The sequence below is a fragment of the Arachis ipaensis genome, chromosome B6, assembly GCF_059453495.1.
Source record: "Arachis ipaensis isolate K30076 ecotype BB chromosome B6, ASM5945349v1, whole genome shotgun sequence".
Taxonomy (NCBI): Eukaryota; Viridiplantae; Streptophyta; class Magnoliopsida; order Fabales; family Fabaceae; genus Arachis; species Arachis ipaensis.
Window position 1 is genome coordinate 122,040,933 of NC_142441.1, and position 71,197 is coordinate 122,112,129.

Below are 71,197 nucleotides of genomic sequence, written 5' to 3' on the forward strand. Positions count from 1 at the left end.
TGGACGCCAGACTGCAACATGGAACTGGTGTTGAACGCCAGTTTACGTCATCTATCCTTGAGCAAAGTATGGACTATTATATATTGCTGAAAAGCCCTGGATGTCTACGTTCCAACGCAATTGAAAGCCGATCAATTGAACTCTCGTAGCTCCAGAAATTCCATTCCGAGTACAGAGAGGTCAGGATCCAACAGCATCAGCAGTCCTTTTTTCAGCCTGAGTCAGATTTTTGCTCAGCTCCCTCAATTTCAGCCAGAAAATACCTGAAATTACAGAAAAATACATAAACTCATAGTAAAGTCCATAAATATGAATTTTGCCTAGAAACTAATGAAAATAAACTAAAAACTAACTAGAACATACTAAAAACTATATGAAATTAACCCCAAAAAGCGTATAAAATATCCGCTCATCACAACACCAAACTTAAACTGTTGCTTGTCCCCAAGCAACTAGACAAATAAAATAGAATACAAATAAGTCAAGAAACAATAATATCTCAGAGTTTTTGAGTGAAGCTCAGATTCTAATTAGATGAGCGGGACTAGTAGCTTTTTGCTTCCGAACAGTTTTGGCACCTCACTTTATCCATTGAAGCTCAGAGTGATTGGCATCTATAGGAACTTAGAATTCAGATAGTGTTATTGATTTTCCTATTTTAGTATGATGATTCTTGAACACAGCTACTTTATGAGTCTTGGCCGTGGCCCTAAGCACTTTGTTTTCCAGTATTACCACCGGATACATAAATGCCACAGACACATAATTGGATGAACTTTTTCAGATTGTGACTCAGCTTTGCTAAAGTCCCCAATTAGAGGTGTCCAGGGTTCTTAAGCACACTCTTCTTTTTGCTTTGGACCTTGACTTTAACCGCTCAGTCTCAAGTTTTCACTTGACACCTTCACGCCACAAGCACATGGTTAGGGACAGCTTGGTTTAGCCGCTTAGACCAGAATTTGGTTTCCTCAGGCCCTCCTATCCACTGATGCTCAAAGCCTTGGATCCTTTTTATTACTCTTGCCTTTTGGTTTTAAGGGTTATTGGCTTTTTGCTCTTGCCTTTTGGTTTTAAGAGCTTTGGCTTTTTCTGCTTGCTTTTTTTTTCTTTCTCTATATTTTTTTTTCTGCAAGCTTTTGTATTCACTGCTTTTTCTTGCTTCAAGAATCATTTTTATGATTTTTCAGATTATCAATAACATGTCTCATGTTCATCATTCTTTCAAGAGCCAACATATTTAACAGTCTTAAAAATCAAATTCAAAAGACATATGCACTGTTCAAGCATTCATTCAGAAGACAAAAAGTATTGCCACCATATATAAATAATTAGAATTTTTCTTATTAAAAACTCGAAAATTATTGACTCCTTATTCTAAAGAAAACCTTCTATTTTATTCATGTTTAATGATGATGAGAAAAATAAATTATAGCTTAATTGGAGATAAAATAAAAAAATATAGATACTAATTATTACTATATGACTCCTTAGGTAAAACTCAAATAAAAAAATGTTATCACAGGGTTAAGGTTAAGATCAGAACTCAACAACCTTGACTTTGGGAAGCGGATGCCTCTTTAGTCTGTGGAGTGCTTGGCCCTTCAAGAGATAGTTTCTGACGCTTTAGTTCTCTTAATTCACGCCCTTGCACTTCTTGTTCTCTGAGCAATTTGCAAAGCATGCTGTTTTGATTTTGCTGTTCTTCCTTCATTTGGTCCATGGTTTCTTGCAACTTAGTAACAGATGCTTCAAGATGCTCCCAGTATTCAAATTGAGGGAGTTCTGGTAGGAATTCTTGCGCCCTCCTCTTGATGGTGTCATCCTGCACTTGTTGTTTTTTCATTGTGATTTTAGTGATTGGCTGCTCCACTGAGATATACTCTGTTATTCCCATCTTTACTCCAGCATCTTTGCAGAGCATAGAGATTAGGCTTGGATAAGCCAACCTGGCATCCTTAGAGTTCTTGTTTGCAAGTATGTAGAATTCGGATGGGATCAGTTGATGAATTTCTACTTCTTTTCCCAACATAATGCAATGGATCATCACTGCTCTTCTAACATTGACTTCAGAACGGTTGCTGGTGGGCAATATAGAACGCCCAATGAAGTCCAGCCATCCTTTGGCAACTGGTTTGAGATCTTCTCTCTTGAGTTGATTTGGGACACCCTTCGTGCTGGTAGTCCACCTGGCTCCTGGGATGCATATATCCTCTAGAATCTTATCCAGGCCCTTGTTTGTTCTCATCATTCTCCTATTGAAGGAGTCTGAGTCATCTTTCAGCTGAGGTAGCTTAAAGATCTCTCTGATTTTGTCAGGGTGGATGTGAACAATCTTTCCTCTGACCACAGTCCTATAGTCATAGAGGGCAGTTCCAGATATTCTCTGCCTATCTGTTTGCCACAGATTAGCATAGAATTCCTGAACCATATTCCTTCCCACTTTCGTTTCAGGATTAGCTAGGACTTCCCAGTTCCTGTTTCGAATCTGCTCTTGGATCTCCGGATATTCATCTTCTTTCAGATCGAACTTGACTTCCGGGATCACTGATCTTAGACCCATTATTTTGTAGTAATGGTCTGAATGTTCTTTGGTTAAGAACCTTCCTTGATTCCAAAGTGGTTTTGGAACACTCTCTTTCTTGCCTCTTAGAGTGGGTTGTTTTCCTTTAGGAGCCATGATCTTAGTGGGTATGGTTTAGTGATCACGGATAAACACACCAAACTTAGAGGTTTGCTTGTCCTCAAGCAAAAGAAAAGAAAGGAGAGCGATAGAAGGAGAGCTAGCGTTGAATGGTGGATGAGAGGAGGGAGGCCGAATGTGTTTTTAAAAGGGAGGGGGTGGGTTTTCGAAAATAGGGAGAAAGATAAGATAGAAGATATGATTTAAAAAGAAATAAGTATGATAAGAAAAGATAAATTGAAGAGATATGAAAGATATTTGAAAAAGATAAACTTGGATTTTTTGAAAAAGATAATATGGAGATTTAAAAAAAAATATTAATTAGTTGAAAAGATTTTAGAATGAAAAGAGATAGATTTGTTTTGAAAATTTGAAAAAGAGTTAAATTGGCTTGAAAGAAAAAAGGATTTGTGCTTATGGATTAAGATACATTTGATATTTTTAAAGTAGGGTTTTTAGAAATTAGGGATTTTAGAAATCAAGGTTTGTAACATGTTTATGCAAGAAATCATGAATTGAAACATGAAAATTAAAATTAAAATGAAAAATATGAAGTAAAAATGAAATTACCTCCTTCCCACCATCCTGGCGTTTGAACGCCCAAACGCTGCATGTTTTGGGCGTTCAACGCCCAACTGCTGCTTCTCCTGGGCGTTCAACGCCCAGCTGTTGCTTCTTTCTGGCGTTGAATGCCAGGAACTCCTTTGTCACTGGGCATTTTTCTGAACGTCTAGGACGCTGTAAATCTGGCGTTTAACGCCCAGATGGCTATCCTTACTGGCGTTCAACGCCCAGTGGATGCTTCTTTTGGACGTTGAATGCCCAAAATAGACTTTTACTGGCATTTTCTTGCCAGTGAGCTCTTTTTTCTCTGTTTTGTGTGCAGAATCCTTTTGTAACCCTGTAAACTTACACAGTTGACTCTTTACCTTAGTATCAATGAACTTTATATAAACAAATAAAATCAAGAATAGGGTGAAATGCTTAGAAGAAGTGATGCCCCGTGGCTGGGTTGCCTCCCAGTAAGCGCTTCTTTATTGTCTTTAGCTGAACCTTGCTGAGTTTTTAATCTAGCCTCAGCCTTGAGCACTCTTGCTCAACATTGCCTTCAAGATAGTGCTTGATTCTCTGTCCATTAACAATGAACTTCTTATCAGAATCAATATCTTGAAGCTCCACATAACCATATGGTGATACGCTTGTAATCACATATGGTCCTCTCCACCGGGACTTCAGTTTCCCGGGAAATAGCCTGAGCCTAGAGTTAAACAGCAGAACCTTTTGTCCTGGTTCAAAGATTCTAGATGACAGCTTTCTGTCATGCCACCTTTTTTATTTCTCTTTGTAAAGCTTGGCATTTTCGAAAGCAGTGAATCTGAATTCCTCTAGCTCATTCAGCTCGAGCAATCTTTTCTCTCCAGCTAATTTGGCATCAAAGTTTTGAAATCTGGTTGCCCAGTAGGCTTTATGTTCCAGTTCCACGGGCAGGTGACAAGCCTTACCATACACAAGTTGGTAAGGAGAGGTCCCTATGGGAGTCTTGAGTGCTGTTCTGTAAGCCAACAAAGCATCATCCAAGCTTCGTGCCCATTCCTTTCTACGGGTACTTACAGTCCATTCCAGGATTCTTTTTAGTTCTCTGTTAGAAACTTCAGCTTGCCCATTTGTCTGTGGATGATATGGAGTCGCCACCTTATGGCGAATTCCATACCGGACCATGGCAGAGTAAAGCTGTTTGTTGCAGAAGTGAGTGCCCCCATCACTGATTAGTACCCTAGGGACACCAAACCTGCTGAATATATGTTTCTAGAGGAACTTCAGTACTGTTTTAGTATCATTGGTGGGTGTGGCAATGGCCTCTACCCACTTTGATACATAGTCAACCGCCACCAGAATATAAGTGTTTAAGTATGATGGTGGGAAAGGCCCCATGAAATCAATTCCCCATACGTCAAACAACTCAATCTCCAAGATTTCTTGTTGAGGCATGGCGTAACTGAGAGGTAAATTACCAGCTCTCTGGCAACTGTCACAGTTACGTACAAACTCTCGGGAATCTCTGTAAAGTGTAGGCCAGTAGAAACCACATTGGAGGACCTTGGTGGCTGTTCGCTCACCTCCGAAATGACCTCCATATTGTGACCCATGGCAATGCCATAAGATCCTTTGTGCTTCTTCCTTAGGCACACACCTACGGATTATGCCGTCTGCACATCTCTTAAAGAGATAGGGTTCATCCCACAAGTAGTACTTTGCATCAGTAATTAATTTTTTCTTTTGTTGCCTGCTGTACTCCTTAGGAATGAACCTTGCAGCTTTGTAGTTTGTAATGTCTGCAAACCATGGCAATTCCTAAATGGCGAACAAATGCTCATCCGGAAAGCTTTCAGAGATCTCAATGGAGGGGGAGGACGCCCCTTCCACTGGTTCTATCCGGGACAGATGGTCGGCCACTTGGTTCTCTGTCCCTTTTCTGTCTCTTATTTCTATATCAAACTCTTGTAGAAGCAACACCCATCTTATGAGTCTGGGTTTTGAATCCTGCTTTGTGAGTAGATATTTAAGAGCAGCATGATCTGTGTACACAATCACCTTTGATCCTACTAAGTAAGATCTAAACTTGTCAATGGCATAAACCACTGCAAGTAATTCTTTTTCTGTGGTTGTGTAATTTTTCTGGGCATCATTCAAAACACGGCTAGCATAATAAATGACATGCAGAAGCTTGTCATGCCTCTGCCCTAGTACTGCACCAATGGCGTGATCACTGGCATCACACCTTAATTCGAATGGTAATGTCCAGTCTGGTGCAGAGATAACTGGTGTTGTGACCAGTTTAACTTTCAGAGTTTCAAACGCCTGCAGGCACTCTGTGTCAAACACAAATGGCGTGTCAGCAGCTAGCAGGTTGCTTAGAGGTTTTGCAATTTTTGAAAAATCCTTTATAAACCTCCTATAGAATCCTGCATGCCCCAGAAAGCTTCTGATTGCCTTAACATTGGCAGGTGGTGGTAATTTTTCAATTACCTCTATTTTAGCTTGATCCACCTCTATTCCTTTGTTTGAAATTTTATGCCCAAGGACAATCCCTTCAGTCACCATAAAGTGACATTTTTCCCAGTTTAAAACCAGGTTGGTCTCTTGGCATCTTTTCAAAACCAGTGTCAGGTGATCAAGACAGGAGCTGAATGAGTCTCCATATACTGAAAAGTCATCCATGAAGACTTCCAGAAATTTTTCCACCATATCAGAGAAAATAGAGAGCATGCATCTCTGAAAGGTTGCAGGCGCATTACACAGCCCAAAAGGCATCCTTCTGTAAGCAAATACTCCAGATGGACATGTGAATGTTGTTTTCTCTTGATCCTGGGGATCTACTGCAATTTGGTTATAGCTTGAATAGCCATCCAAAAAGCAGTAATAATTATGACCTGCTAGTCTCTCTAGCATCTGGTCTATGAATGGTAAAGGAAAGTGATCCTTTCTGGTGGCTGTATTGAGCCTTCTGTAATCAATACACATGCGCCACCCTGTAACTGTTCTTGTAGGAACCAGTTCATTTTTTTCATTATGAATCACTGTCATGCCTCCCTTTTTAGGGACAACTTGAACAGGACTCACCCAGGGGCTATCAGAAATAGGATAAATAATCCCAGCCTCCAATAATTTAGTGACCTCTTTCTGCACCACTTCCTTCATGGCTGGATTTAGTTGCCTCTGTGGTTGAACCACTGGCTTAGCATCATCCTCTAATAGGATTTTGTGCATGCATCTAGCTGGGCTTATGCCCCTAAGGTCACTTATGGACCACCCAAGAGCTGCCTCGTGTGTCCTTAGCACTTGGATTAGTGCTTCCTCTTCCTGTGGATTTAAAGCAGAGCTTATGATCACTGGAAGAGTATCACCTTCTCCCAGAAATGCATATTTCAGGGATGATGGTAATGGTTTGAGCTCGGGTTTAGGAGGTTTTTCCTCTCCCTGAGGAAATTTCAGAGGTTCTTTCAATTCCTCTGAATCCTCTAGATCAGGCGGAACATCTTTAAAGATTTCTTCCAGCTCTGATTCGAGACTATCAGCCATGTTGATCTCCTCCACCAGAGAGTCAATAAGATCAACTTTCATGTAGTCTTTTGGTGTGTCTGGATGCTGCATGGCATTGACAGCATTCAACTTAAACTCATCCTCATTGACTCTCAGGGTGACTTCCCCCTTTTGGACATCAATGAGAGTTCGTCCAGTTGCTAGGAAAGGTCTTCCTAGAATGAGAGTAGCACTCTTGTGCTCCTCCATTTCCAGCACAACAAAGTCAGTAGGAAAGGCGAATGGCCCAACCCTGACAATCATGTCCTCAATCACGCCTGATGGGTATTTAATGGAGCCATCAACAAGTTGGAGACATATCCAGGTTGGTTTAACTTCTTTAGTTAAACCAAGCGTTCTGATGGTGGATGCAGGTATTAGGTTGATGCTTGCCCCAAGATCGCATAAAGCTGTCCTGGTGCAATTTCCCTCTAATGTGCATGGTATCAGAAAGCTTCCGGGATCTTTAAGCTTTTCAGGAAAGCTTTTTAGAATGACTGCACTGCATTCTTCAGTGAGGAGAACTCTTTCAGTTTCTCTCCAATCCTTCTTATGACTCAAGATCTCTTTCATGAACTTGGCGTAAGAAGGTATTTGCTCAAGTACTTCTGCAAACGGAATCTTTATTTCAAGAGTCCTGAGATAATCTGCAAAGCGAACAAATTGCTTATCCTGCTCCTCTTGGCGGAGTTTTTGAGGATAAGGTATCTTGGCTTTATATTCCTCAACCTTGGTTGCTGTAGGTTTATTTCCTACAGAAATAGTTGAAGAAGCCTTTTTAGAAGTGTTGTCATCAGCACTTGTGTGTGTCTGATCCCTCTCTGGCATTTGAGTGCCAGAGTTAGAAGCTGGAGTGACGTTAGATGCCAATTCCACATCAGTTCCTGGTGTCTGAACGCCAGAACTGTGCTTCTTTTGGGCATTCAACGCCAGTTCCTTGCTTGTTTCTGGCGTTGAACGCCAGTCCTGAGCATGGTCTGGGCATTCAGCGCTAGCCTTCCACCCAATTTCTGGCGTTTAACGCCAGAATTATTTTTTCCTGGGCTCTTACTGTCCTCAGATGGATTTTGGGTGGTTTGCTCATTTCTTGGCTTCCTGCTGCCTTGAGGTGGGGTATTTAATGTTTTCCCACTTCTTAATTGAACTGCTTGGTATTCTTCTGTTATTTGTTTTGACAGCTGCTGTTTTGTTTGCTTCAATTGTTCTTCCATACTTATATTAGCCATCCTTGTCTCTTCTAGTCTATCTTTGAATTCGGCTAACTGCTGTGTTAGAAAGTCCAATTGCTGATTGAATTCAGCAGCTTGTTCTACAGGACTGAGTTCAACAGTTACTATTTTAGCCTTTTCTTTCATGGAAGGGTCACTGCTTAAGTACAGATGCTGATTTCTGGCAACTGTATCAATGAGCTCTTGAGCTTCTTCAATTGTCTTTCTCATGTGGATAGATTCACCAGCTGAGTAGTCTAGAGACATCTGAGCTCTTTCTGCAAGCCCATAATAGAAGATGTCTAACTGAACCCACTCTGAAAACATTTCAGAGGGGCATTTTCTTAGCATCTCTCTGTATCTCTCCCAGGCATCATAAAGAGATTCATTATCTCCTTATTTAAAGCCTTGGATGTCCAGCCTTAGCTGTGTCATCCGTTTTGGAGGAAAGTATTGATTCAGGAATTTCTCTGTCAACTGTTTCCATGTCTTTATGCTAGCCTTAGGTTGGTTATTTAACCACCTCTTGGCTTGGTCTTTTACAGCAAATGGAAACAGTAATAATCTGTAGACATCTTGATCTACTTCCTTATCATGTACTGTGTCAGCAATTTGTAAAAACTGTGTCAGAAACTCTGTAGGTTCTTCCTGTGGAAGACCGGAATACTGGCAGCTTTGCTGCACCATGATAATGAGCTGAGGATTCAACTCAAAGCTACTGACTCCAATGGAGGGTATGCAGATACTACTCCCATATGAAGTAGTAGAGGTGTTAGCATATGACCCCAGAGTCCTTCTGGACTGTTCATTTTCACTTAGATCCATGATGGAGAAAAGGAGATGATGTAAAATAAAAAAAAATTATTTTTATTTATTTATTTATTTATTTATTTATTTCGAAAATAAAATAAATTAAAATAAAATAAATTAAAATAGGTGAAGATTTTCGAAAAAATGAGGAGAGAGAAAGTGGTTAGGAAGTTTTGAAAAGGATATGATGATTTTTGAAAAAGGTTTTAAATTTTGAAATAAAAATCTGAATTTTAAAGGTAAATTTCGAAAATTTGCTTTAAAATAGAGAGAAAAGATATTTTTGAATTTAAAAAGGAGAGAGAAAAACAATAAGATAGCACAAGATTTAAAATTTTTAGATCTAATGCTCCTTGTTTTCGAAAATTTTGGAGGGAAAACACCAAGGAACACCAAACTTAAAAATTTTAAGATCAAGACAAAAGAAAAACTTAAGAACACTTTGAAGATTCACAAGAACACAAGAACATGAAGAAAGAACACCAAACTTAAAATTTTTAGAAAACCAAAATAAGATTTTCGAAAACCAAAGAAAAATCAACAAGAAAACACCAAACTTAAAGTTTGGCACAAGATTTAATGTAAAAATTATTTTTGAAAAAGAATTTTAAAAAGAAGGTACCCAATTATCAAGAACACAGACCAACGCTCTAGCCAAATGGGCAGTAAATGTAACACTTGTTTTGAAAAAGTATTTTTAATAACAAAGAAAAAAAATATTATTATTTTTTTTTTTTGAAAAAAATATAAAAGACTCTGACCCAAAAGACAAAATTTTCCTAATCTAAGCAACATGATTCACCGTCAGTTGTTCAAACTCAAACAATCCCCGGCAACGGCGCCAAAAACTTGGTGCACGAAATTGGAAATCACAATTCTTCACAAATTCGCACAACTAACCAGCAAGTGCGCTAGGTCGTCCAAGTAATACCTTACGTGAGTAAGGGTCGATCCCACAGAGATTGTTGGCTTGAAGCAATCTATAGTTACCTTGTAACTCTTAGTCAGGAAAACAATAAAACAATTCACTTATCAAATTTGATTGCAAGGAATAAAAGGGCATGAAATAAATACTTATTATGTTGTAATGGAGAATATGTTGGAGTTTTAGAGATGCTTTGTCTTCTGCAATTCTGCTTTCCTCTGTCTTCTTGTTCACGCACGCACGTCCTCCTATGGCAAGCTGTGTGGTGGATCACCGCTGTCAATGGCTACCATCCATCCTTCTAGTGAAAAGGGTCCAGGTGCGCTATCACCGCACGGCTAATCATCTGCAGGTTCTCAATCGTACCGGAATAGGATTTACTATCCTTTTGCGTCTGTCACTACGCCCAGCACTCACGAGTTTGAAGCTCGTCATAGTCATTCAATCCCTGAATCCTACTCGGAATACCACAGACAAGGTTTAGACCTTCCGGATTCTCTTGAATGCTGCCATCAATCTAGCTTATACCACGAAGATTCTGATTAAGAGATCCAAGAGATATTCATTCATTCTACGGTGAACGGAAGTGGTTGCCAGGCACGCGTTCGTGGGGGAATGATGATGATTGTCACGTTCATCACATTCATGTTGAAGTGCAAATGGATATCTTAGATAGGAACACGCATGTTTGAATAGAAAATAGAAATACTTGCATTAATTCATCAGGACACAGCAGAGCTCCTCACCCCCAACAATGGGGTTTAGAGACTCATGCCGTCAAAGAGTACAAAATTCAGATCTAAAAATGTCATGAGATACAAAATAAATCTCTAAAAGTTGTTTAAATACTAAACTAGTAACCTAGGTTTACAGAAAATGAGTAAACTATGATAGATAGTGCAGAAATCCACTTATGGGGCCCACTTGGTGTGTGCTGGGGCTGAGACTAAAGCTTCTCACGTGCCTGGGCAGTTTTGGGTGTTCAACGCGAGGCTGTAACCTGTTTCTGGCGTTGAACTCTAACTTGTAACATGTTTCTGGCGCTGGACGCCAGACTGCAACATGGAACTGGCGTTGAACGCCAGTTTACGTCATCTATCCTTGAGCAAAGTATGGACTATTATATATTTCTGGAAAGACCTGGATGTCTACTTTCCAACGCAATTAGAAGCGCGTCAATTGGACTTCTGTAGCTCCAGAAATTCCATTCCGAGTGCAGAGAGGTCAGGATCCAACAGCATCAGCAGTCCTTTTTTCAGCCTGAATCAGATTTTTGCTCAGCTCCCTCAATTTCAGCCAGAAAATACCTAAAATTACAGAAAAATACACAAACTCATAGTAAAGTCCAGAAATATGAATTTTGCCTAGAAACTAATGAAAATAAACTAAAAACTAACTAGAACATACTAAAAATTATATGAAATTAACCCCAAAAAGCGTATAAAATATCCGCTCATCAGCTCCCTAACCCAATGAAAGGGGTTTAGTTGTTCATAGCTCTGGAAAATGAAAACAAAGATGGAGAATACATGATGAAACTAGAAGTGCAGAGAAAGTAAAAATACAGAGAGTAGTTCTATGCTAAGAGGCTCCCTATAATTTCCAACTCCCTATCTAATTCAAAGCTACTCCTATATATACTACTCTTCTGTTCTTCTAGTTGGCTCTTCAAGTTTTGGGTATGGGCCTTTGGATCTTGAGATTTGAAGCAGTTCTCTTCTTCATTGGGCTTAGCTTTGCTTGCAGAGAGAAAGTGTGAAGTGGGTAGAGACTTTAGCTCAGGACGTTAGTGGTGTTAACGTTTAAGTGGAAATGTGGGTTCGAGAACGTTAGTGACAATCACCTTTTTCACTAACGTTCCTCACCAAAGTAAGAGCCACGTTAACTTCAACGTTAGTGGCACAAACGTTGCCACTAACGTTGCCTCTATGCCCTTCGCACACGTTATTGGGACTTACCTTTCCCAGTAACGTTGAGAAGTCTCCCCCTTCCCTACGTTAGAGTCCACGTTAACTTAGTTAACGTGGCTCTTTTAACGTAGGCTTGCCAACCTTCGAGAACATTAGTGATACTTACCTTTGTCACTAACGTTCCAATGTGCCCCTATTTCTCACGTTAGAGTCCACGTTAACTAGGTTAACGTGGCTTCTACGTGGCCATGCTAGCCATCTCCAACGTTAGTGACAAAGTTGAGTGTCACTAACGTTGGCTCATCATTCCCTTATCCATATTAGCTTCCACATTAACTAAGTTAACGTGGGAGTTAACGTGGCTCATTGTGGCTTGTGTGGGCTCCTTCCAACGTTAGTGACAATGTTAGGTGTCACTAACGTTGGCGATCACCTTCCTTCTTCACGTTAGCTTCCACATTAACTAGGTTAACGTGGGAGTTAACGTGGCTTATTGGGGCTTGTGTGGGTTAATCCCAACGTTAGTGACAATGTTTGGTGTCACTAACATTGTCGATCACCTACTTTCTTCACGTTAGCTTCCACGTTAACTAGGTTAACGTGGGAGTTAACGTAGCTTATTGTGACTTGGCCAACGTTAGTGACAAAGTTGAATGTCACTAACGTTGACTTCCCCTTTACTTCTTAACGTTAGAGCCCACGTTAACTAAGTTAACGTGGCTCTTAACGTGGCCACTTATGAGCTTGGTCCAACGTTAGTGACAAAGGTAAGTGTCACTAACATTGGCTCCATTTCCTTTCTTCCACGTTAGAGTTCACGTTAACTTAGTTAACGTGACTCTTAACGTGGGCTATGATGACTTCGAGGGCATTATTGGCGATTACTTTTCTCATTAACTTTGCAAGTTACTCCCATTCCACGTTAGTGTAACTAACGTAGCCACTAATGTGGTTCTTCTTTGCTTCCTTTGTCCTGGAATCAAGCAATAAAGTGCATCAAAGTTCTAATCCAAGTCATGGGAAATGCAACATCCAATTTGTCATTAAATTCATGCAAAAATCCTCATGAAATCATGTAAAGTGCACAATGTATGCTTGAATCAAGATGTAAGTGAATATTTACCCAAAACTAGCTTATTTTCTAAGGAAATGCATGAAACTACCCTAAAAACAGTAAAGAAAAGGTCAGTGAAACTGGCCAAAATGCCCTGGCATCAGAGGAGACTTCTTTATGTCGTCCTTTTCCAAGTTATTTTTGTAATCCTCTTTTTTGGACCTTTGGCAGGTCTCTTTCAGGGATTACTTTTATAACTTGTTTGTAGGGGACCGACTTCGTTAGGTCGATCTCTTCTAAGTTATTTTTGTAATCCTCTTTCTTGGACCTTTGTTAGGTCTCTTTCAGGGATTACTTTTATAACTTGTTTGTAGGAGACCGACTTCGTTAGGTTGATCTCTTCTAAGTTATTTTTGTAATCCTCTTTCTTGGACCTTTGTCAGGTCTCTTTCAGGGATTACTTTTATAACTTGTTTGTAGGAGAACGACTTCGTTAGGTTGATCTCTTCAAAGTTATTTTTGTAATCCTCTTTCTTGGACCTTTGTCAGGTCTCTTTCAGGGATTACTTTTATAACTTGTTTGTAGGAGACCGACTTCGTTAGGTTGATCTCTTCTAAGTTATTTTTGTAATCCTCTTTCTTGGACCTTTGTCAAGTCTCTTTCAGGGATTACTTTTATAACTTGTTTATAGGAGACCGACTTCGTTAGGTCGATCTCTTCTAAGTTATAGCAATTCCTCTTTTATAGGGTTGGCCAGACCTCTTTCCAGGGATTTGCTGATAACTTGGGTTGACTTGGTCCGACTTCTTAACGTCGGCCAGTCTTTAAGTTATTATTTAGCAATCCATAAGACCTCGTCAGGTTCTTTTTCGGATCACTTTCGATAACTTCTTACATTATTCTGTGTTCATCTTTGCCGATTTGCAGAAGGTGGTTTCTGTCTTTGTTTGGTCGACCTTTAGATGAATCGCATTTTCATCTTTATTGGTCTTCCATCGCGATCGTGCAGTGAATCTATTTTTCACTTTCTGCCGATCTGTTGCTTTATAATCGGGCGATGAATGCTTCAGATTAATGCGTCTTGAGAATGTGTAGAATATCTAAAATATATTTTATTCAAAAGGAAATGTAAATATATACATGCGGGAGTTTTTCATCCCTTTCAGTCGGATAATTTCTGGATCTCAACTTGGTGCCTCATTAAAAAACCTTTTCAGGAAAAAGAGTGCACCCTATGATGAGATCTTCTAGCTATAGTACCTTATTAGGTTGCATGCGTGCCATGATCTGGGAAGCTCTCGTCCTTCGAGTTCGGACAGTCTGTAGTAGCTATTTCCAAGTACTTCTGTAACTCGGTAGGGTCTTTTCCAGTTTGCTGCCAGCTTTCGTTCTCCAGGTCGAGTTGTTCCAATATCATTTTGGATTAGGATGAGATCATTCTCAGCAAAACTTCCTGGCACTACCCTTTGATTATATCTTGAAGCCATTCGGTGTTTTAGCGCTTCTTCCCTGATTCGAGCTCTTTCTTAAACTTCTGGAAGTAAGTCGAGCTCTTCTCTTTGAAGTTGAGAGTTGGCTTGTTCATTGTAGTGGACCACTCTAGGGGACCCTTCCTCGACTTCTACTGGGATCATTGCCTCCACTCCGTACGCTAATCGAAATGGTGATTCGTTTGTGGTAGAATATGGTGTTGTTCGATATGCCCATAGGACTTGTGGGAGTTCTTCAGCCCAAGCTCCCTTTGCTTCTTGCAGTCTCCGCTTCAGTCCAGCCAATATAACTTTATTGGCAGCTTCGGCCTGTCCATTGGCTTGAGGATGCTCGACGGAGGTGAACTGGTGTTTTATGTTCAAGTCGGTAGCTAGTTTTCTGAAACCTGCATCTATGAATTGAGTGCCATTGTCTGTGGTGATGGAGCGCGGGACTCCGAACCTTGTGACAATATTTCTATATAAGAATTTCCGGCTTCTTTGGGCAGTGGCGTTGGCTAGGGGCTCTGCTTCGATCCACTTTGTAAAATAGTCTATCCCAACTATGAGGAATTTGACTTGTCCCGATCCCTGAGGAAAGGGTCCGAGAAGGTCGAGTCCCCATTTTGCGAATGGTCAAGGTGAAGTTACGCTGATGAGTTCTTCTGGCGGGGCAATGTGGAAGTTGGCATGTTTCTGGCATGGGGGACATGTCTTTACAAACTCTGTAGCTTCTTTTTGTAGAGTTGGTCAGTAAAATTCCACCCGGAGTACCTTTTTGGTGAGAGCTTGTGCTCCGAGATGATTACCACAAATGCTGTTGTGTACTTCCTCTAAAACTTCCCTTGTGTTAGAGGTCGGCACACATTTTAACAACGGTATTGAGATCCCTCTCTTGTATAGGGTGTTGTTTATGATAGTGTAGTACTGAGCCTCCCGTTTTAACCTCTTTGCCTCCTCTTCATCTGTGGGGAGTGTTTCTGCTTTGAGGTAGTTAATTATGGGGTCATCCATCCTTGATCCTGGCTTGTTATGGCTAGGACTTTTTCCTCTTTCGAGATTGACGGGTTCCGTAGCATTTCCTGGATGAGGCTTCTATTGTTGCCCCTTAGTTTGGTGCTGGCTAGTTTCGAGAGTGCATCAGCTCGGGCATTTTGTTCGCGGGGTATGTGTAAGATTTTATATTCCCCGAGTTGTCCGAGCTGTTCCTTGGTTTTATCCAAATACTTTTTCATGGTGGGATCTTTGGCTTGGTATCTCCCTGTTATTTGCGAGGTGATTACTTGTGAATCGCCGAAGATGTTGAGTTTTTGAGCTCCAACCTCCTTAGCCAGCTTTAAACCAGCTAGTAACGCTTCATATTCCGCCTGGTTGTTCGAGGCGAGGAACCCAAATTTGAAGGAAAGCTCAACTTGGGTTCCTTGGTTGCTTTCTATTATCACACCTGCGCTGCTTCCCATCTTATTTGAGGAACCGTCCATGTAGAGATTCCATTCTGTGGGGGTTTCCAGGGTATCTGTGAATTTTGTAATGAAGTCGGCTAAGTACTGTGATTTGATGGCTATCCGAACTTCATATTGGAGGTCGAACTCGGATAATTCGACTGCCCATTGTAAAATTCTGCCTGCTAGATCTATTTTCTGCAATATCCCTTTTATGGGCTGGTCGGTTCGAACCTTAATGGTGTGAGCCTGGAAGTACGGGCGAAGTCGTCGAGACGTCAGTATGAGAGTATAGGCAAACTTTTCTATTTTTTGGTAGTTTAGCTCGGATCCCTGCAGCACTTTACTAATGAAGTATACGGGTTGTTGCCCTTTGTCGTCTTCCCGAACCAGTACTGAGGCTACTGCCCGACTTCCTACCGTAAGGTACAATGTGAGTGGTTCTTCCTTTCGTGGTCGAGTTAGAATAGGTGGTTGTCCTAGGAAGTTTTTGAAATCCTGGAAGGCTTGCTCACATTCCTTTGTCCATTCAAAACTTTTTTCTTTCCTTAACGTGGCGTAGAAGGGGAGAGATCTTATCGCTGATCCCGCTAAGAATCTGGATAAGGCTGCGAATCTCCCGTTGAGTTGTTGTACCTCTCTAACACAAGTTGGGCTCTTCATGTTGAGTATGGCCTGGTATTTGTTTGGATTCGCTTCAATTCCTCTTTGTGTGAGCTTGAAACCTAAGAATTTGCCCGCTTCTACTGTAAAGGTGCATTTTGCGGGATTGAGTCGCATGTCGTGCTTCCTTATAGTGTCGAACACTTGAGCCAGGTCGGACAATAATGTCTCTTCGCTTTGTGTCTTTATCAACATGTCGTCCACATAGACTTCCATGATTTTTTCGATGTGATCTGAGAAGACTTTATTCATTAGCCTTTGATAAGTAGCTCCCGCATTCTTGAGACCGAAAGGCATCACAATGTAGCAGTAATTTGCTTTTGGCGTCAAAAACGAGGTCTTTTCTTGATCTGGTGGATACATGGGGATTTGGTTGTATCCAGAATATGTATCCATAAACGAGAGGTATCTATATCAGGAGGAAGCATCTACCAGAGCGTCGATACTTGAGAGTGGGTAAAGATCTTTTGGGCAGGCTTTATTGAGGTCGGTGTAGTCGGTGCACATTCACCACTTCCCATTTGATTTTTTCACCAAGACAACGTTAGCTAGCCATAGTGGGTACTTGACTTCTCTTATGAAACCTACCTCCAGTAGTGCTTGTACCTGTTCTTCCACCGCTTGGGATCGCTCTGGCCCAAGCTTTCTTCGTCGCTGCTGTACCGGCCAAGATCCTGGATAGACCGCCAACTTGTGACACATTAGCTTGGGGTCTATGCCTGGCATGTCTGCAGCTTTCCATGCAAAGAGATTGACATTATCTCGCAAGAACTGTACTAGTAATTCCTTTGCATCTCCTTTCAGGATCGTGCCAATATTAGTCTTTTTGTCCGAGGTGTCTCCGATCTGAACTTTCTCTATTTCACTTTCGGGCTGTGGACGGAGTTCTTCTCATCTCTGGACTCCACCAAGCTCAATTGTATGGAACTCTTCTTCTCTGCCTCTGAGGTTTAGACTTTTGTTATAACAGCGGCGTGCCATCTTTTGATCTGCTTTTATTGTGGCTATCCCCTCCGTAGTTGGGAATTTCATGCATAGATGTGGAGTCGAGACTATTGCGCCGAGTTGATTTAGTGTTGTCCGACCTATTAGGGCATTGTAGGCTGAACTCACGTCGATAACAATGTAGTCTATCTTGAGTGTTCTGGATTGGTTTCCTTTTCTGAAGGTTGTATGTAGTGACACGTATCCCAGTGGTTGTACTAGGGTATCTCCCAGTCCGAACAGGCTATTCAGGTATGCTCTAAGCTCCTTTTCTTCTAAGCCGAGTTTGTCGAAGGCTGTTTTGAATAAGATGTCGGCAGAGCTTCCTTGGTCTATTAATGTGTGGTGGAGATTGGCGTTTGCTAGTATGATGGTGATGACCATGGGATCGTCGTGTCCTGAGATGATACCGGATGCGTCTTCTTTGGTGAACGTGATCGCAGGGATGTCGGGTGCTTCCTCCTTTCCTTCGACATGATATACTTCTTTGAGGTATCTTTTGCGTGATGATTTGGAGATTCTACCTCCTGCGAATCCTCCATGTATCATATGGACATGTCTTTCTGGCGTACGAGGTGATCGCTCAGCTCGTCTGACATCTTCATCTCTTCGTCTTTTTCTTTGCTCATCATCTCGGGTGGCCAGATATCGATTTAGTTTTCCTTCTCTTACTAATTTTTCTATAATGTTTTTTAAGTCGAAGCATTCGTTGGTGGAATGCCCTCGGACCCGATGATATTCATAGTATTCGTTCCGATTTCCTCCTCCTCTTTTGCCTTTGAGTGGTCGAGCTGGGGGTATCTTTTCTGTGTTACAGACTTCTTTGTAAATATCCACAAGGGACATCCGAAGAGGGGTGTAATTATGATACTTTTTGATTTTTTTTCCCGTTCGATCTTCTTTCTTCTTGGATTCTTTATCTCGGTAGGTGAAACCGGATTTTGAGGCTTTTCCAAGTCGGTAATTTTCTTCCATGTTAATGTACTTCTCTGCCCGCTCTTGCACCTCGTCTAGAGATGTGGGATATTTCTTTGATATAGATTGGCTGAAAGGTCCCTCTCGTAGGCCGTTGATGAGGCCCATGACGGCAGCCTCTGTTGGCAAGCTTTGTATGTCTAGGCATATTTTATTGAATCTTTTCAAGTAGTTGCGAAGACTTTCCCGATCTCCTTGCTTGATACCCAGTAGACTGGGAGCGTGCTTAGCCTTGTCTTTTTGGATGGAGAATCTGGCCAGAAATTTTTTGCCCAGGTCGTCGAAGTTTGAGACGGACTTCGAAGGTAGGTTGTCGAACCACCTAATTGCTGTCTTTGTGAGAGTTGTTGGAAAAGCTTTGCAGCGAACGACATCTGAAGCGTCGGTAAGGTACATTCTGCTTCTGAAGTTGCTGAGATGATGGTTGGGATCTGTGGTGCCATCATACAAAGTCATCTCTAGAAGTTTCAAGTCTTTAGGGATTTTAGTCTTTATGATTTCCCTAGTGAATGGATCTTGATCATTGCGAGAGTTGTCCTCAGGGGTGGTCCGGGTAGCTTTTGCTTTGAGATCAGCTTCAAGTTGTAGGAGTTTATCTTCCAATTCTCGACATCGCCTTATCTCCCTTTGTAGATCCTTGCCAACTTCTTGCTGGTACTGACTTTCTTTTTCAAGTTGCTTTAGGCGATCTTGAAGTGCTTCTATTACTCTCGGATGTGATGAGTTTTTGTCTCCATTAGATTATGGAGTATCCTTTGGTATGGCATCCGTATTTTTGTGCGGCGTTCTGTCCTCTAGATCTGAGTTATGGTCGTTGTCATGGTCGTCTACCATGGTAATAGGATGACTTCCAGGTTCCCCGGCAACGGCGCCAATGTTTCGAGGGTTACCTAAAACTGTAGGCTGATCTCGGATGAGATCTTCTGTGCTGCTCAGAGATGATGTGTCCGGCTGGCTAGTGGCGGCTGGAGCTGTTGTGTCCGACTTGTTGGGTTGGCTTCACTTCTGATCCTTGGTCACCGGAGGGTGGGGGTACCTGCAAGAGACTCTGATGCTTAAGTTAGCACGGGTATTAAACAGATTTTATTGTAGAATCAGAGTATGAGTTATACTTGGGTGCTCTAGTGTATTTATAATGGTGTGGAGTGACCTTTTAGATAAGATAAGTTAGTTATCTTGTCTTATCTTACCTTATCTTTGGGTGAGGTCAGCTTATCTTTAAGGGAACCGTCCTTATCTCTGTAGGCTCGGACTGCCTGTGGATTTGGGTCGTGTTCCTCTATTTGGGCCCTTTATTGGGCTTTCCTGTCGATTGGCCGAGCTGTTTAGAAGAAGAGGTCGGATAGTCTGACCTGAAGAGGTCGGTTGCTTTGTCGCCAATCATCCTGGGTCGGATAGCTCGACCAAGGATATGAACAGAGTCTCTGTCTCTCTCTCATGTTTCCTTTAGTAATAAAAGTTATCTTATGTTTGGTATAGTAGGATAAAAATCCACTTATGTTGATCTATTTTGAGGAGGTTGGTAAAGTGATCAAGTAAGACTTTAATCACCCTTGAAATAAGATAGTAGGGTCACAAATAATAAAACTTACAAATTCAAAGGTGATTAGAAATTTACTTTTTCAGTTTTCCAAACCTCCACATTTTAGATGATCTTTTTCCCCTTTCATGACCAGAACTGTTTTACTTTTTTTCCTGAACAGTTTCAGTTATAAATTCTAATTTAGGATACAAAAAAATTGGAGCAACTTTACTCTGACCCATTCCTGGGGTTAGTTTAAGATTGCATTGTTATGGATGCTGAAATTGGTATTGGCTGTCGTTTCTGATATTAAAGGAAGCATTGCTATTTTATGTTCAGATAATTTTGAAAGTTAGCCTTCTTTTAGACCAGCTTCTCCTTAATGATTTTCTATCACATGCTTTGATGGAGTTTGTTTCTTTTAATTCCTAATTTCTATACCATTATTATAACTATATATTTTCTTTAGAATAAATTATAATTTTACTTCTCATAAGATTCAATTTATATATAAAATTATTTTTGGAAAAATAGATATTTTAAGTTTTCAAATGTCATCTTAATTTGATAGAATTTTTAAATTTCATTTTGTACTTGAAGATAATTGATATATTTAATATTTAATTTTCTTCTTCTTTTTTCTTGGTTTGTGGGTTAATTAGAAACTTTATTCTACAATATATATAAACAATTAATATCTACACAAAGTTTACTTTTTTTATGTTATAAAAGTTATTGATTCGGTCGATATAAGAAAAAAGGAAAGATTAGTTTAAAAAATTGTTAGGAAGATTTTATTACTAAAAAAAATTTTACTGATAAAATTATTAACAATAATTAACTTTTCTTTTAACAAGTTTCATATTTAAGAGGAAGAACCATATTTTTTTATAAAAAAATAAATACATTCTTACTTATTTTTTTACTTATATTTGTTAATTTGTATGTTAATCTGTTTTATATTGCGTACAATTTTCGTTAAGTAATTATTTCTTTCATCTTTTTTCCTGTGATTTTCTATCATTTTTTCTCTAATTATCAATAGAAAATAAAAATAGAAAAATTGTGAAAATTAGTTAAACTTTGGGACACATAAAATTTATTGATATCAAAAATTCTGAAATGAATAGAAAAAATTATATTACAATATATTTTTCTCAATATTTAGTTATTTTTAGCTATCATAAATATTAAAAAATCTTCTGATTAATAATTGTGAAATTAATTGTATTGTCTAATGATTCATTTCTCATAACCGTTCTTTTAGTATCATTTATTTTTAATGAATTATCTACATTATTTTAATTATAATCTTATATCTTCTATTAGTATTTTTAGTTCTTTAACATTACCAAGGAAAGATTAAAAGACCAAAGGTGTCTCTCTCTTCTCCCACCCCCTCCCTACCCCCACACACACGCAATAAAAAAACAAAGTTCATAAACAAGACACACACACGCGATAAAAAAAAAAGGAGGTCAGAAAGAAGACCTAACGCCGTCACCGTCCATCCTCTCCCTCTGGGGTCTCAGCTCATTCAACCCAGAAACACAGCGCCCTATTTTTTGCAGTGTTAAACCTCAAATAATCCTACAAGATACAAACTTGTCGTCATCTCCAGTGGTCCCGGCGTCTCCATTTCTTTGAACAGGTAAATTTTCTGACAATCAAATAACAAGTTAAGGTTTTGCCCTAACTGTTGCAGTCCCAACATAATCTTCTCTTCACTTTTTTTTTCTTTTGCTTTTCTTTTCATTTTTCGTATCTTTCCTTTCGGTGATTTCATCAACTAAAGTTTTGTCTTCTGAAAATATCCAGTTAATACCTTTATGTGAATAGCCTCAGTTCAAGTATCCTTTCTGATTATTTTTTTGACTGATACTCAAATTTTTGTTGCTCTCACATCTTGCTGAGTCTTAATTTGAACCAATATAAGAGATTGTCATATATTTTGGCATGCATGTATCATTCAAGGAGACGTTCTTCCCGATTTAAAAAGAAAGAAAGAAATTTTTTATTTCCAAAACAACGGATCTCTGATACTTGGATATGTCCAACATCTGATTCTTATTAAGTTCTTTTTTTTATACTTTTTGTTAGCAGGTTGTCACACGTGGGTAGCTGCTCCTTTTGTTAATCATCTTGATTAGGAAGCTACATTTAAGGTAACATAGTATAATGTAAGTTTTTAACATAAGATAAGTTCAAAGGATAATAACAGGAAGCTATTTTTTTTGTTAATTTCTTTTTAGCAAGTTAATTAATTCAGTTTCAATGAGGTTGTATTGGCCATGTGAAATTTGGTAATTTTGGTATTATTATATTGTATCCAATAAGAAAACATATTAAGCAGATAATTTAAAACATTTTTAAGAGTAAAAAAAAGAAAATCGTATTTATAATTTTTGAATATTGATTATGGTGTTTTATATTTTAATATTGATCTAATTTTTGTATATTTTCTTTTTTTCATATCGTTTGTAATGCATATTCTAATTAACAAATTCATAATTCATGATTGTTTCATTAAATTATTATTAGTAGTAGTGGTTAGCTTTCTGAAACTTCTCAACATTATAATTAGCATTCGTAGAAATTTAATTTACTAGAATAAATAACAATATTTTTGTTCATCTATTTCTTCTTTTGTTTATGAATGGTTGCTATTCCTTCTTTATGTTTGTTTTTTATGTTTCTGGATTCAATTTTATCACCTGTTTTTCTTGAACTTGTTGAAATCTCCTATTAGGGTTTACTTTATTATAATGCTCTCTTTTGCAGTAAGAAACAAGATCTTTTCTTTCTTCTTGAATCTTTATACCAAGTCTCTCTATTTGATAAGGCTGAATGGCCATGGATGCCAATAGAGAAGATTCAAACAGGTATGGTGCTGAGTATTAGAGAAGATGTTTTCTTTGCTGCATTTTCAATTCGATTGAAGTCTCCTTTACTTTTTCATTCAATATATTTCAGATTAACTTTTGAAAATTTTAATGTCAATTAAATATCGATGTTATGCCATCTATAATTTTTTTTAAATCCTTTCTCAGATATTTTTCACATTGTAATTAAATTTTATTGGCTTCTCATTTATATGTAGGCCAGATTTCAGAAGTTGTTGTAATCTGTAAAATATGTTGTGTAGTAGTTTTGCAACGTAGTTTCTTGGGTATTTTTCATTAATGTGCATTTAATTTGTTAGTTAACTTTTTTTTGTATACTTAGTTAGTTGGTTTCTTGGTTAAAAGTCCCAGTCTTATATTCTAATCGTACCATTATGTGCTAATAGGAGATTTTTAGCAACCCAGCAATATTGGCCCAACAAAAAAGAACTGATTTTTAGATTTCGCCTTTTCAGTAAGCAGGTAACGAAATATATTATGGAATATTATATCATGCATGTTAACCGATTAAAGAGGTGGGTTAAATCTTTGACTTCGAATGGTTTGTTTTTAATTTATATTCAGTTAGTGGTCTTTTCTACTTTCCTCCTCTTGATAGTTTTTTTTCCATGTTAGATGAGTTTGATTAGCTAATTCTGAGTTCCTGATCTTTCTAATCTCAAATGGGTGTAGACTACAACAACTCTAAAAAGATTAGTTTTCCTAAATTATCAATGTCCATTCAAAGTAAATAATATAATCTTTACTAATCATACATATATTGAATCTGACTTTAAAAATTCAACATTTATTAATACCTGAAAAGATGATTCGAAGTTCATGTACATGATTTAGTTTCAGAATCCATCAAGATAACAAAAATTTCTTTTTCATTGTTAAAATCTCTCAGTTTTCTCTTTGATTCTTAATAAGCTTGATGGCCAATGTGCAGTTTTGGCCAGTAGTATCAATCTCAATTAATTAAATTCCTGATTTGACTTTATGTTCTTTAATTTGTTATTTTCTACTATTTTCTGCATGTCTAAGTGTGATTGCTTTGCCCCTTTGTCCCTTTTCTATGGATATTTTGTTTAAATTCATTGAGCTGTTTACTGAACTAGAATCTTCTCAATTATTTATGCTAAAGCTTTCTTCTCATTATAATTTTAGTTCATTTACGTGATTATTATTCTCTTATGTTGTTCAGTTGGTAATAATGGTAGATTTAAAATACCTCTCTTTGCTAAATAATTAGGTAAAATTATGTGAAGCATTTTTAGCATTTTTAGCATGTTTTGTTACACATGAATTAACTTTGGGAAGAAATTTGAATATAGAGTGACAAAGCTCTTCTCCCAACTTTTGTTTCAACTTATGGGGAACGATTAGGGCTAATGTTCTATGTCATTGACGAGCTAGATAATTGTTTAGTGCTGGAGGTGATAAGAAAGAATGATCAGTTGCTCATAACTGACTCCTCATTTGAACAGATTAGAACTTTCTATCTTATCGATAGAGGGGCATCTGTTCAATTTAGGTATGTCAATTTTGGAATTTTTTTTATTTCATTGTGAAATAAGGACAACCAACCCATCCAAATTCACCTTGATCCTGAATGCTATGTTCCTGAGCTAATGGACCCAGAGACACTTGATAATGTATCAAGAGTGTTTCACATAAAGTATACCAAGATGGATGAGGACTCATCAGCTGATGTGATTGTTCTATCTGGGTCTGAACCGTCGGATGATCAGTTTTCATCAGATGGTGATGAAAACAATGATCAAGATGGGGTACTGGTAGGGGATAATCCACATAATCCGATAGATTTGTCTAGTGGAAGCAGTTTATCATTGGAGGTCAATAAAGAAAGTAACACGACAAATGAATTGGCTGATCCTAGGTAATGCTAGATGTAACTTTTTTCCTTGTGTTTTGGATTTTAATATCATGGGATAGCTTGCTATTTTTTAGTGTGGTGACTAACATATTCATATTATCCTGAATTAGATACGCTCTTGAGGTTTCTTATGAAAAGATCATCACAGCTTTGGATCTCGGACAATCTAGATTGGTAACTTGATCTCAAAAGAGTGTTTTCTTTTATTTTTTTTCTTGCAAGCTTATTGGATGCTCTTCCTAAATCTGTTATTCATTGTGTATGAAAATATTATATTTATGGTAACTATGAATTATTCGTTACAGTATTTGGCTTCGAAATTTTTTGCGTATCTTAAACCATCTGGAGATGGTTCGATTTGGACAATCACCGGTCCAGATTCCAATGTAGAGAAGAATGTGTTCTTTTTCCACTTACTGAAAAGTGGAGGAAGATGTGGAGAATGGAAGTTTGGGGTCGAGTGGAATGAATACTGTAGAGTATACAATTTAAAGGAGGGGGACATCATTACCTTGAAACTCGGCTCGATAGCTAACCGCCAGATAGAGTTGTCGATTCAGCGACATTAGGCCTCCTATGTATAACTCTATTTAATAGATATTTTGAATTATATGTTAAGTTTTCTTGGACATATTTTATTTTTTGTTTAATGAACAAATTTATATATGTTGTATATATTTTGTTTTGCTATCAGTAGGTATCTTGACGTTATGTGTTTTTAAGATAATACATAATAGTAAACTACATCTCTGTTGGACTTCTTTTTTCTGTTTTTTTAGTGTCTAACAATTGTTTGAATATTTTATTATCTTTTATTATCTTAGAAAAAATGTTATACCATTTATTGACATATTGAATAATTGTTGTATTCTATTTTTTTATTTTAGTGTAGTGATAATTTTGTAATTATCCAAAATTAATACAACATATATATTTTTATAGAATACATTTTAATTATATTCTTAGTATTTTTCTTTTAAAAAGGTTTAAATTTCGTGAATCCCGTGCATTGCACGGGTTATCACGCTAGTAACAATGGTATAGAGGAGGAATCATATCCGAAGTGGCATTTTGTGGCTTTTTAGAGTTTTCTTTTAGTTCAAAAAATGTCTTTTCAAGGGTCCTGCACATAACTCAGCTTCTTACTCTTCTCTTTCTTCGTCAGCTTCCTTCTCTTTTCTTTCTTTCTTTATGGTGTCCCTTCCTTCTCTTCTTTCTCTCTCTCCCTTTGAAACCCTATTCATCTCCTTGAGCTTCACCAAATTGAGCTTCTTCCTCCCTTCTTTCCCTTCCTTCAGATAACTCTTGCCACCTTTGCCATCGTTTGCCTGCTCTCTTTCTTGTTCTTTTTCCTTCGTTCTTGCCCTATTCCCTTCTCTCTCTTTCTTTTGCAAATCCTCATTCTGATTCCACTTCTTTTTACTTCTCTGGAATTTTAACGCATCTCCTATAGTGTGAATCATGAAACGGTCTCTGAGGATTAGGATGGAAATCTGTGGAGTTTCAGAGAGGTGCTGAGGAGGAACGATCGATTGTTATGATGAGATCCAGAAATAGATCTCATCAAAAGAACCTTTTTCATTTTCTATTCCATCAGCTCCGATTTCCTTGTGTCTGCGAAATGGAGCTGTACGGGCGATCTAGTGAGGGTTCCCGATCTGATCAATGGCTGAAGTGGATCAGAATTTGACTCAAAGGTATGGTATTATGTTAGATTTGATATAATGCCCCAACCGCTCTGTTTTTTTCATTTTTTGTTCATAAAATAAAATATGAAAATTATTTCCCGTTTTTTCCTAATGTTTGTGGTTTTTTGCGATTGTGATTTGTCTTATAGGAGAATGTGGGGTATTGTGAAGTGTGTGTGATCCTGATTTTGAAAAATACAGAGGCTGTGTGGCAAATAAGATTGGGTGCTACAGAGGAATTTTATCCCCAAAGACCTGGTGAGGCTGATTGTATCTACTATTTGAGGACTAGATTCTGTGGCTATGGTTCCCACTGCCGTTTCAACCATCTCCGTGACCGGGTCGAGGTAAAATTTATAGTTCATTTGATTTTTAAGTTTGTGGAGGGTTTCTTGTTGTGTTATTTTTGTGCTTGATGTGGTCATCAATTTTTCTTAGTGTAGAAAATGAAGAACCTTTTCATTTGCTATTCCATCAGATCCGGTTTCATTGTGTCCGCCCAATGGATCGGTACAGCCGATTGAGCGAGGGTTCCCAGTCTGATCCAGCAAGTGTTGTGGTTATTGAATCAAATGTCTTTTGGTTTGATGGGGTTTCCCTTGAATCACTATTCTTTTTAATCAATTGAAATATGAGGTTCATATATTTGCAGTAGTCTAATGATTCCGTGATATATGAATGTTTCAGGCTGTTGGTGCTGTTGCTAGGGCTGGAGGATGGGAGTACCTGGAGCCAATTGGCCAGCCTTTGTGCTAGGTGCTAAATATGGTTCTGGTTATACTTTTGATATGTGTTGATATTCCCTTTGACAATTGATTCATGTGATTCCTTGTTTTTTATATGAAAGGATGTATTCTGTAGTAATCTATAATTCTATTGTATGTGTGTAGTTTGGAATAATCTTGAATTTTTATTTTGACTCATATTTGTAGTTTGAGATCCTTTTTGTGTGTTGATTACTAGGTTTACTTGATCCAGATTCCTAAATAGGTAGAGTATATCGATTCCATTTGTTCCTTTAAAATGATGTGGTTATCACTTACACTTCTAACCTGGTTGACAAATTCTGGCTCGGGATCTCAACCGGTGTCTCCCTGATGTACGGATTTTCTCTATCCCTGCTTCTGAATTTTTTATCTTTTTTATTTGGGATTTTCAGTTGCATTTTTTTGCCCAGGGTTTGAGCTGTTTTATTTTATAAAAGTTAAATTATATTAAGACTAATAATTGTCAGTTGCATCCTGATTCCATTGAATGGGTTTTGTTTCTAATGGTGGTTGCTAATTCATTTAGTTCTATTTTATGCTTGAATTCTGTATGTTGTCAATTTTCTATTTCTCTAATAAGTTGATGTTGTTCTTTATAAACTGATAAAGTGATAGAATCATAAATTCTCTTTGCAAAACTCATTAAATTTTCTATGGAAGGTTTTTCGTTCAACACAAAGCTGTTGAGTGATGTTTGTTGTTTTATAATGCTTTAGGTGTTTTTGTCTCTTTCATTTGATGAAGATCTTGGGATGTCTGAGAAGAAAGACGAAAGAGAAGTACACATGAATTGATCGCTAAAACAAAAGAGAAGGTAATTTTTATGTATAAATCACTTATTATATAATATGTTTGTGTATTTGTATTATAGGAAGTCACCATTGATTCTTGGATTGATATGGTGTGACAAATTTTTTTTTAATTATTTTTTTAAATGGGAAAAAAACCTATTTTTCTTGAAATACTATTAGTTATTAAAAAATTTCAATTTTGAGACACTTAGATGTGTTTGAGGACTGCAATATAAGAAAGAGAACAGAGATTATTCAGAGACACCTAGAAACTCTACTGTTTATTGGATAAAATGCTTATCTATTGCTTTACTTGAACTTTCCGATGTGTCCTTTGCACCTGTGCTGAGGAGTACCTTATGCCCTTGCCAGCAGTCGGGCTATTGTAGAGGCTGCAAATCCCATTGAACTTCACTGTGAGCCTTTGAGGTCTCTCTATTCTATTGGAAGGTGAATTTAACTTCAGAATCCCTCTATCAGTTTCTTTGTTTTTGAACTTTTTATCTTTTTTATTTGGGATTTTAAGTTGTGTTTCCTTTGCCGAGGATTTGAGTTGTTTTGCATGTTTGTTTTTAATCAAGGTAAAGGATCTTCTAGACTGGCTTCACCTTCTAGTGAGCGTGATCATCAGGTGTGTGGAGTTGTGGTGGCCTGTATCCATTGCAAAGCAAAAGAATATTTTTGGCGGTTGCGTTTTGGACAATGTCGGCTTTGATTTGCTTAATGCTATATCACTACAATGTGTTTACACGACAGCAGAATTTGTTGGCTACTGCTCTAGGTAATGAGAATGATTTACAATCGTTCTTAATTTTTAATTTATATATTGGGTTGCTTATATTAATAAATTGTGATTTTTCAATCTTTTCTTCGTTTTCAGTTTTTTCTTGCATTTTGAATTTTGTGTGTGTATCTTTTTAATTTATTTTGCTTTTGTCATTTTCTGCATTTTTTAGTAATTTTTTTTGCTTTTTTTGTCAACAATAGTTTTTAAAATTTCTATCATACTTTGTTCTATTGAATTAGATAAAACTGGGATTTTTTCTGTGTTCAAGTCAATTTAAAATTTGTTTGTTATATCTCTACTTTGATTTAAATGTAAGCTTGTGGTGATCCCAATCAAGAGGCTTTTCCTTAAGGGAATGTATATATGATTATATATGTCCATTTTATTTTTCCATTTTTGATGTGAAGAAAACAAAAAAAAATTATTGAACGAGAAAAATGGTAGGCTTATAGTAAGAATTGTTGGATATTAAGTTTGTTTTCCATTTGAATTCATGAATTAGTTTTAATCCTTCGTTATCTTATAATTTCAGGTAATCAGGCCAACAGGCTATGACTGCAAGCAATGAAGTACAACTAAAGAATAACTAAAGAGGCTTATTAGTGGAGTGAGGTAAAAAGTTGCTGTTCTGTTTTTCTTTTTTTTTTTTTCCATTTGTTTCCTACTGGAACTCCAACTCTTGTTTTTCTAACCCTTATTATTTTTTAAATTGTGATATGTTAGTGTATAGTGTTTGCTTATATTAGTCTAACTATTTATTTTCTTTTAATTAATAATTAGCTATAGTTTTTTTTTTTACTTGAGATTCAGAAATTAAAATCATGTTTTATGTTTAGGACCATTATTATGGTGATATTGAAGCTAAGATTGTGTCTGTTAACATAACAAATATCATTTAAGTTGTTAATGTTTTCTTTAACTTTTTATTTCTCAAAGTCTCTATTTTTGCTGTTTGTCTGTTGTTGCATCCAGTAAACTTATATCTACTTTTAATTTATTTTTTTAAGAACATTTACAAGGGAGAGAAGGAAGAACTAAGTTTTCCATGCATTATATGAAAGGTGCTGCCGTTTCCTCCAATGATGATGAGTTGATATTGAGTTAGTTGTTTAAATGATTAGGTTTATGCTATAAATGGGTATTTCCGTACATTATATGAGGTCAATCTTTACCTTTTCTTTTCTATGGAAAATCCTTTCTTTTTGGCATTTGTTTTCAAAATAATATTGATTGATTGATTGATGCAACGACGACTTAATTACCTTTAATTTCATTGCACTGTTGATCCAAATGAATAAACTGTAGGATTTATGCGTGTTAAAATCAGTTTAAAAAAAGATTTAGTTACTTGAATTGTATGAAAGATGTTTATGTGATTTTGCTTTAATTGATTTGTATGCACTTTCTGAATGCCAAAAAGTGTAGGATTTGTTTGTTTTAAAATCAGTTTAAAAAAATATTTAGTCGCTTGAATTAGTTACTTGATTTGGTGAATACTTAATCAGTTTAAAAAGGATTTAGCCACTTGAATTAGTTACTTGAATTGGATAATACTTTTTTTATTGAAATGACAAGTTTTCTAATTGGGCAATTTGTTAGGAAAGAAAATGTTATATTTAATGGATGTAAATTATATTTTAATGTCTCAAATTTTTCAATTTTATATTTTCTTATCTAAAGGTGTCAAATTCATTTTTGGTAACTGATTTAAAGCCCTCAAATTTCTTTTTGTTATTTGTCCTCAGCTTTCATGTATTATTTGAAGCTAGAGACATGTGATCATTTATCCGGTTGAGAGACGAAGCTCTCAGAGGAAGTTAAGGTAAGTCATTTTCGATTTTGCTTATTGTTGTATAAATTATGTGTAATTTGTTCTCTTTTGTGTGGCTTTATAATGTTTCATATTGTTCTCTATTAAAGATTTAATGGGGAAAAGTTTTTATATGTTTACTTACAATTCTTTCTTTTGTTTTTTCTCTATTTTTTTGGTTTTTATTTTCCTGAATATCTATTTTGTAAAGACATATCTTTTCTTTTTTATGAAATTTCCAATGTAATTGGGTTTGGAGATTTCTAACAATTGGATGTATTTGAAACTGCATTAAAAATCTGTTGGGGAATGGAGGATGTGGTGCATGCTGATGCGCCTTTAGATCATGCTTCAATCCGGATTTTCTTCAACCAAAATAGGTTAGTATTAGAATAATAATGTGATGAAGGGTATTGCTTATTTGCTTTAATTTTTCATATTGTTAGTATTAAAATAGTAATAATAATAATATTACAGTAAAAAATAATAATTATAGTATTAAAATGCTAGAAACATTAAATTATTATTGATATAGTTTCTTTATGACAAAGTATAAAATTAGTGTTTTCATGAACAATTTTAAATTCAGTTTCAAATAATGTAATATATCGTCATCTAATCTAAAAATAAAGTATATCCTATTTAATATGGATAATATGTGACGTTGTTATTATTGTGATATTTATTGTTATTAATTTCGCATTCATGACATAAAGAAAATGGTGATATCTATAATTAATATTCAATATAGGATAAAAAGGAGAATTTTTTTTAGTTATTATTATTATTATTATTTGAAAAAGGTTTAAACTTTTAATAGCTGACAATTAATTTTAGTATGCCTCTTCAGATACTTAATAGATTTTAGTGTATACAGTTTTATATTTATTATTTAAAAATAACTTATTTTCTTTCTCTTATAATTTTTAATATATACACTTCTCTTGATGATATATGTATTTTTGTATAATAAAAAGCTAAATATACATCATGATAATTATCTGCAAACATTTAAATTGTAACTTAGAGAATTTGATGGGTCAAGTTCAAGCCAAAATCCAAAAGTCACCATTAAATAATTTCTATTCCTTATATTAGACTCGATTCTCTCCCTTAAGAATCACTCCGACTTAGTGTTTCTCGATTCCAATCTGTAGCTTGTGATCTCCAACGTTTCGCAATTTGTGCCATCCTCCTAAGTTTTCATTTTTCACAATTCTAGTGATTCTGTTGTATTTTTCCTTTGGATCTTCTAGGCTGGCTTGACCTTCCGGTGAGCGTGATGATCAGGTGTGTGGAGTTGTGGTAGCCCATAGCCATTGCAAAGCAAAGGAATATTTTCGGTGGTTGCGTTTTGGACTATGTCGGCTTTGATTTGCTTAATGCTATATCACTACAATGTATTTACACGACACTAGAATTTGTTGGCTATTGCTCTAGGTAATGAGAATGATTTACAATCGTTCTTAATTTTTAATTTATATATTGGGTTTCTTATATTAATAAGTTGTGATTTTTCAATCTTTTCTTCGTTTTCAGTTTTTTCTTACATTTTGAAATTTTTGTGTGTATCTTTTTAATTTATTTTACTTTTGTCACTTTTTGCATTTTTGTATTTTTTAGTAATTCTTTTTGCTTTTTTTTGTCAATAATAGTTTTTTAAATTTCTATCATACTTTGGTGTATTGAATTAGAACTAGGATTATTTCTGTGTTAAAGTATATTTAAAATTTGTTTGTTATATCTCTACTTTGATTTAAATGTAAACTTATGGTGATCCCAATAAAGAGGCTTTTCCTTAAGGGAATCTATAGATGATTATGTATGTCCATTTTATTTTTCCATTCTTGATGTGAAGAAAACAAAAAAAGTTTATTGAATGAGAAAAATAGTAGGCTTAGAGTAAGAATTGTTGGATATTAAGTTTGTTTTCCATTTGAATTTATGAATTAGTTTTAATCCTTCGTTATCTTATAATTTCAGGTAATCAGGCCAACAGGCTATGACTGCAAGCAATGAAGTACAACTAAAGAACAACTAAAGAGGCTTATCAGTGGAGTGAGGTAAAAGGTTGCTGTTCTGCTTTTTTTTTTTTTCCATTTGTTTCCTACTGGAACTCCAACTCTTGTTTTTCTAACCCTTATTATTTTTTAAATTGTGATATGTTAGTGTATAGTGTTTGTTTTTGTTAGTCTAACTATTTATTTTCTTTTAATTAATAATTAGCTATAGGTTTTTTTACTTGAGATTCAGAAATTAAAATCATGTTTTATGTTTAGGACATTATTATGGTGAAATTGAAGTTAAGATTGTGTCTATTAACATACCAAACATCATTTGAGTTGTTAATATTTTCTTTAACTTCTTATTTCTCAAAATCTCTATTTTTGCTGTTTGTCTGTTGTTGCATCCAATAAACTTATATCTACTTTCAATTTATTTTTTTAGGAACATTTAGAAGGGGGAGAAGGAAGAACTAAGTTTTTCATGCATTATATGCAAGGTGCTACCGTTTCCTCTAATGATGATGAGTTGATATCGAGTTAGTTGTTTAAATGATTAAGTTTATGCTATGAATGGGTATTTTCGTACATTATATGAGGTCAATCTTTACCTTTTCTTTTCTGTGGCAAATCCTTTCTTTTTGGCATTTGTTTTCAAAATAATATTGATTGATTGATTGATGCAACGACGACTTAATTACCTTTCATCTCATTACACTGTTGATCCAAATGCACAAACTGTAGGATTTATGTGTGTTAAAATCAATTTTAAAAAGGATTTAGTTACTTGAATTGTATAAAAGATGTTTTTGTGATTTTTCTTTAATTGATTTGTGTGCACTTTCTGAATGCAAAAAAGTATAGGATTTGTTTGTGTTAAAATCAGTTTAAAAAAATATTTAGTCGCTTGAATTAGTTACTTGATTTGGTGAATACCTAATCAGTTTAAAAAGGATTTAGCCACTTGAATTGGATAATACTTTTTTATTAAAATGACAAGTTTTCTAATTAGGCAATTTGTTAGGAAAGAAAATGTTATATTTAATGGATGTAAATTATATTTAAATGTCTCAAATTTCTCAATTTTATATTTTCTCATCTAAAGGTGTCAAATTCGTTTTTGGTAACTAATTTAAAGCCCTCAAATTTGAGTTGTTTTATAAGGGATAATATTTGTTAATTTTTATTGATCTCTCATCTTAGTTATCATTATTGATGTGATTCAGAGAGATACTTGATATTCCCAATAAGATTTTACTTTTTATATGTCTCCTAACTCCTATATATGTAAAATTAAATTTTTGATAATTATAGAATCTATTTTCTAGGCTCAGTTTAGTGTAATGTTTATGATGCAATGATATGAGGTACTTATGTTGATTGATGTACTTTTGTTATATGAATTTGGTAGAAGTATAGTATATGGGTTAGAAGTCTATGATGAGGTGGTAGGGTTCAGTTTGGTGTGAATGGATTGTAGGATAATTTATGACTCTATAATAGCATTAGATTTGTTGAATCATGTCTTTTCCTATTGAATTAGTAGTCTATGATAGATTGTTATCTTTTCTGTGTTTTTCCCTTTTTATTTCAAATGAATATGAATTTAATTTAATTTTTATATTCCTTTTTATTTATGTTAGATATGGTCTTTTACTTTTTTTTTCTTTGCATGTTGATTTTTTGTTGTATTTTTTTTTTTTGAGTTAATACTCAAATTCATCCCTGAAAGATACCTCGATCTCCATATTAGTCCCCGAAAGATAAAGTTAATCAAAAGAGTCCTTGTAAGATACACGACTGAATCAGGTTCGTCCTTCCGTCAATTCGTTTGATGACTTGGCTAACGTCTGCTGATGTGTGACGTTAACTGCCACGCTGGCCGAGAAGGAAAACGACGCCGTTTTGAGTGGATGCCCAGATAGTCATGATTCGGCGTCGTTTTGTACGCAGAGTGGATTCAAAACAAGGCCAACTCCGAGCTCTCTTCTCACCAGAAGAAGATCTTCAAAGTTGATGACCACATCGGCGTTGCCATCGCCGGACTCACTGCCGACGGCCGCGTTCTCTCGCGCTACATGCGCAACGAATGCATCAACTATTCCTATACCTACGAGTCTCCTCTTCCCGTTGGACGACTCGTCGTTCAGCTCGCTGACAAGGCTCAGGTATCAAGGTTTAGGGTTTTTGGTTTTTTGTTACTGTTTTGGTTCTTGGATCGTGCAATTGCTATGGTGCAATTGCTATGCTAGGATTTATTTTGTGTTTTGAAATGTTTGGATTTGCATATGCAGTTTTGGTATTTTTTTTATTAATTTGAATTGTCAAATTTGACAGTCCTATAATTGTTGATTATGTTAATTGCGGTGGAATTGATTGGTTTTTAGGTTTGTGGTGTTATTTGTAACTGTGAGTAGTGATGAAGTGTGGAAGTTCTCTTTTATGATGAATTGAGGGTTTTGTAGTGTGGTTTAGTCATCTCGGTTATGGTGCTAAAATTGGCTATGATGAAAGGATGATTGTATATGGCATCAGCTATTATCATATATGTTCAAATTCCATTCTTTTAAGTATTTATTACCTTTTGCAGTGGTATTGAGTGTTAAAAACAAAAAGTTTCTTTAAACTGGTACTGATTGCTATAGTGTTAAATATGAGATGTTGTGGTTATGCTGCTTGTAGTTTGTACATTCGAACTAAGTGGCTGGAAATTATTACAAATATGTTTTAATTTGCAATTTTTGTCTTCTGTTTTTGAATGTATTTGTGATGGACCTCAAAGTTAGTTATGGGATGTGCATTTTGAAATGTTGTCAATCTTTTCTTATTCTGTTTGAAGGCTATTGAGCTGAGCTCTTAAATGTGAAATGACTAGTTAGCTGCATGCAAAAACTAACAATATTCTTTGGTGTCTTTGATGCTAATGTAATGGGAAAGCTATTTAGCTATGATGGGGGAATCAGTTCACCTAGTGTGCCTTGTGGTGAGTTATAGTCATTAACTAGATGTGCTTCCTCTAATTTGGTTTGTGAGAGGCCATTGGTCCACAATCTGTCTGAAGTTTGAATAGCTCATTGAATCTATGCAACATATTAATGGAGTGAGAGGAAATCTTGAATGGGGCAACATCTATGTCATGCAACTCTATGTTTACCTGGCTTTACTTTGAAGATATGTGGTGGGGTGTTGAAGATATATGCAACTCTATGCATATTAAGGCATGTATAATGTCTATTTTGTAAATATCTACAAATTTGATGTATGAAAGAAAGAAGTATTTGCTGAATTTATTATAAGAGCTCTTTCTCTTGTGATGCAATTTTAATGGCAGGTTTGCACCCAGCGGTCATGGAAACGTCCTTATGGGGTTGGCCTCTTGGTCGGTGGAATGGATGAATAAGGAGCTCACCTCTATTATAACTGTCCAAGTGGAAACTATTTTGAATATCAGGCTTTTCGCTATCTCTGCTGAGACAATCAAGGGGACTAGTTCAGCCACTGCTAAGAAGCTTGCCAACTTTATGACCTTCGTTCCTACTCTAGGTTTCAAGCCCCCAAGAAAGACTGATAAATGACTTTGATTGGTGTTGAAATGTATTCTGGTTGAATTTGTTTTTGTGTGAGGATACTTTATGTTTTTTTGCACGGGGCAATTGAACTTCCATTATCAACATTTTGGTTATCTATGTAATTGAAAGTTGTACTATGCCCTTTTATTTTGTCTAGCATACTTTGCTGTGGTTTGTATCCTCATGTAAAACCTTTTTATTTTGCTCCTTAAGACAATGTGACAACTAGCCTTCCATGGCAACTCAATGTTTAAGAGTACTTTGACTACTAATTTTATTCATTCCTTAGTACATCTTTCTGTAATAGTGATTCGAATTGGTTTGGAACCTTTGAATTGGATTGTGTAGTCTTAATCTTAAATAACCAAATGCAACATCTATTCTCATTCAACAAATTACTCTCATTACAGCATGACATATCAACACATTTTGTTTTACTTGGAACTAGATAACAAACAACAAACCATTACATTAAGGACTACTACCACAAACAGGAAAACTATTAACATTTTCAATGATTTTACTTCAGCTTCCAAACTGTCCAGTCTCCATGCCACCTTCAACCTCCATTCATCATAGTCACTTTCAACCTGCAGCCCAGCCCCGTAATCTTTCTTTGTTCCACCTTCGCCCACCACTTCATACTCATCATCGTCAACCCACTTAAAGTAATTGCAGTGATTGCCCTTCTGCAAATTCAAGAATCAGAAAAGAAAAATCTGAATAAAACCCCAAAGCACAAAACAACATGGAAAACCTTTAACTTCTTACACAACACTCACCCGGTACCTTGGACATGCACGGAATAGTCTATCTGGGTTTTCTGCTGTCTCAGATTTTCTCAACGCAGCCTTCAACCCGCAGAAACATGATTCCTCATGGGTTTTCCTCCTGGTTTGCATTTAAGCGCTGGAACCGTTACTGCCGTTCGAGAAGAACGACACACCACCTCCATGGCCTCCATTTCCTGCCTCCATCTTCACCCCAAACCAGCAATTTCAACACTAACCCAGGCATATGGCCCTTTTATTGCTGAAGGCGACGTATTTATCATCGAAATTAGGATTAGGTTTCAAACAATTAGGGACTGATTTGAACTGTTTTTTCAAACTTACCTTGTCAGCAATACGTTATGACACGTTGGCCTCCTCCACGTTGGAAGCTAACGACACACCTCAGCAGACGTTAGCCAGGTCACCGACGGAGTTGACGGAAGGACAAACGTGATTAACTCGGGTAACTTTCGGGGATTCTTTTGATTAACTTTATCTTTCGGAGACTAATATGGAGATCGAGGTATCTTTCAGGGATGAATTTGATATTTAACTCTTTTTTTTTGTATGCTCTTATAACTAGGATTAAGCACTTTACGAAGTTTTGTGAATAACGTATTATTATTTTTAGGAAAAATATTAATTAAAAAATGGAGTAACTTATTTATTTTGTTTTGTTTTTTTCTGCACCTTACATGATGGATGATGTGTTGATGTCTTTTTATAGGTCTTTGTTGTTTGTTGTGCTGATTGATGTGATTGAGAGGGGTAGTTGGTATTTCCAAGTAGATTTGACTTTTTATAGGTTTACTAAGTCCTATATGTGTCAACTCAACTTTTTTGATGTAGGAGATTGGGACAGTTTGTGATTTTTCCTTCTTTGGACTGTTTTAGAGTTTAGCAAATTTATTTTTTCCTCACTTTACACCTCGATTGATGTGTTGACTGCTTTTTATAGGTGTTTGTTGTTTGTTGTGATGATTGATGTGATTGAGAGGGGTAATTGGTATTTTCAATTAGATTTTACTTTTTATAGGTTTAATAAGTCCTATATGTATCAACTGAACTTTTTTTATGTAGGAGATTGGGACAGTTTGTGATTTTTCTTTCTTTGGGCTGTTTTATATTATTTATATATTGCATCTATCAAATCACTTAGGTGATTAACTATGATTTAGTTAATTTAGTTAATATGTAATATATAGCTATAGATATATTTAGTGATTAATTGATTGATTAATTGATTCTATTGAGTGTTATATCTAGCTTGGTTGATTAATTGATTTCTTAAGACAATTAATGTTATTTTAATATTGTTACTCTTCATATTTCCATTTTGTTTGTGGTTGATTAGTCTACCTGATTTGTTGGTTGATAATTATATTTAGGGATAAGTATTATTTTGGTCCCTAACGTTGAGGATTAGAATCGAAACCATCCCTGATGTAATTTTTAATTTAGAATCGTCCTTAATGTTGCATTTCATTTTAAAATCGTTATTTTCAATAAATTTTTTTTCTAAATGACAGAAATACCTTTTTTCCACCATTTTATTCTTCTTGTTCTTCTTCTAGGAGAACAAATTATCTTGTTCTTCTTCTTCCAGAAGAACAAATTCTTCTTCCATTAACCAAATTCAAAATTTTAAATTTTTACAAAATTCAATTACAAGAATTAAAAATACCCAAATTTGTAAAATCCGATTAATTAATGGCTAATTAATTCATAAATTAAAATATATTCTAGAAAGTGAGAAATGAGGTATTTATGGTTTAATGTGATAGAAAAAATTAAAACGAGAATTTTGACACCAATTTTAAAGAAATCGGCCCAATCTTGGGCCGAACGGGTCAAACCGAGCCAATCAGACCCATATTGGGCCCAAGCCAAGCCCTCATTCATTAAAGAGTTCAGCACACTCTTTTCCCACTTAACACACACACAAGAGAAGGGGAAAACATGAAACCCTTGCTCCAAATCACCCCAATCTTCCATTGATCATAACTTTTGATCCGGATCTCCGATTGACGCACCGTTTGTGGCCACGCGACTGCGGCGTCGAGCTCTACAAAACCCATACAAAGATTCTTGAGGTAAGCCACGTTTTCATCTTCGAATTCCCAGCCCTTAGTTTCGAAAATTTTGGGTGAAAAGTGTTGCGATTTTTTAGTTTTGATGTTATATGATCAAATTAACTTGAGAGGAAGGCTTGTTCTTGCCTCTTTTGATCCTTGGGCTTGGTAAGTATCTCAAACCCTAGTGAAATTTTGGATTTAAGGTATTGGGTATTGAGTTATTGTGTTTGGGTACGATAATTGTGGTTTAGGAAGTGTGTATGTGCATATTGAAGCTTGATTGATATCTTGAAAATCTTGGAAAGGAGCTTTTGTGATTGGAAATCTTATTTTGGGAGCTTTGGGACATTGGAAGTTGAGGAAAAAGTGAGATTTGAAGTGTTCCGTGTGGAACAAAAATCAGCCAAGGTATGGTTTCGGTTTCCTGTATCTAAAGTGTAATGTGGTGTAAAAACTTAGGCTAGAAACCCCAAGATAGGATTTGAATTATTGAGGTTGTTAATTGGTTGAGGTGAAATGTGTTGTGATGTATGTATCTTGTGGATTTTAATGTTGATGTGGTTGTTGGATGATGTGAATTAAGTTGAGTATATCTTAACAATGATTGATTGGTTGTGAGTGGTACAAATTGTTGGTAAAGTATATAAAGTTGTAGGTGATACGAATTGGTATGCCTAATTGTTGGTAGGGTTGAGGCTCTTCTTGATGAGTATGAAATTGTATGTGATAATTGATATATTGATTGATGGGATTGAGCATTGATTGGAAATTGAAAATGAGTAATGTTGATTAAACATTGAATTATTGAATTGAGACTGGCTAAAGTGGGAGAATTGGTGGGTTGATGATTGAATGGGGGTTTGAAAATGCTTGATGTTGGAAGGGTTGAGTTTTGGTTGGTTTTGAATGAATTTTTGGAAGTGTATGTTTTAGAAATTGGGAGTTTATGAGTTTTGGTAAAAATAGAATTTTGATGCACTTCAATGGATCATATCTCAACCTATTGTTTTTGGAATTTCATACTTTTTTATATCAAATGAAAGATAATTTCATAAGCTTTAAAATGGTTTAGATTTGATTGAAATCTGAATTTTATGGAAGGAAATATGGTCGATGAAAATTTGGGCTTGAAATCTGAATTTTGCAAATTCTGCAGAATTTGTGATTTTTGGTTTGTGTGCGCACGCACACCCTGTGGAATTCTAGACCTGTGCGCACGCACACACTTGTGCGTACGCACACACATAGAAGTGGCAACGGCTGGGTGCACCAGCACGCCCTGTGCGCACACACAAACAATAGGGTTTTTGCAAGCTGTGCGTACACATAGCCTTGTGCGTACGCACACGTTGGGAATGACATGCTGTTGGTTGCGCTATCACACCTTGTGCGGGCACTCAACAATGGAGATTTTACTTTCTGTGCGTACGCACAGCCCTGTGCGCATGCACACTTTTAAAAAATACTTCTGGGCATGCACACGCACACCCCTGTGCGTACGCACATGACCCTATTCTTTTCTAAAGCTTTTGTTTTCAAGTCTTTCACATTCCCAACAAGCTTGCAACCTTCCAAGACGCTGTTTCAGGCTTATAAACCCATGTTTTCATCTTTTAAATCTTAAATTAATGTAAAATGCCTAGTAATTGAGAGGAAGCTAGGGAAGGGGGTAAATTGTGGATGAAGAAAGGGAATATTATGATGAGTTATTATTAATAATGATGATATAAGTTGTGGAGGAGGGTGGTGGAGTGCTGTGTATGAGATGAGCCAAATGGCTGAGTATGATATGAGCCAAAAAGGCTGAGTATGATATGAGCGGAAAGGGCTGAATGTGTTATGAGTCGAATGGCTGTGTGTGATGATGGTTTATGGCTGATAATGAATTGTGATTTTAAGCCAGTTGGCTGAGATTGAATACATACATGCTGAATTGAATTATTGATATTATGATTGTTGCACTCCACCTATCTGAGATACGAGTTTTCTTGGGTGAAAGCAGTGGCTAGCCACCACGTGCTCTAGGTGGAGACTCGATACTCTGCTGACCCTATGTCGTAAGTATGGCCGGACACTGTGAAAGTTCCGGATGAGCTCATCCCCGTGAATATACACCATTGAGGGTATTGGATATGAAATTATGATTTATATTGTGAATAGCTCGAGTTGGGGATGCACGAAAGAGGGACAGTCCAATGGTTAGCTACCAGGACTTGTCGGGTTGACTTTATAACCGACAGATGAGACTCATCAGCCACTAGGACAGGCATGCATCATATGCATTATATGTGATTTGTTTGGAATGCAAAATTGTCTGCATAATTATTTGCTAACTATCTAACTGCTATATCTGCTTCCTACTTGTGCATTTCTTGTGTGATATACTTGTGTTTGCATATCTTTATTATTGGCGTTTGGGAGGTTCGAAGGACTTGGAAAGGGGATATTTAGTTAGATTGAAGATCCTTAAGTTAGTTGCCTACTTTCACTTTCTCATGGTTTAGTTACATTTATACGCTTTGATTATAACTGGAAGTTCTAGGATTGCCTTCGGCTTTCCTAGGACATTACATGTTAGATATTTGGGTACTTTACCATGCTGAAAACCTCTGGTTCTCACCCATGCAGATTTTGTGGTTTTCAAATGCAGGACGTGAGGCTCCTCGCTGAGGCATGCTGGAGACTTCTATTTTGGCGAAGATCCTTAGCTCTCAGAATTTTATTTTGATCTTATATACTTATTTAGATACTTATATTCTCCACTGTACATATATATTTTGTATTAGCTCCTCTTAAAGGTTATTTTAGAGAAACAGATTTTGTATTTTGTCTTTTGGGTTCTTTTGGGATTTTCCTACTATATACATATGTATACTGTTATGCTCGGATAGGTTACCTTCACAAATCGAGTCTCGAGCCTTGATATTTGTATTGTTGGCACTCTTTTGTATATCTTCTCATGTTAGCTTATCCTATATCTGTTTCATTTATGTTATCGATCGGAGTGTTGCGCTTTTCGATTTACCAGTTTTGATTTATCCCTTTTTCTCCAAAAGCTCCTAGTTATAAACCTTTTTGTACTACTATATGTACTAAATTTTATTTCTAGAGGTCGTAATACCTCACCACCTCTGTTTTATGACTCAAGCGTAAGACTCTGTGTGGTAGGGTGTTACAAAATTCATCTTCAATTACAAAAATAAAAAATCTATAAATTTAATTGCCAAGAAATCAAATACAAGAACAAAACCAAAAATTAGGGAGAAACAAGAAATCCAAAAACAAAAAAAAAGCAACAGCAATCCAAAAATTAGAACAAGAACAAAACCAACAATAAAAAATAGGGAATTAGGGATTATGATGAACAAATCCATTATTAAAATCCAAATTCAACAAATACTAATAATCAGATTCAACAACACCAACAACTAAAACATTATTCAAATCTAGAAACAACAACATCAAATGCAACAACCAAATCAACACACAACAACGATAAAATCAGAAAATAACAAATCAAAATCAGATTAGAAGTAGATACAGAAGAAGACCCAGAAGATGCAGAAGCAGAAGCACTCAAGCAGACCCAGAAGAAGCAGAAGCACTCAAGCAGACTCAGAAGAAGCAGAAGACGAAGCAGAAACAGAGGCCGAAGCAAGAAGCAGAAGCGAGGCGGCGAGGAGCAGTGGCGAGAACGCGGCAGTGAGGAGCAGCAGTGCAGAAGCAGAAGCTCTCTCCCTAGTTCGTGACGGCGACGGCGACGGCGACGGCAGCTCCAATTGTCTTCCTAATTATTATCTATTATTTATTATATGAGTCTGATTCGTTGTTAAAAGCTTAGTTATTTTTCGAGGTACTTTTTTTTGAAAACGTTTGAATTAATAAACAGAATCATTTATAATCAATTCACAAATAAAAACAGATATAACAGTTATAAACAACTACGCATAAATACATCTCAAGCAGTTGACAATATTCGGTGATTCAGCCTTTATTAGAGTATAGACGTTTAGTTAGAATACCCCTAGATATAACTAGATAATAACTTTATACATATATATACATACAACATCCCAGGCCCTGACCTGTTCGAGAAGTCCATAAGCTGGCGCCCAGGCTAGCCTAGACTCTATACTCACCTAGTCCCTCTAAATTACTAAGGCGAGGAAAAGTATGTTCTAAGTCTTCAAAACTCAAGTCAGGTGGAACGTCATGAAAAAGTGGAACATGATCTACTACTCTTCTGCACAATCAGACATTGCCATATGACATCTCTCTGGTACCTTATCAAGTAGCCACATAACAGGAGTCTCGTACACAGGATTTAGTTAAAGTTCGCATACAAACGGGGTGCAGACGTTGGTTGGTCTCACAGTATATACATATAAATAGATAACGAAGTTCACTCTAGACTCAGAAGACTACCTAGAGTGGAATCCTCTTTACAGAACGATCATTAACGAACTACGGAACGGTACTCTTGCTTCCATCTGAAGGAGGGAGGGAGAGAGAAGGGGTAAGAACTGGGGAGTTCTTAGTAGGGTTGGAGTTATTAGTTAAGTTCATTAATTCGGTGTCGATTAGCAGACGAATAACAGAATACAGCGAAGCAATAAATAGAAGATAAAGATAAATATAGAAAATAGAGAAAATAAAAAGTAGAACACAAACAGAAAAATACAAGAAAATAAAACACAGACACAGAGAATAGAATACAAACAAACAAAGTATACATTCATTCAACAATCATAACAGAGGAAATACAGGACCAAGTATGATGCATGTCTATCCTATGCAGGCCATGAGCTCACGTGTCGGTTTACACCCTGCAACCCGACATTACCTAGGAACTAGTCCTAGATATGGCTTTATCTCTGTAGGTGAACTTCGGTCTACAGGAAAAGCATTCTTGTAAGTGAACTTCGGCTTACAGGAATAGTCTAAACACAACACAACAACTTTCTGTAGGTAAACTTCGGCCTACAGAAATGGCACCCCTGTAAGTGAACTTCGGCTTACAAAAATGGCGCCCCTGTAAGTGAACTTCGGCTTATAGGAATCACAACTCTCTATAGGTGAACTTCGGCCTATAGGAATAACAATTTACTGTAGGTGAACTTGGACCTACAGGACCTCTAGGGCCAACGAAAAAGCAACAGATGAATATACAATAGAATATCATGCCACAAGGCTTAACTCTATATTTTTATACTCTTTTCCCCTATTCTCTTTGTTATATTACTCTTTTCTCTTTATCTCTTTACTCTGCTCTGGTTACTCTTTTCTCTATATCTCTTTACTCTGCTCTGATTACTTTGTTTAATGTATGTATTTAAAACTTAAGTAAATTTCGGTATGAATAGTTAGCCTGTCCTCAGTATAGGTTCATTAAGTATATACTGAAACAGTTTAACTTTTCATATTATACCTAACCTTAGGCGCAACTCAAGAACTAACTATGTTGCCCTAGTTCGTTCGCTAATCTCTGTTTGATTCTGTCATTAAAACTTTACAGACTTTTTCTTCGATTCTTATCTCTTCTTTAACTTTTTTATCTTTCCTTTATCTTTGCCTCACTAATATGTTATTACCACTCCCTAAGTGTTTTATGAAGGTATTTATGAGATTCTGAGCTTAAAGTTATCTTTCTAAAGCTTTTACAAAAAACTGTTTTTCCCGTATTATTTTATTATTTTTATTAAAATATTATTTTTAATTAAATATTATTATTTAATATTTTAATATTATTTCTTATTTTATTAATATATTTTCGAGATTTACCCTTCCTTACCCTAAAAGTTATATAAATTCACTTTTTACCACCGGTAACTTTTAATATTTCTACTTTAACCACCCTAACTTTTACAAAATAAACCCTCAAACACCAAAATAATTACAACCGTACCCTTTTTAAGATCTAAAAAGTGTTCTTCATTGTTCTTCACCACACTCAAAATGTTCTTCTTGTTCTTCGTAAATTCTTCAGATTCTTTCTCTGTTTTCACCCGTTTTTCAATCTTTTCAACGACCGATATTTACCAAAATTCATAATGAATTCTCGGCCACTAAAACCCCATCTTTTTCACATGATTTTAACACTAATTGAACCCCAATTTAAGGTTTAGGGTTTCGTTTTCCAGCAGCTCCAAGAACATAAACTCATAGCTTGAATTTCATCAAATTTCATCAAAATTTCACCAAAATTTCAACAAGAATCACTCATATAAACAATCAATTTCAAGCATAAAAAAACCATATCATAATCACACAACTCAAACACAATTAATCAAGATTAATTTTACCAAACCCTACCTTGATTTGCTGCTCCAAATTTGGTTACTCTTTGAAGTGTTCTTAAAGCACTTTTTCCTCCTAAAACACATTAAGAACAACTTTGAATCCATAAAACATCAACTGACCAAACCTTAATCAGCATGTTAGCAAGGGATTCCTCACCTTATCCTTTATAAACCTCCTATAGAATCCTGCATGCCACAGAAAGCTTCTGATTGCCTTAACATTGGCAGGTAGTGGTAATTTTTCAATTACCTCTACCTTAGCTTGATCCACCTCTATTCCCTTGTTCAAAATTTTGTGCCCAAGGACAATCCTTTCAGTCACCATAAAGTGACATTTCTCCCAGTTTAAAACTAGGTTAGTCTCTTGGCACCTTTTCAGAACAAGTACTAGATGGTCAAGACAGGAGCCGAATAAGTCTCCAAATACTTAGAAGTCATCCATGAAGACTTCCAGAAATTTCTCTACCATGTCAGAGAAAATAGATAGCATGCACCTCTGAAAGGTTGCAGATGTATTACACAGACCAAATGGCATCCTCCTGTAGGCAAATACTCTAGATGGACATGTGAATGCTATTTTCTCTTGGTCCTGAGGATCTACTGCAATTTGGTTGTAACCTGAATAGCCATCCAAAAAGCAATAGTATTCATGACCTGCTAGTCTCTCTAGCATCTGGTCTATGAATGGTAAAGGAAAATGATCCTTTCTGGTGGTTGTATTGAGCCTTCTGTAGTCAATACACATGCGCCACCCTGTAACTGTTCTTGTAGAAACCAGTTCATTCTTTTCCTTATGAACCACTGTCATGCCTCCCTTCTTGGGGACAACGTGGACATGGCTCACCCAGGGGCTATCAGAAATAGGATAAATAATCCCAGCCTCTAGTAACTTAGTGACCTCTTTCTGCACCACCTCCTTCATGGATGGATTTAGCCACCTCTGTGGTTGAACCACTGGCTTAGCATCATCCTCCAATAGGATCTTGTGCATGCATCTTGCTGGGCTAATGCCCTTAAGATCACTTATGGACCACCCAAGAGCTGTCTTGTGTGTCCTCAGCACCTGAATTAGTGCTTTCTCTTCCTGTGGATTTAAAGCAGAGCTTATGATCACCGAAAAAGTGTCAACTTCTCCCAGAAATGCATATTTCAGGGATGGTGGTAGTGGTTTGAGCTCGGGTTTAGGAGGCTTATCCTCTTTCTGAGGAATTTTCAGAGGTTCTTTTATTTCCTCTGGTTCCTCCAGATCAGGCTGAACATCTTTAAAGATGTCCTCTAGCTCTGATTCGAGACTCTCAGTCATATTGATCTCTTCCACCAAGGAGTCAATAATATCAACGCTCATGCAGTCATTTGATGTGTCTGGATGCTGCATAGCTTTGACAACATTTAACTTGAACTCATCCTCATTGACTCTCAGGGTCACTTCCCCTTTTTGGACATCAATGAGAGTTCATCCAGTTGCTAGGAAGGGTCTTCCTAGAATGAGAGTTTCACTCTTGTGCTCCTCCATTTCCAGCACTACAAAGTCAGTGGAAAAGGCAAATGGCCCAACCTTGACAATCATGTCCTCAATTATGCCTGATGGATATTTAATGGAGCCATCAGCAAGTTGAAGACATATCCGGGTTGGTTTGACCTCTTCAGTCAAGCCAAGCTTTCTGATAGTGGATGCATAGATTATATTGATACTTGCCCCAAGGTCACATAGAGCTGTCTTGGTACAAGTACCCTCTAATGTGCATGGTATCATAAAGCTTCCGGGATCCTTAAGCTTTTCTGGTAAGCTTGTTAGAATGACTGCACTGCATTCGTCAGTGAGAAAAACTTTTTTAGTTTCTCTCCAATCCTTCTTATGACTTAAGATCTCTTTCATGAACTTAGCATAAGAGGGTATTTGCTCAAGTGCCTCTGCAAACGGAATCTTTATTTCAAGAGTCCTGAGATAGTCTACAAAGTGGGCAAATTGTTTATCCTGTTTCGCTTGGCGGAGTTTCTGAGGATAAGGCATCTTGGCTTTATATTTTTCAACCTTAGTTGCTGCAAGTTTATTTCCTACAGAGGCAGGTTGAGAAGCCTTCTTGAGGGAGTTACCATCAACACTTGCAGGTGTCTGAACCCTCATTGGCGTTTGAACGCCAGGATAGGGAGATGGAAGGGCGTTTAACTCCAGATTCCTACCCTTTTCTGGCGTTTGAACGCCAGACTTATTCCTCTCTGGGCTCTTACTGTTCTCAGAGGGATTTTGGGTAGCAAGTTGCTCATCCTCTGTCAGCTGTTCTTTTCTTGGCTTTCTGCTGCTTTGAGTTGAGGTATTTAATATTTTTCCACTTCTTAATTGAACTGCTTGGCATTCTTCTGTTATCTGTTTTGATAACTACTATTTTGTCTGATTCAAATGTGATTCCATATCCTTGTTAGCATTTTTGGTTTCTTGTAGCATCTCCTTAAATTCTGCTAACTGCTTTGTTATAGAAGATAGTTGCTGATTGAGTTCAGCAACTTGTTCCTGAGGACTAAAGTCAGTTGATACTGCCTTAGCTTCTTATTTCATGGAGGACTCACTACTTATGTACAGATGTTGATTTCTAGCAACTGTATCGATAAGCTCTTGAGCCTCTTTAATAGTCTTTTTCATGTGTATAGATCCACCAGCTGAGTGGTCTAGAGATATCTGAGCTTTTTCTGTAAGCTCGTAGTAGAAGATGTCTAACTGCACCCACTCTGAAAACATTTCAGAGGGGCATTTCCTTAGCATCCCTCTGTACCTCTCCCAAGCGTTATAAAGGGATTCGTCATCCTCTTGTTTAAAGCCTTGGATGTCCAGCCTTAGCTGTGTCTTCCTTTTTGGAGGAAAATATTGATTCAAGAATTTGTCTGATAACTGTTTCCATGTTCTTATGCTTGCTGTGGGTTGGTTATTTAACCACCTCTTAGCTTGATCTTTTACAGCAAATGAAAATAGTAATAATCTGTATACATCCTGATCTACCTCCTTGTCACGCACTGTGTCAGCAATTTGCAAGAACTGCACCAGAAACTCAGTAGGTTCTTCCTGTGGAAGACCGAAATACTGGCAATTTTGCTGCACCATGACAATGAGCTGAGGATTTAGCTCAAAACTGCTTGCTCTGATGGGAGGTATACAGATGCTACTCCCATATGCAGCAGTAATGGGGTTAGCATATGACCCCAGAGTCCTTCTAGATTGTTCTTGTCCACTTTGGTCCATGATGGAAAAAAGGGAATTGAGGTGAATTGCAAATATATTTTTATTTTTATTTTATTTAATTAAAATCAAACCAAATAAATTAAAAAAAAGGTAAAATAAAATAATTAGAAATTAAAATATAAATTTCGAAATTAAAAGAAAAAATGTAAATTCGAAAACTAAAATAATTACTTAATTAAAAAGATTTGAAAAACTTTGGATATGATTTTTGAAAAAGATTTTGAATTTTGAAATTTTAAAACTAAAACAGGATAAAATAAAAATTTTAAAAATAGAAATCTGAATTTTTAATTGAGATATTCGAAAATTCAATTAGATGGAGAGAAAATATATTTTTGAAATTAATGAAGAAAGAGAAAAACAGTAAAATTGACACCAAACTTATAATTTTTAGATCAAAACAAGGAAAACAAACATGAAAACTTTGAATATCGAGATGAACATTGAAAGCAACTTTTGAAAAATTTTTAAGAAAACAGAAACACAAAGGACACCAAACTTAAAAATTTTTATACTCTGAGCACTAATAATTCGAAAAAAATGAAAGAAAAATAAAATTATGCAATTGACACCAAACTTAAAATATGAAACTAAACTCAAACAGAAGACTAAATCATGAAGTTATTGGTTTTGAAAATTTTCGAAAATAATTTAGAAAAATAAAATAAGGATTTTAAAATTTTAACCAAAAACAATAATAGAAGACTCTAAACCAAAAAAAAGAAAAATTTTTCCTAATCTAAGCAACAAAATAAACCGTCAGTTGTTCAAACTCGAACAATCCCCGGCAACAGTGCCAAAAACTTGGTGCACGAAATCACAATCACACTTTTGCAATTCCGCACAACTAACCAGCAAGTGCACTGGGTCGTCCAAGTAATATCTTACATGAGTAAGGGTCGATCCCACGGAGATTGTCGGCTTGAAGCAAGCTATGGTTATCTTGTAGTTCTTAGTCAGGATATCAGTAATGATTTTTAGTTTTAATTGCAAAAAGTAAAAGAACATGAAATAAATACTTGTTAAGCAGTAATGGAGAACAGGTTGAGGTTTTGGAGATGCTCTTTCTTCTGAATCTCTGCTTTCCTACTGTCTTCTTCTTCACGCACACAAGGCTCCTTCCATGGCAAGCTTTATGTTGGTGGATCACCGTTGTCAATGGCTACTATCCTTCCTCTCAGTGAAAATGGTCCAAATGCGCTGTCACCGCACGGCTAATCATCTGTCGGTTCTCACTCATGTTGGAATAGGATTCATTGATCCTTTTGCGTCTGTCACTACGCCTAGCACTCGCGAGTTTGAAGCTCGTCACAGTCATCCCATCCCAGATCCTACTCGGAATACCACATACATGGTTTAGACTTTTCAGATCTCAAGAATGGCCGCCAATAATTCTAGCCTATACCACGAAGGTTCTAATCTTAGATTAGAAACCCAAGAGATATGCACTCAAGCTATTGCAGATAGAACGGAGGTGGTTGTCAGGCACGCGTTCATAGGTGAGAATGATAATGAGTGTCATGGATCATCACATTCATCAAGTTGAAGTGCGAGTGAATATCTTAGAATAGAAACAGGCGTGATTGAATAGAAAACAGTAATAATTGCATTAATCCATCGAAACACAGCAGAGCTCCTCACCCCCAACCATGGGGTTTAGAGACTCATGCCATAGAAGATACAAAATTCAGATGTAAAATGTCATGAGGTACAAAATAAATCTCTAAAAGTAGTTTTTATACTGAACTAGTGACCTAGGTTTACAGAAAATGAGTAAACTAAGATAGATAGTGCAGAAATCCACTTCCGGGGCCCACTTGGTGTGTGTTTGGGCTGAGCATTGAAGCTTTCACGTGCATAGGCTGCTCCTGGCGTTTAACTCTAGCTTTTGTGCCAGTTTGGGCGTTTAACTCCAACTTTTATGCCAATTCTGGCGTTTAACGCCAGAATAGGGCAGAGACTTGGCATTAAACGCCAGTTTGCGTGATTTTAACTCGGGCAAAGTATAGACTATTATATATTGATAGAAATCCCAAGATGTCTACTTTCTAACGTAATTGAGAGCGCACCAATTGGGCTTCTGTAGCTCCAGAAAATCTATTTCGAGTGCAGGGAGGTCAGAATCCAACGGCATCTGCAGTCCTTTTTCAGCCTCTGAATCAGATTTTTGCTCAGGTCCCTTAATTTCAGCCAGAAAATACCTAAAATTATAGAAAAACACACAAACTCATAGTAAAGTCCAGAAATATAATTTTTATTTAAAAACTAATAAAAATATAATAAAAAGTAACTAAAACATATTAAAAACTACCTAAAAATAATGTCCAAAAGCGTATAAATTATCCGCTTATCAGTAACTGAATTTTTCCCTTTGAGCAACAAACAGTAAAAATAGGACAATTAACTGTAGAATCTCTTTCAACACGTTCTAATAACCAGAAATACGTGCCACAAATTGAACATTCATAATTAGGGTCACCAACATCAAGGCAACCTGGTAAACATAAAATCGAGAAAAATATACACAACAATAAAAGAATTTCATCTGAATTATATGACACGAAATAGATTCAACACAACATGAATAAACCATTAGCATAATGATATAATATAGACTAAATACTTGACTCATTTGAATGTTGTGAGAAAAATATATCACAAAACACTATTTCTATTTTACACTAACTTAATAACATCTCATGACATAATCACAATGGGATGTTTTAGCACTAAATAAATAAGGATTCTATTTTACTGTTCTTGAATAATATATGATTTAAGAAAGAGAGCGTACCTTGTATCTCACTTTGCAAGAACAGAAGATGATCAATAACAGAACCAACTTGACTGAATGAATTTATGGAAGGATCATATATTTCTGATTGGTCTATATCATCCATCATCTATTTTGATTTAAAATAAGACAAACTTATGTAAAGATATATTTGTCAACCAAATATAAACAAAAATTAATCATGCAATAAGAAATCAATTAATTATCTAATAATGAACATGCAAGCTGAACACTACAAATATAATAAAGTATGAAAATCAATAAAAATTAAACATTCATTTATGAACTAAGTAAATATAAATAAAACTAAATGCACATTCAAGAAGAGTTTCATTTTTTATAACATTAGAATAGACTTTGTTTTATTATTTTAATCACTGATACTAACTACAAACGTTCAAATTAAATAATCTAAATTACTATTAGAATCATTTTGCATTTTTTTAGACGCTAATGACTCAATTGGTTCTTAGAATTTTGTAAAATTTTAAAACAAGTGCCTATATTTTTGTTGTTAACTTTAATTGAGTCATTGCACAATTTTTTTTCTTAATTGGCTACCAAGGCTTTCTTTTTCTCTTACTTCAATCCATGCACCATATTATTTATTGTAAATAGCTCGTCATACAATTGACCAAATCACTATCGAGAGAGGCATAATTGAAGAAACTGAAAAAAAAAATTTAACAAAGAACTAAAAGAAAAAATATTTATATGGAACTAATAGAAGATTTGTAGAAATTAAAGGAATGGACAGAATAATTAAACCTTTTTTTTTAATGTACAACTACTGATTATGACATAAAATCATAGCTGTAAGAACCGGACCAGATCTGCCGGTTCAGCCGGGAAACCGATGAACCAGTCAAACCGGCAGTCCGGCCAGTTCAGATTTAGCTTTGAACCGAAGAAGAATGTCAACTGCTTAAAACCGGCCGGTTCCTCACAAACCGGACAAAACCGGCCAAAACTGGTCAGTCCTATGGTGCTCACAACAAATGCAAGTCTTGGATGCTCCAGCAGCATTTGAATATTGGATCCAATATTCAAAAATGCTTGCAATGGGTATTAAACCCATGTCTCCTTGCTAGGCAAGCATAAGGAATACCACCAAGCTGTTGTGTTCATTTGTAAATCTACGTCCTAATTATTCTATATATTATATACATACACAACTGAATTATTTGATATGTATTTAATTTAATTTTAGTTTTATACTCAATTTTTTTAATTCTTTAGAATTTATAGAATTATTAAAATAAATATCAAATATTTTAATATTTACATTTACATATTAAAATCTTAGTAAAGATATTTATTTGAAATTTTTTAGAATATTGAGTTAGTAAGTCTTCGAAGATTTTGCCTTAGGACAAATTAGTAGGGACATCTAAGCATCACCACTAAATTTCACATGATAAATTAATGGAGGGACGTAATGTGTTCATGGTTTACTATCTTGAAGGATCAAATTCATATTTAATTTTTGGTTTAATTACTCTGTTGGTCCTTATAGTTTCGTGAAATTTTCAATTAGGTCCCTATACTTTTTTTCTTTTTAATTGAGTCCCTGCACTAATTTTTTTTTTTCAATTAAGTCCTTCTTAGTAGTAATTGGCTTAATTTTTTAGGGACCCAACTAAAAAAAAGAATTAGTATAGGGACCTAAATAAAAGAAAAAAAAAGTGTAGGGACCCAATTAAAAAAAATTTGGTGCAAGGACTCAATTAAAAGGAAAAAAAAGTATAGAGACCTAATTGAAAATTTCGCGAAACTATAGGGACCAACAGAGTAATTAAACCTTAATTTTTTTTTTCAAGGGCTAATTCATCTGAAGTAGAAAATTTTAAAGATGGACCTAATTGTCACTTTATTCAATTTTTTACTATTTTATATCTTTTATTGACGTACAACCGGTTCTATCGGTTCAATCAGTGACTCACCGGTTGAACCAGTGAACCAGTGACCCAGTAACCTGAGTGGTTCGATCACCAGTTCAATTCTGAGAACTACACATAAAACTAAGAAACTTTCAACAAATACCCCTGGTCTATTATTTAGCTAGAAAAGTTAACTAATTAACTAATTACGTGATTCTAATCACATACATAACCAACAAACTTTTCATATTGTTCAAGACAAAAATAAACACTAATTAAACAATTTAATAACCTCTAGTCCTTGTGTATGTTTGAAAAAACTATATAAATTAAACCTATCTACTGATCTAAACGATTCAATAAAGAATTTTATAATGGCCTTAATTATGTTTACCACATGCGACAACTGGTCAGGCTTATGCTAGCTAATCTAATTACCTTCAATAACTGTACGCTTTGAATTAATTATTAACTATTTGAATAACTTTCAGCCATGTAAACAACAACAACTAAACAATTTCACGATTATGTTAGCTAATTTAATAACAACTTATCACAATTTAGGGTTATTATAATTACTTTAAATCATATCTAGAATTATTAAATCACGTTTGATTCTACAAATATTAATTGAGTTGTCAAATTAAAAACAGACCAAGTACAGAAGTTTAGTCATATGTTTAATTAGAAATTCTCTGGGTTACTAATACTTAAAGTAACCCTTTTAGGTGTAACAGCATAAAAAAACAATAATAAATGACTTAAATACATTTGCTATTAGATATAAATCAAAGAAACTTAAAATAATTTAACAGAAAAAAATTGGACGGGGATAAAATACTTAAAGATATTATTATACCTGACAAAATAATATTTGAACTCTGATTAACATTCTGGGACACCTCAAATAAATTTTCTAAAAAATAAGAAGAAATAGAAACATTGAAAACATATAAAATAAACAGATAAATTATTAGAAACACAAAGATTAACTACAAAAATATAAAGAGAGCAATAAAAATTACCCATATAATCATTCAAAGAGAGAGCAGGCATCGAGGAATCAAGGGCCTCTAAAGCATTACAAAACAAAGAAAAATTACAAACAGTCGCATAGATATCAAATCACTGAAAATTGGAGTATAAAACACTAAAAATATCATGAAATTCAATTCAGTACTGACCTCTTGCATTTCGATGGTGACTTTGTGTTCGCTTTCTTTTCAAAGAATTTTGCCTATATTCTCTAGCACGAACAGAGTTATGAGACATCTTTGTTACTCGTACTAAACAGAATAAGAGGATGAAACATAAAAGGCAAGAAGTACGCCTAATTCATTGCCAAAAAGATATGCATATCGTTAAGTTCCTATAAGCAACAGGTGAAAAACAAAAGGAGGGGGAGGGGGATGGCTGGGAGCAAAATTTATCAAACACACCAACAAAGAACTCATATAACCATGCACACCTTTGATAACATAGAAAATGAAAGAAATAAAGTATTATAATGAACACCAATAACTAATCAACATGAAAAGATAAAGTTGTACAACAATAAACAGATACAAATAAGAACTGCTACCTTTTCATTAAAATATTGATTGATAGTGATATACACAATTACATATGGCTATCTCCCCTATGATAAGGAAGATTTCAACATCTGACCACATATCCTAGTATGTAACCTAAAGAGGGTACAACATTAAAAATGTGTCCAATCCCTAGCAAAGTCACTATTACAAAAGGAGGAGCTGAGAATAGACCAAGTTGGCACATTACCCGAGCCATCACAAAAGGAAAACCCCTATATCTGACAATCCTATTTGTTGGATATAATCCAAAAAAGTCAAATCAAAATAGCATCTAGCCAGCATGATTACATGTCCATCTATTTGGAATCACAAGGCTTCCTAAATACTTATAGATACACTATATAAAACACCTACACCTAGACACAGCAGCTCAATTCCACACCTTCAATCAAACTCCATTAACCTTGGCAACCTTGAACCCACGCCCATCTACATCAACAGCAGCCTCTTCAAATTGAGGATTCAAATTCCTCTTACCCTTGGAGGTGACAACATGATTTTCATGAATAAGCTTCTCTCCATATTGCGAAGGTGCTTCAAGAACATGGGACAACACCTCCTATCACAAAGAAATTAAAAAAAAGATATGAAACTCACTCAAGAATGCAAAATACAATTAGAAACAGCACACATAGGAATGAGAAAAAAAATTATTATCCATCAGCACCTGAGTTTCTTTTTCTGCTGAGCTAAGCAATATATCCAGTTCAGCAAAAAGATCATCACTAACAGTATCATTGCTGGGTGTTTTCTCTTCTTTTCCATGTTCACCATCAATTAAGCCAACAAACTCAGTCCCTCCAGAAACAGCAGGCTGTTTTTCAGCCAAAAAATTTATAAGAACGGGGGATTTACACAAAATCCCAGAACACTCACCAACATCTTTCTCACTTTTGATAAAACTATCTGAAGACTCCTTCTTAATACCAACATCCCCTTTTCCACAAGGAACAGATTTGTGTAAATCATGCTCCTATTCATATGCCATAAGAGTTTAAAAATACATAAGACCATAACAGAAATTCACCACAGTACAATAAAAAAATAAAAAATAAGAAATTAATGATGAATTAACACAATCTAAAAATATTTGTATGTATATCTAACCTTTTTTGGAGTAGACTCGTCATCAGCATCATAATCGAGAAGTTCAAATATCGCAATAATGGTGGAATCATCACAATTTCTCCTAACTCGGAAAGTCCCATAAAATGTATCATGTGGGACACCTTTGGTATCAACCTTGAGCAGCAACTTCTTTCCAATGAGCCCTTAGAATATGGGAGGATAAGTATCCCCACATATAAGCTATTTTGAAAGTAATACATAAGAAATATAGAGTTTGAATAAGAAATATGGCAAACCATAAAGTGAACAACACATAAAAGAAAACTAACAACATACACTTGCATCTCTTTGAACCTCAATAAACAAGTCAGCACATGATTTCTTAAGCAAATAAGATGCCTCACGATCAAAGAGAAGGAAAATACCTTCCTCAGTATGATCTTCAACTATTATTTTAATCTGCAGAGAAAAAAAAAAAGAACACAATCATTCAGATAAATAATATGAAGAAACCTTATTTTTATAAACAATCCACTCTACAAAATGAGAAGACATTTTCAACAAAATTTCTGACCTTAGAGTGACATTAGTTATGTGCTTCAAACAAAAATCACAATAATATGCACCATTTTGAGGATAGATACCCTTTCCACACACACAAGCAGAATACCACCAACCTCCATCCTCAATAATACCTTGGATTGCACCAAAAATGATAAAAGAACCCTCCTATCCAATGGGCATTTCAGAGTTAATTAACAACATGAATGAAAAAATAGATCTGGAAATTCTTGTTTGATTTTCTTTTTCGGTTCATTTCTGTATAAAAGAAACAGAAAGACAACTAACTCAAAAGAAAACAACCGGATTGTTATCTTGAAGCTCTTCAATAGTGTATTTTCTAGTTAAACGCATGAAATCATCTTCTAAGGAGAGAACTTTACCCTCATTTGCAATAAACAGTGGCTGGGTACCATTAACACCTTGCTCAATCATACTAAAAAAAAAATACAAATACTTGTACTTGTTACTCCAGATTGCTTGTAAATAAAGAATACAATAAACATCAACAAAATAAAGCATGCTAACCTCTGCCTGAATTCAACAACTTCAGGAATATCAGGATTAAATAACATTTGAGTGGCATACATCACATTTTGAAGACCTACTTGACCTACACAGCAACAAAGAAAGAGTCTAGCAAACTTTATTGGAGACAATACCTAGAGCAGCCATGAGATGTACAGAAAAAAAAACAATATACCCCTAAAGAACTTGACTTTTGCAAGTTAAATGACTACAACAGGCTGCTCCACATAGCCAGAGGCAAGAAAATGATTTACTTAATTAACATAATCCCCAAACAATGCACATCGCACTGTAAGACTGAAACTCAAAAGATGACAAAGAATCAAACAGAAAATAAGCAAAAAAGATCATTAAAAGATAAAGAGAAAGCACCAGAAATGACTTAATCAACAAACTCTTTTGAATTTAATTCCAATGCAATCATTTTCACAATTTTCCCCTCTTTTGCATATTCTTTCTCTTCTCCGACTGAAGTTAAAAGACCAATGACATCTATTCCAAATAAACACAACCTATTAACTATTCAAAGGATTTGTTAAAAAAACTTCAATAACAGAAAAGCAGGAAGATATACACACCAACTAAAAAATCATAATCTTGGGTCATGTTCAGCAGCTCAGAAAAAGGAAACATGTTGAAACAACTCTTAGGGATAACATCTTCATCAACAGCTACAACAGTGGTTCGGTGAAGGAAAACCAATTTGAATTCATGAGAAGTTACTCTATAACTATCATGATTTGACACAACAGTAAAATATGTCATTCTATAAACTTGTCCTTCAACTATATGATCCCTAAACCTATTAAGGAGTGGTTTCTTGACTGTAGCTTGTATTTTTCCACACTAGAAATCGAACAAAAGAACAAAATCAGAATAATAAAACACATAATTTAAAGTTGAAAACTTAAAAAACAACAAGTAAGACCATATTTAAAAGAGAAGCTAATAGGGGCTAACATGCTCATCAAGGAGAATTATCTCCGTTGAGTTAGGAACCTCATGGTTACCAAAAGAGGGTACAACCCAAAGCCTTAGAACCCTAACTTTCAGTCTCCAAGCCTCTTGATGAGCGGATATTTTATACGCTTTTTGGGGTTAATTTCATATAGATTTTAGTATGTTTTAGTTGGTTTTTAGTTTATTTTCATTAGTTTCTAGGCAAAATTCATATTTCTGGACTTTACTATGAGTTTGTATATTTTTCTATAATTTCAGGTATTTTCTGGCTGAAATTGAGGGAGCTGAGCAAAAATCTGATTCAGGCTGAAAAAGGACTGCTGATGCTGTTGGATTCTGACCTCCCTGCACTCAAAATGGATTATCTGGAGCTACAGGACTCCAAATGGCGTGCTTTTAATTGCGTTGGAAAGTAGACATCCAGGGCTTTCCAGCAATATATAATAGTCCATATTTTACTCAAGGATAGATGACGTAAACTGGCGTTCAACGCCAGTTCTCTGCCCAATTCTGGCGTCCAGCGCCAGAAACAAGTTGCAAGTTGGAGTTCAACGCCAGAAAAGGATCCAAAGCTGGCGTTGAATGCCCAAAACAGCCCCAGGCACGTGAAAGCTTTAGTCTCAGCCCCAGCACACACCAAGTGGGCCCCAGAAGTGGATTTCTGCACTATCTGTTATAGTTTACTTATTTTTTGTAAACCTAGGTTACTAGTTTAAGTATTTAAACAACTTTTAGAGATTTATTTTGTATCTCATGACATTTTTAGATCAAAACTTTATACTTTTTGACGGCATGAGTCTCTAAACTCCATTGTTGGGGGTGAGGAGCTCTACTGTGTCTCGATGAATTAATGTAAGTATTTCTGTTTTCCATTCAAACATGCGTGTTCCTATCTAAGATATCCATTCGCGCCTAACTATGGAGAAGGTAATGATCAGTGACACTCATCACCTTCCTCAATCCATGAACGTGTGTCTGACAATCACTTCCGTTCTACATCAGATTGAATGAATATCTCTTAGATTCCCTAACCAGAATCTCCGTGGTATAAGCTAGATTGATGGCGGCATTCATGAGAATCCGAAAAGTCTAAACCTTGTCTGTCGTATTCCAAGTAGGATTCTGGGATTGGATGGCTGTGATAAACTTCAAACTCGCGAGTGCTGGGCGTAGTGACAGACGCAAAAGGATAGTAAATCCTATTCCGGTACAACTGAGAACCTGCAGATGATTAGCCGTGCGGTGACAGCGCACCTGGACCCTTTTCACTGGAAGGATGGATGGTAGCCATTGACAACGGTGATCCACCTACACACAGCTTGCCATAGGAGGACGTGCGTGCATGAATCAGAGGACAGAGGAAAGCAGAGATTCTGAAGACAAAGCATCTCCAAAACTCCAACATATTATCCATTACTACATAACAAGTAACCTTTAATCCATGCTCTCTTGTTTATTCACAACTCAACTGATAAATATAATTGACTTCCTGACTAAGAATTGCAAGATAACCATAGATTGCTTCAAACCAACAATCTCCGTGGGATTCGACCCTTACTCACGTAAGGTATTACTTGGACGACCCAGTGCACTTGCTGGTTAGTGGTACGAGTGTGAAAAGTGTGATTCACAATTCGTGCACCAAGTTTTTGGCGCCGTTGCCGAGGATTGTTCGTGTTTGAACAACTGACGGTTTATTTTGTTGCTTAGATTAGGAAAATTTTTTTTTTGGTTTAGAGTCTCTTATTATTGTTCTTGGTTAAAAATATCCTTCTTCAAAACAAGTGTTACATTTATTGCCCAATTGGCTAGAGTGTTGGTTTATGTTCTTGATGATTGGGCACCAGTTTTATTAAAAATCTTTTTCAAAAATAATTTTCCCTTGATTAAATCTTGTGCCAAACTTTAAGTTTGGTGTTTTCTTGTTGATTTTTCTTTGGTTTTCTAAAAATTTTAAGTTTGGTGTTCCTTACTCATGTTCTTGTGTTATTGTGAATCTTCAAAGTGTTCTTGAGTTTTTCCTTGTGTCTTGATCTTAAAATTTTTAAGTTTGGTGTTCCTTGGTGTTTTCCCTCCAAAAAATTTCGAAAACAAGGAGCATTAGATCTAAAAATTTTAATTCTTGTGCTATTTTATTGTTTTTCTCTCTCCTCCTCAAATTCAAAAATATCTTCCCTCTCTATTTTAAAACAAATTTTCGAAAATTATTTTTAAAAATTCAGATTTTTTTTTAAAAAAAATTCATATCTTTTTCAAAAACTTCCTAACCACTTTCTCTCTCCTCATTTTTTCGAAATTCTTCACCCATTTTTATTTATTTTATTTTAATTTTTTTATTTCGAAAATAAAATTAATTAATTAAATAATATATATATATATATATATATATATATATATATATATATATATATATATATATATATTTCTTCTATTTTACATCATCTCCCTTTCTCCATCATGGATCTAAGCGGAAATAAACAGTCCAGGAGGACTCTGGGGTCATATGCTAACCCCTCTACTGCTTCATATGGGAGCAGTATCTGCATACCCTCCATTGGAGTCAGTAGCTTTGAGCTGAATCCTCAGCTCATCATCATGGTGCAGTAAAATTGCCAGTATTCCGGTCTTCCACAGGAAGAACCTACAATGTTTCTGGCACAATTTTTACAAATTGCTGACACAGTACATGATAAGGAAATAGATCAGGATGTCTACAGACTATTACTGTTTCCATTTGCTGTAAAAGATCAAGCTAAGAAGTGGTTAAATAACCAACCTAAGGCCAGCATAAGGACATGGAAACAGCTGACAGAAAAATTCCTGAATCAATATTTTCCCTCAAAATGGATGACACAGCTAAGGCTGGACATCCAAGGCTTTAAACAAGGAGATAAGGAATCTCTTTATGATGCCTGGGAGAGATACAGAGAGATGCTACAAAAATGCCCCTCAGAAATATTTTCAGAGTGGGTTCAGTTAGACATCTTCTATTATGGGCTTGCAGAAGGAGCTCAGATGTCTCTAGATTACTCAGCTGGTGGATCTATCCACATGAGAAAGACAATTGAAGAGGCTCAAGAGCTCATTGATACAGTTGCCAAGAATCAGCATCTGTACCTAAGCAGTGACCCTTCCATGAAAGAAGAGGTTAAAACAGTAACTGCTGAACTCAGCCCTGTAAAACAAGCTGCTGAATTCAATCAGCAATTGGACTTTCTAACAAAGCAGTTAGCCGAATTTAAGGATAAACTACAAGAGACAAGGATGGCTAATATAAATATGGAAGAACAATTGAAGCAAACAAAGCAGCAGCTGTCAAGACAAATAACAGAAGAATGCCAAGCAGTTCAACTAAGAAGTGGGAAAACATTAAATACCCCACCTCAAGGCAGCAAAGAGCCAAGGAATGAGCAAACCACCCAAAATTTACCTGAGGACAGTAAGAGCCCAGGAAAAAGTAATTCTGGCATTAAAACGCCAGCAATCTGGTGGAAGGCTGGCACTGAACGCCCAGACCATGCCCAAGACTGGCGTTCAACGCCAGTAACAAGCAAGGACTGGCGTTCAACGCCAGAAACAAGCAAGGATCTGGCGTTGAACGCCCAAAATGGGTAGGATCTGGCGTTGAACGCCCAAAATGGGCACAGTTCTGGCGTTCAGACGCCAGGAACAGACAAGGAATTGGCGTCTAACGTCACTCCAGCTTCTAACTCTGGAACTCAATTACCAGAGAGGGATCAGATACACACAAGTGCTAATGACAACCCCTCTAAAAAGGCTTCTTCAACCACTTCTGTAGGCAATAAACCTACAGCAACTAAGGTTGAGGAATATAAAGCCAAGATACCTTATCCTCAAAAACTCCGGAAAGAGGAGCAGGATAAGCAATTTGCTCGCTTTGCAGATTATCTAAGGACTCCTGAAATAAAGATCCCATTTGCAGAGGCACTGGAGCAAATACCTTCTTATGCCAAGTTCATGAAAGAGATCTTGAGTCATAAAAAGGATTGGAGAGAAACTGAAAGAGTTCTCCTCACTGAAGAATGCAGTGCAGTCATTCTGAAAAGTGAAAAGCTTAAAGATCCTGGGAGTTTTCTGATACCATGCACATTAGAAGGTAATTGCACCAAGACAACTTTATGTGATCTTGGGGCAAGCATCAACCTGATACCTGCATCCACTATCAGAAAGCTTGGTTTAACTGAGGAAGTTAAACCAACCCGGATATGTCTCCAACTTGCTGATGGCTCCATTAAATACCCATCAGGCGTGATTGAAGACATGATTGTCAGAGTTGGGCCATTCACCTTTCCCACTGACTTTGTAGTGCTGGAAATGGAGGAGCACAAGAGCACTACTCTCATTCTAGGAAGACCCTTCCTAGCAACTGGACGAACCCTCATTGATGTCCAACAAGGGGAAATAACCCTGAGAGTCAATGATGATGAGTTTAAGTTGAATGCTGTCAAAGCCATGCAGCATCCAGACACATCAAAAGACTGCATGAAAGTTGATCTTATTGACTCTTTGGTAGAAGAGATCAACATGGCTGAGAGTCTCGAATCAGAGTTGGAAGACATCTTTAAAGATGTTCAGCCTGATTTGGAGGATTCAGAGGAGATGAAAGAGCCTCTGAAATTTCCTCTGGAAGAGGAAAAACCTCCTAAACCCGAGCTCAAACCATAACCACCATCCCTGAAATATGTATTTCTGGGAGAAGGTGATACTTTTCCAGTGATCATAAGCTCTGCTTTAAATCCACAGGAAGAGGAAGCACTTATTCAAGTGCTAAGGACACACAAGACAGCTCTTGGGTGGTCCATAGGTGACCTTAAGGGCATAAGCCCAGCTAGATGCATGCACAAAATCTTATTGGAGGATAATGCTAAACCAGTGGTTCAACCACAGAGGCGGCTAAATCTAGCCATGAAAGAAGTGGTGCAGAAAGAGGTCACCAAATTATTAGAGGCTGGGATTATTTATCCTATGTCTGATAGCCCCTGGGTGAGCCCTGTCCAAGTCGTCCCAAAAAAGGGAGGCATGACAGTGATTCATAATGAAAAAAATGAACTGGTTCCTACAAGAACAGTTACAGGGTGGCGCATGTGTATTGACTACAGAAGGCTTAATACAGCCACCAGAAAGGATCATTTTCCTTTACCATTCATAGACCAGATGCCAGAAAGACTGGCAGGTCATGATTATTACTGTTTTTTGGATGGCTACTCAGGCTATAACCAGATTGCAGTAGATCCCCAGGATCAAGAGAAAACAGCATTCACATGTCCATCTGGAGTGTTTGCTTATAGAAGGATGCCATTTGGGCTGTGTAATGCGCCTGCAACCTTCCAGAGATGCATGCTCTCTATTTTCTCTGATATGGTGAAAAAATTTCTGGAAGTCTTCATGGATGACTTCTCAGTATATGGAGACTCATTCAGCTCCTGTCTTGATCACCTGAAACTTGTTCTGAAGAGATGCCAAGAGACCAACCTAGTTTTAAACTGGGAAAAATGTCACTTCATGGTGACTGAAGGGATTGTCCTTGGGCATAAAATCTCAAACAAGGGAATAGAGGTGGATCAAGCAAAAATAGAGGTAATTGAAAAATTACCACCACCTGCCAATGTTAAGGCAATCAGAAGCTTTCTGGGGCATGCAGGATTCTATAGGAGGTTTATAAAGGATTTTTCAAAAATCGCAAAACCTCTAAGCAATCTGCTAGCTGCTGACACGCCATTTGTGTTTGACACAGAGTGTCTGCAGGCGTTTGAAACGCTTAAAGCTAAGCTGGTCACAGCACCAGTTATTTCTGCACCAGACTGGACATTACCATTTGAGCTAATGTGTGATGCCAGTGATCACGTCATTTATTATGCTAGTCGCATTTTGAATGATGCCCAGAAAAATTACACAACCACAGAAAAAGAATTACTTGCAGTGGTTTATGCCATTGACAAGTTCAGATCATACTTAGTAGGATCAAAAGTGATTGTGTATACTGACCATGCTGCTCTTAAATATCTACTCACAAAACAGGATTCAAAACCCAGGCTCATCAGATGGGTGTTGCTTCTGCAAGAGTTTGATATTGAAATAAGAGACAGAAAAGGGACAGAGAACCAAGTGGCCGATCATCTGTCCCGGATAGAGCCAGTAGAAGGGACGTCCCTCCCTTCTCTTGAGATCTCTGAGACTTTTCCGGATGAGCATTTATTTGCCATTCAGGAAACACCATGGTTTGCCGATATTGCAAACTATAAAGCTGCAAGGTTCATACCCAAAGAGTACAACAGGCAACAAAAGAAAAAATTAATCACTGATGCGAAGTACTACTTGTGGGATGAACCCTATCTCTTTAAGAGATGTGCATACGGAATAATCCGTAGGTGTGTTCCTAGAGAAGAAGCATAGAGGATCTTTTGGCATTGCATTGATCTCAATATGGAGGCCATTTTGGAGGTGAGCAAACAGCCACCAAGGTCTTCCAATGTGGCTTCTATTGGCCCACACTCTATAGAGATTCCCGAGAGTTTGTACGTCACTGTGACAGTTGCCAAAGAGCTGGTAATCTGCCTCATGGTTACGCCATGCCTCAACAAGGAATCTTGGAGATTGAGTTGTTTGACGTATGGGGAATTGACTTCATGGGACCTTTCCCACCATCATTCTCAAACACTTATATTCTGGTGGCAGTTGACTATGTATCAAAATGGGTTGAGGCCATTGCCACACCCACCAATGATACTAAAACAGTGCTGAAGTTCCTCCAGAAACATATCTTTAGCAGGTTTGGTGTCCCTAGAGTACTGATCAGTGATGGGGGCACTCACTTCTGCAACAAACAGCTTTACTCTGCCATGGTTCGGTATGGGATTCGCCACAAGGTAGCTACTCCATATCATCCACAAACTAATGGGCAAGCTGAAGTCTCTAACAGAGAATTAAAGAGAATCCTAGAACGGACAGTAAATACCCGTAGAAAGGAGTGGGCACGGAGCTTGGATGATGCTCTGTGGGCTTACAGAACAGCATTCAAGACCCCTATAGGGACCTCTCCATACCAACTTGTGCATGGTAAGGCATGTCACCTGCCCGTGGAACTGGAACATAAAGCCTACTGGGCAACCAGATTCCTAAACTTTGATGCCAAATTAGTAGGAGAAAAAAGATTGCTCCAGCTAAATGAGCTAGAGGAATTCAGATTCACTGCTTTCGAAAATGCCAAGCTTTATAAAGAGAAATCAAAAAAGTGGCATGATAGAAAGCTATCATCTATAATCTTTGAACAAGGACAGAAGGTTCTGCTGTTTAACTCTAGACTCAGGCTATTCCCCGGGAAACTGAAATCCCGGTGGAGGGGACCATATGTGATTACAAGTGTATCACCATATGGTTATGTGGAGCTTCAAGATATTGATTCTGATAAGAAGTTCAATGTCAATAGACAGAGAATCAAGCACTATCTTGAAGGCAATGTTGAGCAAGAGTGCTCAAGGCTGAAGCTAGATTAAAATCTCAGCAAGGTCCAGCTAAAGACAATAAAGAAGCGCTTGCTGGGAGGCAACCCAGCCATGGGGCATCAATCCTCTAAGCATTTTGCCCTATTTTTATTTTTATTTGTTTATATAAAGTTCATTGATAACAAGGTAAAGAATCAATTGCATAAGTTCACAGGGTTACAGAAGGATTCTGCACACAAAATAGAGAAAAAGAGCTCACTAACAAGAAAACGCCAGTAAAAGTCTGTTTTGGGCGTTCAACGCCCAACAGAAGCATCCACTGGGCGTTGAACGCCAGTGAGGATAGCCATCTGGGCGTTAAACGCCAGAAAGAAGCTCTTTCTGGGCGTTTAACGCCAGATTTACAGCATTCTGGGCGTTCGGAAAAACGCCCAGTAACAAAGGATTTCCTGGCGTTCAACGCCAGAAAGAAGCAGCAGTTGGGCGTTGAACGCCCAGGAGAGGCAGCATTTGGGCGTTAAACGCCCAAAACATGCAGCGTTTGGGCGTTCAAACGCCAGGATGTGGGAAGGAGGTAAATTCAATTTTTTCTTCATATTTTTCATTTTAATTTTGATTTTCATGCTTCAATTCATGATTTCTTACATAAACATGTTAAGAACCCTGATTTCTAAAATTCCTAATTTCCAAAAACCCTTTTTTTTAAAATATCAAATGTATCTTAATCCATAAGCACCAACCCTTTTTATCCAATTCAACTCTTTTTCAAAATTTTCAAAACAAATCCATCTCTTTTCATTCAAAAATCTTTTCAACTAATTAATATCTTTTTCAAATCCCCACATTATCTTTTTCAAAATTTAGATTTATCTTTTTCAAAAATCTTTTATATCTTTTCAATTTTAAACTATATCATCTCTTATCATATCTTCTATCCTATCTTTTCCAAATCAATTTTTTTTATCATATCTCTTCTAAATTTTCGAACCCACCCCCCTCCTTTTAAATATGGGTTCGGCCTCCCTCCCCTTCCATCAACAATTGCACCTAGCTCTCCTTCTATCCCTCTCCTTTCTTTTCTTTTGCTTGAGGACAAGCAAACCTCTAAGTTTGGTGTGTTTATCCGTGATCACTAAGATCATGGCTCCTAAGGGAAAACAACCCACTTCAAGAGGCAAGAAAGAGAGTGTTCCAAAACCACTTTGGAATCAAGGGAAGTTCTTATCTAAAGAACATTCAGACCATTATTACAAAATAATGGGTCTAAGATCAGTGATCCCGGAAGTTAGATTCGATCTGAAAGAAGACGAATATCCGGAGATCCAGGAGCAAATTCGAATCAAGAACTGGGAGGTCCTAGCTAATCCTGAAACGAAAGTGGGAAGGAATATGGTCCAGGAGTTCTATGCTAATAAGTGGCAGACAGACAAGCAAAAACTATCTGGAACTGCTTTCTATGAATATCGAACCGTGGTCAGAGGAAAGATTGTTCATACCAACCCTGACAAGATCAGGGAGATCTTAAAGCTACCTCAGCTGAAAGATGATCCAGACTCTTTCAACAGGAGAATGATTAGAACAGACAAGGGCCTGGATAAGATTCTAGAGGATATATGTATCCCTGGAGCCAGGTGGACCACCAGCACGAAGGGTGTCCCAAATCAACTCAAAAGAGAAGATCTCAAACCAGTCGCCAGAGGATGGCTGGACTTCATTGGGCATTCTCTGCTGCCCACCAGCAACCGTTCTGAAGTCACTGTTAAAAGAGCAGTGATGATCCATTGCATCATGATGGGAAAAGAAGTGGAAGTTCATCAACTAATTTCAACTGAATTCTACAAAATTGCTAATAAAAATTCTAAAGAGGCCAGGTTGGCTTACCCAAGCTTGATTTCTCTGCTCTGCAAGGACGCTGGAGTAAGGATGGGAATAACTGAGTATATCTCAATTGAGAAACCAATCACCAAAGCATCAATGGAAAAACAACAAGCACAGGATGACCCCATCAAGAAGAAAACACAGGAATTTCTCCCAGAAATCCCTCAATCTGAATATTGAGAGTATCTTGAAACATCAGTTACCAAGATACAAGAAGCTATGGAACAAATAATAAAGGAACAGAAGGAACAAAGTCAAATTCTTTGCTATTTGATTAAAGAACAGGAAGAGCAAGGGCGTGACTTGAGGGAATTGAAGCGCCAGAAGTTATCTCTTGAAGGACCAAGCACCCCACAGATCCGAGGAGCATCCACTTCCCAGAACAAAGGTTGTTAAATTCCAATTTCTGCTTTAACTCTGTGATAGTTGTCGTTATAAGAGTTTACCTTAGGAGTCATATAGTAGTAATTAGTGTCTATTTTGATTTTACCTCCAATTAAGTTATAGTCTATTTTTCTCATCATCAGCAAACATGAATAAAATAGTAGATCTTTTGAATAAGAGGCAATAAAATTCGAGTTCTTAATAAGGAAAATTCTAATTAGTAACATGTGGTGGCAATGCTTTCTGCCTTCTGAATGAATGCTTGAACAGTGCATATGTCTTTTGAATTTGTTGTTTAAGACTGTTAAATATGTTGGCTCTTGAAAGAATGATGAACATGAGACATGTTGTTGATAATCTAAAAAATCATAAAAATGATTCTTGAAGCAAGAAAAAGCAGCAAAGAACAAAGCTTGCAGAAAAAAAAAGAGAGAGAGAAAGAGAAAGCAAGCAGAAAAAGCCAAAGCTCTTAAAACCAAAAGGCAAGGGTAATAGAAAGGATCCCAAGGCTTTGAGCATCAGTGGATAGGAGGGCCTAAAGGAATAAAATCCTGGCCTAAGCGGCTAAACCAAGCTATCCCTAGCCATGTGCTTGTGGCGTGAAGGTGTCAAGTGAAAACTTGAGACTGAGCGGTTAAAGTCAAGGTCCAAAGCAAAAAGAAGAGTGTGCTTAAGAACCCTGGACACCTCTAATTGGGGACTTTAGCAAAGCTGAGTCACAATCTAAAAGGGTTCACCCAATTATGTGTCTGTGGCATGTATGTATCCGGTGGTAATACTGGAAAACAAAGTGCTTAGGGCCACGGCCAAGACTCATAAAGTAGCTGTGTTCAAGAATCATCATACTGAAATAGGAGAATCAATAACACTATCTGAATTCTAAGTTACTATAGATGCCAATCACTCTGAGCTTCAATGGATAAAGTGAGATACCAAAACTGTTTGGAAGCAAAAAGCTACTAGTCCCGCTCATCTAATTAGAATCTGAGCTTCACCCAAAAACTCTGAGATATTATTGCTTCTTGACTTATTAGTCTTCTATTTTATTTTCCTAGTTGCTTGAGGACAAGCAACAGTTCAAGTTTGGTGTTGTGATGAGCAGGTATTTTATACGCTTTTTGGGGTTAATTTCATATAGATTTTAGTATGTTTTAGTTGGTTTTTAGTTTATTTTCATTAGTTTCTAGGAAAAATTCATATTTCTGGACATTACTATGAGTTTGTATGTTTTTCTGTAATTTCAGGTATTTTCTGGCTGAAATTGAGAGAGCTGAGCAAAAATCTTATTCAGGCTGAAAAAGGACTGCTGATGCTGTTGGATTCTGACCTCCCTGCACTCAAAATAAATTTTCTGGAGCTACAAGACTCCAAATGGCGTGCTTCCAATTGCGTTGGAAAGTAGACATCCAGGGCTTTCTAGCAATATATAATAGTCTATACTTTGCTCAAGAATAGATGACGTAAACTGGCGTTCAACGCCAGTTCTCTGCCCAATTCTGGCGTCCAGCGCTAGAAACAAGTTGCAAGTTGGAGTTCAACGCCAGAAAAGGATCCAAAGCTGGCGTTGAACGCCCAAAACAGCCCCAGGCACGTGAAAGCTTTAGTCTCAGCCCCAGCACACACCAAGTGGGCCCCAAAAGTGGATTTCTGCACTATCTGTTATAGTTTACTCATTTTTTGTAAACCTAGGTTACTAGTTTAAGTATTTAAACAACTTTTAGAGATTTATTTTGTATCTCATGACATTTTTAGATCAAAACTTTATACTCTTTGACGGCATGAGTCTCTAAACTCCATTGTTGGGGGTGAGGAGCTCTGCTGTGTCTCGATGAATTAATGCAAGTATTTCTGTTTTCCATTCAAACATGTGTGTTCGTATCTAAGATATCCATTCGCGCCTAACTATGGAGAAGGTGATGATCAGTGACACTCATCACCTTCCTCAATCCATGAACGTGTGTCTGACAATCACTTCCGTTCTACATCAGATTGAATGAATATCTCTTAGATTCCCTAACCAGAATCTCCGTGGTATAAGCTAGATTGATGGCGGCATTCATGAGAATCTGGAAAGTCTAAACCTTGTCTGTGGTATTCCGAGTAGGATTCTGGGATTGGATGGCTGTGATGAACTTCAAACTCGCGAGTGCTGGGCGTAGTGACAGACGCAAAAGGATAGTAAATCCTATTCCGGTACGACTGAGAACCTGCAGATGATTAGCCGTGCGGTGACAGCGCACCTGGATCCTTTTCACTGGAAGGATGGATGGTAGCCATTGACAACGGTGATCCACCTACACATAGCTTTCCATAGGAGGACGTGCGTGCATGAATCAGAGGACAGAGGAAAGCAGAGATTCTGAAGACAAAGCATCTCCAAAACTCCAACATATTATCCATTACTGCATAACAAGTAACCTTTAATCCATGCTCTCTTGTTTATTCACAACTCAACTGATAAATATAATTGACTTCCTGACTAAGAATTGCAAGATAACCATAGATTGCTTCAAACCAACAATCTCCATGGGATTCGACCCTTACTCACGTAAGGTATTACTTGGACGACCCAGTGCACTTGCTGGTTAGTGGTACGAGTGTGAAAAGTGTGATTCACAATTCGTGCACCACCTCTCTAGGAGGATGCATCTTAGAAATCATATCAAATGAAGGAGGCATTACAGTAAAAAGAAAGGAGATAAAGAGAGTTGATGAAATAGATCAAAATGTAAACAGAAAAATTCTGAAATAAATATAGCTTAGGAGCAAATACAACACAGCAGAATGTTTGTGCATTCAATGTGCTTCACCAACCATCCTTTTATAGAAAAAATCCAGGACACAATCTCACCTTTTTTAATTCAAATTCAGGAGGGAAATGGAGTGTAATTGAGTTGAATAACCAAATTTTTGAGGAAGAAGCTATGAATCAATTCATATCAATCACATCACCACTCACCAAATAGGTTAGATAGAAATCCCATACCTTGATACACATTCCCACATTCTCATCTCCATTCAATGGCACATAGACAACTAATCATAGCAGCAAAAGCTGAAACAACACAAAAATAGGAAAAAGAAGTAATACTTTCGAGAAATCAAAAAATAGGAACCAAAAATTGAGATATCACAGCACACCTACTACAGTGCAGCTACATGTCATTATACCATAGGGAAGGCAGTCACCAACTACCCCAAACAATGATTCTAGTGATGGCAATGAGAGTTGGTAAATGTGTTAGGTAGGGATACATTCGAAACAGCATATAAATGGGAATAAAAGTATAGACAAACATGAATAAAAATCTATCAATCACATCAACATTCATGAAATGGATGATAATGAAACCTGATACCTTCATAATGATTCCCAAATTTCCAATTTCCAATAAAGAATATATAGCACAACCTTATTATGTGTTGAGAATACATTTTCATGGGAAGACCAGCTGCTGGATAGTTTTTTCTTTGGCTAAGGACATGTGCTAGTTAGACAAAGAATACCATGAACCCATTTTACTCGCACAAGGCCATTCTTTTCTCAATGATCCTCTTAACTTGAGACCAAGGAGGTGTATGTCCATCCAACAGCTGAAGTATAAAACAAATTTAACACAATCAACAGAAAAATATAATCCAATTCAGTTGAACTTTAAAAATAAATAAATAAACAATAGGCTACACATCAATTTTTGTGAATAACATCACCACTGATAGAATAGATTAGGTACAAAACCCATTCCTTCATAATCATCCACACAACCCACATGCAACCAGAAACACA

General features: G+C 36.6%; 2 protein-coding genes and 2 long non-coding RNA genes across 6 annotated transcripts; 3 read left to right on the plus strand and 1 right to left on the minus strand.

The window, feature by feature from the left end:
• Positions 1-24,239: 24,239 nt before the first annotated feature.
• LOC148562541 (uncharacterized) lies at positions 24,240-25,074 on the plus strand. Its single transcript, XM_088490912.1, has 3 exons — positions 24,240-24,508; positions 24,616-24,679; positions 24,811-25,074. The coding sequence occupies exons 1-3, from the start codon at positions 24,240-24,242 to the stop codon at positions 25,072-25,074; spliced, it is 597 nt and encodes a 198-aa protein (XP_088347038.1).
• Positions 25,075-25,709: 635 nt separating this feature from the next.
• Positions 25,710-27,774, plus strand: LOC110263458 (uncharacterized). Of its 3 annotated transcripts, XR_015885635.1 has the most exons (6): positions 25,710-26,202; positions 26,343-26,540; positions 26,632-26,775; positions 26,881-26,949; positions 27,157-27,183; positions 27,705-27,774. It is a non-coding gene; the product is annotated as an uncharacterized LOC110263458 (long non-coding RNA). The 3 variants fall into 3 exon arrangements; XR_015885636.1 differs by lacking the exon at positions 27,157-27,183 and having other exon boundaries at positions 26,637-26,785; positions 27,677-27,774; XR_015885637.1 differs by lacking the exon at positions 27,157-27,183 and having other exon boundaries at positions 26,672-26,785; positions 27,677-27,774.
• A 106-nt stretch (positions 27,775-27,880) lies between these two features.
• LOC107647214 (uncharacterized) lies at positions 27,881-36,121 on the plus strand. Its single transcript, XR_015886123.1, has 10 exons — positions 27,881-28,201; positions 28,333-28,532; positions 29,071-29,150; positions 30,284-30,360; positions 30,664-30,728; positions 31,605-31,788; positions 32,332-32,411; positions 32,797-34,519; positions 35,289-35,569; positions 35,683-36,121. It is a non-coding gene; the product is annotated as an uncharacterized LOC107647214 (long non-coding RNA).
• An 18,835-nt stretch (positions 36,122-54,956) lies between these two features.
• LOC110264103 (uncharacterized) lies at positions 54,957-57,490 on the minus strand. The gene is made up of 9 exons (XM_088490913.1): positions 57,304-57,490; positions 57,121-57,217; positions 56,989-57,022; positions 56,726-56,859; positions 56,501-56,633; positions 55,966-56,095; positions 55,676-55,839; positions 55,236-55,541; positions 54,957-55,127 (listed from the first exon to the last, which is right to left on the minus strand). Exons 1-9 carry the CDS (start codon positions 57,488-57,490, stop codon positions 54,957-54,959), a joined length of 1,356 nt encoding a protein of 451 aa, XP_088347039.1.
• Between the last annotated feature and the right edge of the window lie 13,707 nt (positions 57,491-71,197).

What these genes read in the sequence shown, in the direction of transcription:
- LOC148562541 (XM_088490912.1), top strand. Translation starts at nt 24,240, where the DNA reads ATGGACCCAGAGACACTTGATAATGTATCAAGAGTGTTTCACATAAAG. An exon ending in AATGAATTGGCTGATCCTAG is followed by an intron (nt 24,509 to 24,615) that starts GTAATGCTAGAT and finishes ATCCTGAATTAG; the next exon opens with ATACGCTCTTGAGGTTTCTT. An exon ending in ATCTCGGACAATCTAGATTG is followed by an intron (nt 24,680 to 24,810) that starts GTAACTTGATCT and finishes TATTCGTTACAG; the next exon opens with TATTTGGCTTCGAAATTTTT.
- LOC110264103 (XM_088490913.1), bottom strand. Translation starts at nt 57,490, where the DNA reads ATGACATATTTTACTGTTGTGTCAAATCATGATAGTTATAGAGTAACT. An exon ending in GTGCATTGTTTGGGGATTAT is followed by an intron (nt 56,860 to 56,988) that starts GTTAATTAAGTA and finishes TGGCTGCTCTAG; the next exon opens with GTATTGTCTCCAATAAAGTT. An exon ending in CAGCAGAAAAAGAAACTCAG is followed by an intron (nt 55,128 to 55,235) that starts GTGCTGATGGAT and finishes TCTTTGTGATAG; the next exon opens with GAGGTGTTGTCCCATGTTCT.